Source organism: Nelumbo nucifera, chromosome 1 (genome assembly GCF_055504915.1).
Source record: "Nelumbo nucifera cultivar China Antique chromosome 1, China Antique-T2T, whole genome shotgun sequence".
Taxonomy (NCBI): domain Eukaryota; kingdom Viridiplantae; phylum Streptophyta; class Magnoliopsida; order Proteales; family Nelumbonaceae; genus Nelumbo; species Nelumbo nucifera.
The window spans coordinates 69,027,200-69,097,198 of record NC_142649.1 but is presented as its reverse complement, the minus strand read 5'-3'; the positions used below and the strand labels follow the sequence as shown (position 1 = coordinate 69,097,198).

At 39.8% G+C, this 69,999-nt stretch overlaps 1 protein-coding gene across 1 annotated transcript; it reads right to left on the bottom strand.

Annotated features, from left to right (window-relative positions):
* Window positions 1–11,305: 11,305 nt before the first annotated feature.
* LOC104594074 (malonyl-CoA decarboxylase family protein) lies at window positions 11,306–43,876 on the bottom strand. Its single transcript, XM_010254198.3, has 16 exons — window positions 43,651–43,876; window positions 43,231–43,346; window positions 43,050–43,140; window positions 42,838–42,964; window positions 42,580–42,763; window positions 41,039–41,183; window positions 40,844–40,934; window positions 40,059–40,117; window positions 39,890–39,967; window positions 39,326–39,409; window positions 38,232–38,419; window positions 36,154–36,282; window positions 35,655–35,727; window positions 12,925–13,010; window positions 11,752–11,836; window positions 11,306–11,621 (listed from the first exon to the last, which is right to left on the bottom strand). The coding sequence occupies exons 1-16, from the start codon at window positions 43,726–43,728 to the stop codon at window positions 11,589–11,591; spliced, it is 1,647 nt and encodes a 548-aa protein (XP_010252500.1). The 5' UTR covers window positions 43,729–43,876; the 3' UTR covers window positions 11,306–11,588.
* Window positions 43,877–69,999: the final 26,123 nt, after the last annotated feature.

Here is a 69,999-nt window from a genome sequence, read left to right as displayed (position 1 = left end):
CACCCGGGTCGATAAGAAGTTGGGCGCAGTTCGCTCAAGCCTTCACATCTCACTTCGTCACCAACAAAACGGTGCCCACGAACTGAAGAAAGCCTCCTCAACATAGTGCAAAGAGAGGGAGAGTCCATTTGGGGCTATATCAAGCGGTTCAACGATGCTTGTATGCAGATATCGCGCCTGGACCCTGCTGTATGCCTTGCAGCAGCCAAGAAGAGCGTGACGCACAAAGAGTTCAAATGGCACATGGTCGCCAACCAACCCACGACCATAACCGAGTTTCTGAAACTTGCGGACAAGTTCATAGCCACCGAAGAGGAGATCAACCAAAAGGGCAAGGGCGCACCCGAAAAAAGAAAGAGAGAAGGAGAGCCTTCCAGTCATGGGGACAGCCGAAGGAAAAAGCAAACAATTTAGGGGGAAAAGTTGGGTCAATTGTTCCGAGCTCCTGTAGTGGACCAAACTGATTACACCCCACCGAATGCGAAGCAGACCGAAATTCTGATGGCAAGCAAGGACGCCCCGTACGTGAAGTGGCCACCCCGTCTGAGGGGGAATCCCAATGAAAGAAATAAGAGTCCGTATTGCAGTTTTCACAAAGATCATGGTCACAGTACCGAGAGTTGTAAAAACCTCTGCGACGAGATAGAGGAGTTCATCCATCGCGGATATTTGAGAAACTTTGTACAAAATAATAATAACAATAGTAATAGAGCAGGTCGGCAAGGGGAGCACGGTAAAGATGCTCCCGAGTCCAACAGCAAGCTGACCGAACAACCGCAGATGCAACCTCCAGAGGAGAGGCCAGCTCGGGGGACCATCCACATGATAGTGGGAGGTTCGATCGTTGCGGGTTGCACTACAGCAGCAGCTCGGACGTCAGTTCGTGAGGCCACCCGGGAAGAGCAGAACCCCCCAAAGCGGCCGAAGATGGAGGACCCAATTTTCTCTACAGAAGATGATGTGCGAGGGGGGGTCCACTACCCCCATGATGATGTGCTCATAATAAAGCTAAGAATCAACGACTTCGAGGTCAGGCGCGTACTCGTGGACTCAGGCAGCTCAGCCGACATCCTTTTCAAAGTTGCGTTCGACCAGCTTCAGTTGCAGAGAAGCGACCTGAAGCCTACAGACACCCCTTTAGTGGGTTTCAGCGGAGAAGAAGTTCGTCCCCTTGGGAAAGTAATAGTACCTGTAGAAATTGGCACATGGCCTTGTGTGGTCAGATTCGAACACAACTTCCTGGTGATAGCGAACCCCTCCCCCTACAATGCCATAATAGGTTGACCGACCACCCATGTTCTACGGGCGGTGGTCTCCACTTACCATTTGGCTATGAAGTTCCTGACAGACTTCGGTGTTGGAGTAGTACGGGGCGACCAGCTCGAGTCCCGCAAGTGCTATGTTGCCGCCCTGAAGGGGAAAACCAAGGTGGCCGACGACCTCGAATTGGAGTGACCCACGGAGCAAGGCGAAGAGCGAGCCGCTCCCATAGAAGAAACAGTCGCGGTCCCGACCTCAGCAGTAGACCCAGCTCGAACGCTTTAGATCCGTGCCTCCATCCAAGAGCCCCTACGATCCGAACTGGCAAGCTTCTTACTTCAAAATTTAGATATTTTTGCATGGTCCGCGGCAGAGATGCCCGATATAGACCCCGAACTCATAACTCACAAGCTGAACACTAATCCTGTAGTTAGGTCCGTTAGATAGAAGAAACGCAACCTAGCCCCGGAGCGGTGGAAAGCGGTCGACGAGGAGGTCGAGAAGCTCCTCGCAGCTGACTTCATAAGAGAAGTCCACTACCCGAGTTGGGTAGCCAACCCCGTCCTAGTAAAGAAGCCCAATGGCAAGTGGCGCATGCGCGTCGACTACACCAACCTGAACCGGGCTTGCCCAAAAAACTGCTTCCCGCTCCCCAGAATTGACCAATTGGTGGACACAACCTCAGGGCACGAGTTGCTAAGTTTCTTGAACGCCTATTCGGACTATAACCAAATCAAGATGGACCCAGCGGACGAAGAAAAGACTGCCTTCATCACAGAATTCGGCCTATACTGTTACAAGGTTATGCCCTTCGGGTTGAAAAACGTAGGGGCAACCTTTCAAAGGCTTGTAAATAAGTTGTTTGCACCGTTAATTGGCAGAAAAGTAGAATGCTATGTAGATGACATGGTCGTCAAAACTCAATTCTCACATGAATTAATACAAGATTTGCATTCTGTTTTCGAAATTCTACGTAAGTTTAATATGAGACTGAACCCAAACAAGTGTGTGTTTGGTGTGACCTCGGGCAAGTTCTTAGGATACATCGTTAATCGGCGCGACATAGAGGCCAACCCGGATAAAGTTAAGGCCATTTTAGATATGAGACCACCCCGGAAGCTGAAGGAGGTTCAGAGGATGAATGGCCGCATAGCCGCCCCGAGCCGCTTCGTGTCTAAATCGGTGGACTGTTGTCTGCCGTTCTTTAAGGCAATTAAGAGCAAAGGGTTCAAGTGGACCCAAGACTGCCAGCTCGCATTCGACGAGCTCAAGAAATACCTCACTAGTGTGCCGACCTTAACCCGGCCCGAGGAGGGCGATGTTTTAGAACTATACCTCTCGGCGAGCGACGAAGTGGTCAGTTCGGTACTAATAAAGGAAGTAGATCGGGTCCAACGACCCATCTATTATGTTAGTAAAGTATTGTAGGGAGTAGAAACGAGATACTCGGAGATGGAAAAGCTAGCATACACACTGATAATCGCAGTTCAGAAGCTCTGCCCATACTTCCAAGCTCATACTGTTATCGTCCTCACTGGAAAACCTCTGAGGCAAGTATTGCTTAAGCTCGAGGTCTCTGGTCGGTTGACAAAGTGGGCCATTGAGCTCAGCGAATATGACCTCCAGTACAAGCCACGAACTTCCATTAAGGCCCAAGCCTTAGCAAATTTCATTGTCGAGTGCACGTTCAGCTCCGAAGCTCCTAGGTCGGTCGAGCGCGAGGTCCCCAGTTCGGGTGAGCTCGAAGCTCCCAAGCTGGTTCAGTCTGAGCCCCATGAGGTAGCAGCCAGTGTGGCATCTCTCCTAGCTAGGCCAAGCGCGAGCTGGGATGAGGATCCATGGATCCTTCATGTAGATGGCTCCACGAACCAACAGGGCAGCGGGGCCGAAATAGTCCTGCACGACCCAAGTGGCACAAAACTGGAGTACGCGCTACGCTTCGAGTTCGTGGCATCTAACAATGAAGCGGAGTACGAGGCGTTGATAGCTGGACAAGCCTTAGCCAGAGAAGTAAAAGCCAAGCACATCGTGATCTGCAGCGACTCCCAACTCGTGGTCAACCAGGTCATTGGCGAATATGAAGCTCGCGAGCCGACCATGGTAGCCTACTTAACCAAAGTCAAAGAAGCCCTACTCGACTTCCAGTCACACTTCATCAGACAAATCCCTAGGTCGGAGAACGCTGAGGCCAATGCCCTGTCCAAGTTAGCCAGCACTAACGACATCACCATGAGAACCGTGTACATAGAGGACTTGCCTCGGCCTAGCATTCTCGGGGGGGGGGGGCAGAGGAGGTCGCTCTCATCGTTCAAGCAGAGCCAAGCTGGATTGATCCACTCGCGACCTTCTTGCTACACGGGACCCTCCTTGCAGATCGCAATGTAGCCAGAAGGGTACAGCGCCAGGTAGCCAAATACGTCATGATAGATGAACGGCTATACCGGAGATCTTACACGCTCCCCTACCTGCGTTGCTTGCGACCCACCGAAGCCGAGCTCGTACACCGCGACACTCATTAGGGGTTGTGCGGCGGACACTTGGGGGGCAAAGCCCTCGCCCAGAAGGCACTTCGACAGGGGTATTATTGGCCAACAATGAAAGCAAATGCTATTGAGCTTGATAGAAAATGCGACAAATGCCAGAGGCATGCCAATATTCACCACCAACCTGCTGCCAACCTCAAGTATCTCACCAGCTCGTGGCCCTTTGCACAATGGGGCATCGATCTACTCGGGCCATTCCCGCCAGCAACGGGTGGGAGGAAGTTCTTAGTAGTAGCAGTGGACTACTTCACCAAGTGGGTAGAAGCTAAACCCCTTGTAACGATCACAACCGGAATGTCCAAAACTTCTTTTGGAAGAACATCGTGTGCCGTTTCGGGTTACCTCGGGTATTGATTTCTGACAACGGCAAGCAGTTCGAGGACATTAAATTCCAAGACCGGTGCCAAGACATGGGAATCCAACAGAACTTTACTTCAGTCGCACACCCTCAAGCAAACGGTCAGGCAGAAGTCACGAACAGAGCCATCCTCCACGGATTAAAGGCACGGTTGGACCGAGCTAAATGATTGTGGGCAGACGAACTACCCAGTGTTCTGTGGGCGTACCGGACCACGGAGAAGACTGCCATGGGAGAAACACCCTTCAATCTCACCTACAGCACTGAATCCGTAATCCCTGTAGAGATCGAAGTACCTACGCTACGATTAGAAGCATACAATGATCAGACAAACGAAGACAAGCTACGTACCAACCTCGATCTACTCGACGAAGTAAGGAACCTCGGGTACATCAGGACCGCAACATACCAGCAGAGAGTAGCTCGGTACTATAACGCTTGGGTCAGGAGGCGGAACCTCCGCGTTGGCGACCTGGTCCTTCGTAAAGTTATGGTACCTGAGCCCGGCACTGGTAAGCTCGGGTCCAACTGGGAAGGTCCCTACCGAGTGAAGCGAGTGCTCGGGGAAGGAACTTACGAGCTCGAGACCCTCGAAGGGAAACAAGTACCTCGGGCATGGAATATTGTCAACCTAAGACAATACTATCTGTAAGAATCGAGTAGACCACGAGCCACTCCCAAATCCTAAGGGCCAGAATACCGAGCTAATATGACCTCGGCACAATAGGACCCAGTCGCCTCTATGGCATGGGCAGACTCCGAGAGTGGGCCACGAGCCACTCCTTCAGCCCAAGGGCCAAAACACCGAGCCAACAAAGACCTCGGCATGAAGAAAGACTTAGCCACTTCAATGGCGAAGGCAAGGTATGAAATATCAAAGGCGTAAGCAGCTCGGGTTTAAACCCTACGAAGCATAGCTCATCTCAATACGTTGGTTGAACTGAGGAATAACCAACCAATGCATAGTTCGGGCATACATGGTAATCACTTTGTGGTATACCATAGAGGCCTTAAACGTTAAAGGACAAATCGGGATAACGACTACCGAAGAGTCCTACTTCGGGCATGCAGCTTTAATAGCTCAAATGATGAGATCGCTTTAGCAAAAATAAAGGGAGTTCATCATACTCAGAAGAAGGAAAGAACTTTCATTGTCACTTCAAAAAAACAAAAAAAAAAGAAGAAAAATAACAAGTGCGGTAACCGAGCTAAACTGCTCAGGAAAGGTTTGATTATCACAGGGCACAACCGCTCAACCAAAGACTTGTGAAAGACCGGGTTTACAGCACCCGGAAGCCACCAGAAGCCCAGAGAAACGCCGCCTCAAGGATTCGCCTCCTCATCCTCTAGAGAGCCAGGCTCCTCTTCATCCGCTTGGTCCGCTGTCTCAGGAGACAGACCTTTCGTAGTAATGCCGTTGAGGTTGAGTCCGAAGAACTTCTTCCGAACCAGCCACCGGCAGAGCTTAAACCCCGAGCGATACGAACCCAAACCATACTCTGCCTGGAGGTCCTGAAATTCCTAGGAATCTTTAAAATCCCATACCGCTTTCTCTCGCTCAGCCTCCACCATCTGATCAAAGTTTTGAGTCTGATTTAGAAGGGTGGACTCCAAGTCCCGCACCTGCTGCCTGAGGAGCTCCCTCTCCACCGCCATCCTCGACGATTCCTCCCTGTAACGTGCGCTCTCTTTAGTAAGTCGGGCGATTTGAGCCTCCTGGTCGTGGACGAGCAGCTCCTGAGACTCGCTCCCCTTGCGGGTGTGGTGGAGCTCGCCCCGGATCCGGTCGAGCTCACCCTAGAGCTTCTGGTTGGTAGCCCGCTGGTCGAGGGCGTCGACGTGATGGATGCGCGTCTGGAGAGCCATGGCATGGATGGCGGAATTCACCTGCCGACGGAAAAGAAGATCAGAAGACAGCAGAAAAGGGCAAAACAAGAGAGAAAAAGGGAAAAAGGTCACTTACCACCATGCAATGGGCAGAGGCGAATGCGGAGAGATCCCCAGGCTCCATGTTTCCCCACTGAGCGATCTTGTCATTAGTGATTGCCTTTCGACTCCTCCGGTGAGCCACCAAATAATCATTTACCCCTTCCCAGTTTCCCATTGGGAACCGGGGGTAAGGACGGGGCTGAAGGGGATTATAGGGGGCCTCCCTCGGCTAAGGGAGCTCGTTTACCCCAGGGTTAATCCCACTAGCCCCCTCAGGAGGGGGCATCGGAACCTCGGGCGGAGGAGAGGGTAGGACCGGCTCGGCAGACCCAAACTCAGTACATCCCGAAGGAGGGGTCCGGTCGGGGCGCGTCCTCTTCGCATGGTGCCTCTGGCTGCCCGAGAGAAAGCGGCGTGAATCGGCACTGGACATGGTGGTTGCCAAAAGACCACAAGATCTTAGTCCGACAAGAAACAAAATACACGTGTACACAATAGTCACAAGGCACTACGCGACATAAAAGGCCAACCTTCCCAGGCTCAAGCCTACCTGCACGAGCTTCTCCTCGGTCAAGTAGTCCGAGCAAAGGAAGCCTACCAACGCCCAGGACAGCATCGTTTTCCGAATCTTAGGGTCCAGCTCGGCCCCGGGGTCCTGGATGGCGCCCCTCCAAGCAGTGGGGAAGGGCCACCCCTCGGGGTTACGGACCACAAAGTAATCCCACTTCCAAGCGGGAATCTTATTCGGCAGCTCGTACAAGAGCTTATAGTCGCGGCGGGGAGAGAGGTAATAAAAGCGTCTCTCCGGAGGAACCCCAGGAGCAGCGTTCTTTATAGAAAGGTTAGAGACAAAAATATCAAGGTCCAAAGGAAGGCAGTACTCGTGACATAGGGATATAGTCCCAACCATGTTTCGAATGGCATTGGGATGAAGCTGGTCAATAGTGACGTTGAAGTGATTTAACACCTCCACTATCAAGGGGTGCAGGGGGAGACGCAAGCCAGCCTTGAGTTGTTCCTGAAAGATTACTATGTCATTGGGACCATGCTCCCAATGGAAGTTACCAATAGGGAGGTTGTAAACCAGGTCCCCAGGGAGGCGAAAGTAACGGATCAGAGACCTGAGTCTCTCCGCTGTCATTAAGGAAGGGCCAAAGGTATCAGGCTCCCTCTCCCTAGAAGTAGACGCCATGTCGCCAGAGGCCTCCTGAGCCTCCGGGATCTACTCCCAGACACCCCCCGAGCTCGAGGGAGCATCATCATCCTAGCTATCGCCCCTGTGATAGGTATGATATGGGTACCCAGACATGGCTGACGGCAATTGGGACTCACCAGAGTAGACGAAACGGAGCAAACTGAGGAACTCGGGTAGACTAGGTGAAGTGCGCAACCTCAGAATCCAAAGACACCAAAATGGCATGGGAGAAAGTAGAGCCTAAGGGGGCCCCCTATTTATAGTCTCCACCCTTTCAAATTGACGGCCCGAATCAAAGCAAATTCAACGATCTACGGGCGCCCTGACCGCACGCCTTCTGAAAATCGAAGGCGATTGGCGGCACGTCTTCCATAGTTAAGGTAGTCGCAGCCGCATGACGTTCGGAGTTAAAGGCCACCTCAGCACGCTTTCGGAATTCGAAAAGTCAGAAAATCTCTTGATTCCCGCAAATGCATTTAATGAGGGCAGTCAATCAAGTTTGAATTTCGGTCAAATCAGTCCATCGCACTTCATAAACTCCCCGCGCTAAGGCGGTACTCTTAGCTCGAGGAGTGGGGGACAATTGATGAAGGATGATTTGACCCAACCTATGAAACGGTGACATGCAGAGGTCGACTTAGCATGAGCGACAGCCTAGCGTAGGAGCCCGGAACGACCAAGTGACAAGCCCACGAAGCAGCCCGTTACGTTACAGTACATGAGGGGAGGAGTCCGCCGCAAGGCAAACCCCGGGTTCCCCGTGCTATCTTCGAAGAGATGCTCCGAGGCAAGTGTAGCTCGCGAGCTAAAGTTATTAGCTCGCCCGAGCTCCCTAACAGACAAGTCATTCCGAGGACCAATTTCACTAAGGGTAATCCTGGAGTGTTCCCAATTCGCTACGAGATAGCTCGTGAACGAGCTGCACTAGCGCCCTCCAGGAAGCTTCCGACTGACAGACCGTACCGGTCAAACTGCGCCATATCCTCTACTGACGGCGCAGTCCCAGTCCTTTCGACAGTCTGCGTCCACGTTTCTCGACAGGCAAAGGCGTGCCTGCCACTTTGGAAACATGTCACTCATTTGGGCGAAGCGTACACCACAACGGCCACCTGCACAGCCCTGGCAAGTAACGGCCATGGCAGGAGCCCAGTGGCGGTTATGTCCGACCTAATGTGAATGTTCCTATAAAAGCCCTCAGGATAGAAGGAAAACTGCTTCTTGAATCTTCGATCTCCTGAACATAGTGATAACGCACTATCCTCACTCTTAGCCTTCGTTCTCCTTTCGCTTCTTGCACACAATACTAACTTAAGCATCGGAGCATTCCCGTCGAGAAACCCCTCGGGAGTTCATTTTTCCTCTCGTCTCAGGTACCTCTCAGGAGCCACGCAAGCGCCAGCTAGGAGTGATCGGATTGTGCTACATCAATATCAATGCATTCAATTCTCTCTCATTAAATCCAAAATTAAGTTATTAACTTACATTCATATTCATTGAATCATATATTTAAGTCATTTTTTGTTTGTTCTCATCATTAAGTTCTATTAATTAAATCCATACTTAATAAATCAATAATTCCAATAACATAAAAGCATATACTTTTAAAATCTGCCTAGCAAAAATAGTGTTTTCATCTAGGTGGTGATAAGAAATTAAATCATTTTAGGTTAAATGGGTTAATCCATGTTGTCATGATTAAATAATAAAATTAAAAAAATTGGGAACATTTTTAACGTACATATTAAACAATAATAAGTATGATAAATAAGAAATGTTTTTATTAATGATCGAATGTAAAATTTAAAATCAATTGGAAATAAAAATGTTTTCCTATTCTCTCTAATTAAATCATATATTTAAGATATATCTTTTTCATCATTAAATTCTTGTAATTAAATCTACAATATTAATTTTAATAATATAAAAATAAATATTTTGGAAAGTAATTTGAAAACAAAACCGTTTTCTTCCCACTCGGTGATGGGTAAACAATTCGACCATTTGGGGTCAAATGGATTAATAAATAATGTCATAATTAAATAATAAAAATTAAAATAAATAACTATGAAATGTAAAAAGTATTTTTATTAATGATGAAAATGGAATGCCAAATTCAAAATCTATCTACAAATGAAATGATGTCATAGTCAAATAATAAAATTTTTAATAATAGAAAATACAAAGAATCGCAAAAAATTAGAAAAAAAAAGATAGAGAAAATTTTGAGCACATATCTAATGTTATATATTTATAAAAAAATAAAATATTGGGTACATCTTTAATATTGTGCATTCATTATATTAAACAAAAAAAAAGTTTTATACATAAGAAATAATTTTATCAATGATGGAAATGTAATACAAAATTTAATCTTAACCTAGAAATCAAACAATTTTTTTTAGATGGTGAGTTAATGGTTTGAGTCAAATGATACCATAGACAAACAATTAAGTGTGATAAATAAAAAATATTTTATATAATATAAATGAAAATATATAATTCAAAAGGGAAAACTATAGTCAAAGTCGATTGTATATTTAAAATTGGGTTGCAAGCTGGTCCAGAAACCAACAAAACTCTGGCAATCGACTCTACATTTCAAATTATAAAAACCTCCGCCATGTCATTGGAGGCTTATGTGCTTGTTGCCAACATAGGACTCTTAATCCATATTGGACACATCAAAAAACTTAACCCATTGGAGGCTTATGTGCTTCTCACTCTCACAGTCATCTCTCGATATCCCGCTCCCTCTGTCTCTCCCACTCTCTCAACTTCGATCTATAGCCAAATCAAAACCTCTCTCTCTCTCTCTATTGTTCTCCCTCAATATTTCTCATTATTCTCCCTCACTCTTCCTCTCGATCAATATTTCCTTATTCCTTAATCTCTATTGTTCTCCAATTGGTGTAAATTTTATAGTTAAGAGGTTCTTGTGAATTTTTATTAAATTGGTGTAATAATTTTTTAACCATACCAAGTTAGTCTCATGTTCTTTTATACGATCTGATTAATACCATATAAGTATGTAAGAAAATAAAAAAACTAGAGAAGGAGCGGGAGAGAAACTGAGGGAGAATGATAGAAATTAAGGGAGAATGAAAGATCAATCGAAAAAGAGAACAAGAGATTGAGAGAAAACGGTAGATAAAGAGAATGAGAGAAATTAATTGAGAGAACATAAATACAGAAACCAAAAACCATTTTTATTTATTTTCAAATCACATAATCATTGAGAAGATAAAGATGAATGTGTGTGTGTGTGTGTGTGAGAGAGAGAGAGAGAGAAACTAAAAACTTTTTTTTTCTAATCACTCAACATTAAAGGTCAATTTCAATATAAGTTTTTTGTTGTGTCCAGCATGGATTAAGAGTCACATGTTAGCAATAGCCACAAAAACCTCCAATGACATGGCAAGTGTTTTTATAATTTGAAATGTAGATTGTTAGAGTTTTGTTGGTTTATGGACCAACTTGTAGCCTAATTTTAAATGTACAACCAGCTCCAACTATAATATTCCTTAATTTAAAATTAATCCAAAAACAAAGTTATTTTCTTATCTAGATGTGGGTCAATGATCTAACCTTTCAAAAAAACCCATGATGTCATAATTGAATAATAAATATTTAAGTTTATCTTTAATCGTATTGTTACTTTTGTTAATTTTCAATTTCTATCTATGATATATCTAAAATTCAAATAATTAATATGAAGAAAATTTCCTTGTATGCAACGCATGTGCTTAATTACTAGTAAACATTAAATGAGAAAACAAAATTACATATTTAGCATTGCTCTTATATATATATATATTCAACTCTCATCGTTAATATATACATATACCTTATAGCCCATTCACCAATGTCAAATCTAACTGAAATAATTGCTGAATTCTCTCTACACTCCTACTATGTTGTTTTCTCTTCATGTTCCTTCTCTGGCTGCAAAAGAAAGATACAAACGAAATGGGGGAGGTGGGGATGATTTTGTTAGGATCCATACGCAAGTAGAGAACGGGATTTCTCATTGACCTAGAGGTGCAGGAAAGCTTTTTTTTTGTAATAAGCAATAAATGAGAAAACAAAATTACATATTTACCTTTGCGCCTCTGATTCAAACGTTAGAGATGGAGTATTTTAGTCTATTGAAAATTTCATAAGCCAACCACATATATATATAATATATATATATATATATATATATATTTAATTCTCATCGTTAATATATACATATATAGCTTATAGCCCATTCACCAATGTCAAATCTAACTAAAATAATCGCTGAATTCTCTCTACACTCCTACTATGTTGTTTTCTCTTCATGTTCCTTCTCTGGCTGCAAAAGAAAGATACAACGGAAATGGGGGAGGTGGGGATGATTTTGTTAGGATCCATACGCAAGTAGAGAATGGGATTTCTCATTGACCTAGAGGTGCAGGAAAGCTTTTTTTTCATAAAGAGATTACCTGAAGATAACGGCGAAGATCAGATGAAGCCTGGATACTCCCTGTGGCAAAATATGACTGAGCATTCTCCTCAATTTTGTCTAGCCTGTAAAATTTTCCAATATGTATCATTTGCATGTCATCCATGTCATCTATCTGGAAAACTTTCAGAGAAATTGATATTTAGGATTCCATTGAATATTGGAGGATGAACTATAAGCAGCACTGAAACACATTTGATGCATGAATGTGCTATGATAGGTCTACAAATAAAAGCATTTAACATTGGATAACCTCCACATGACCATCACATGAACATAATCATCTAATTCATCACACCATATGGAAGGTTACCAAGGACCTAACAAACCGTTGTTCAAAGTCAATGCAGCTACCCATTGAGGTTTATCAGATTTGGTGGAGGTATTTCTGGTGGAATGAATTGAATGAGTTGAGAAGACGGGACTCATTGCTGCAGGCCAACCCACAGGTTCCATCCATGTATAGCAGCTCCACTGATAAACACCCGTAGCAGAGATGTAAAGTGTAAATAAGCTGAGACTTCCCCAACTTGGTCTGGTTTCATGAAGGAATAGCTGAGCTCAGGCTTCTTTATTTCAAGTTTGAGCTCCGTTTGTTTACTTAATATTTTGATATTAGGTCCATTGCAACCCCATTATAGAGCCCATAAATATCAATGTCCATTAAAAAAAGAAAATGGTTATTATCTAAAACTCCCCTCCACTTTTCCCTCTCTCTTAAAGCTACACCAACTCTTCAAACCTGTCAGAGATCTATCATCAAGAGATGAATAATTTTTACATGTTTACTATACAGCCCCTCCGTTTGAATTTGTCATGAACAAAAATTGTGTGACAATGAAATTTACTATACTAGCCCTCCATTTAAGATTTGGGTGTTCATCTCTTCAACCAAATGGGCTTGGGGCCTTTGGATTGGAGAGGATAAAAGAATAATTTTTTTACCTGTTTTCTTTTCTAAATGGTTATTTAACAAAGGATCAGGGTTAGTTTGATCATCAAAAATAATTAATGGCCTGGCTCAGGCTCAGGCCAAGCTAGCTTGCTCATTTACACCCTTTCATAATTTAGTACTTCATGATTTCATGTATTAGGTAGAACAGGGATGAAATTATCAAAAACAAAAAAGTTGATATTCATGGATAGAAATTACCTATATATATAATTTACCATAATACCTCCACTTTGAGAAAGGCCTTTCTCTGATCGATCTGCCATCCAATTTATTCTTTCAATCACCTGTTACATGTTCAAGAAACCTGTGTCAGAAACGAAAGAACTAGATCTTCTAGGAATGAATGTATACCAAATAACTTTATCACATAGAAGAAGCCAATGACAGGTTGAAATGTTTTAACAAAGTGGAGATTGAGAAACTGGTGAAAAAAAAGTCTTGTATCTGTGGTGTGCTTTCATTCTTTCCTTCCGACAGACCCGAAAGATCCTAGCTCCCCTCATAATGGATACTGGACAATAGCTAGGTGGGCTCCCCTGGGCTGCAATGCAAGTTCTTTTTACTGGCGTGCATGAGTGCAGGAGCACCCTCTGAACATGGACCAGATCATGATCCAATTCAAATTTGAATTTGATCCTATATTGCCAGATTCGAATATCCCCATCGGATTTTCAAATTGGATTATTTTTTAAAAAGACATGTATATCCCCATTTTTATATTATTTCATTTGATTTTTTGTTTTTCTTTGTATAGATTGTTCTTTTTTTCCTGTTAATAATTTGCTAAATTCTCAGACCTATAAATCGAATCAAACTCAGATATCCAACACCATTAACGAATTCAGGTTCAGATTAATCTTTGTGAGATCCGCCAGATCATCGGATTGGATTGGATATAGGGTTCACATTTGTAATGAGGCCGAATGGGTCTTAGTGTCTTTATCTTTTAAGTTATGTTTTAAGTTTATGCTCTTTTAGTTATGGGCCTCTTTTGTTTTGTTTTATTATTTCTTTAGTGCTGGCTGCCCCATTAAGGGCATTCAGGGAATTGTACTCAATTTAGAATTAAGAGAATAAAAGACATCTTGAGGGCCTAGAGCAAGGTTTAAAATTTCGCAATGCGTTTCGTTGAGGATCCGATACACGGAACATACAGAATTTGTATGTTTCATTTGTTTTCATTAGTATCGGTCCAATACAGGCTTGTATCAGATCGTTTTGGGTTTGTATCGGTTGATACAAGCCCGATACGACTTGATACACTACATGTATCGATCGATACAATTTGAATTTAATATTCTTCTTTCTCTTGTTTAATTTGGCAAATTTGAAGTATCAAATTTAATTTCCCTTTTTCTCCCTCAATTTTAGTAACTTTCCAAATTCAAATTTAATACTCTTAATTAATTATCACATTTAATTAAACGCTATTAAAGGCAAATTAAATAGTGCATTTAAGGTAATGTTCAAATTCGAATTTAAATTTGACATGCCTCTAACTTTCCTATTAAAAATCACAAATAAGGGATAAAGGGATGTGTACCCTAGTCATTAGCTTGTAATGACTACAAGTCCACCACTATGCCATACCAAAAGTGTTTGGCATATAAATATGTATTTTAATTCTAAATTAAACTAGCTTTTTAGTGGATGACTATCAATAAAAACTAAAATTCATTATTAAAATATATATAATAAACATCAATGTTTGGATTATAATGTATTCAAAATATATAATTATATTCTTCTATAACATATATTTTTTATTTTAATTTCAATTTTTTATAAGGCACCTATATCGAAAAGTTACCCAAAATAAAAACAAAGGTCACCCTAATAGGACATCTGAGCGAAAAGTTATGGCCTTTAGAAGTTCGCATTAATGTGCTAAAATAATTAAAAAAAATCAGTTGGTTTTCTAAAATCGAGACTGATTCACTTGTTTTCTAGTTTGACTAGTCAGGTCAGTAGTTTTGGCCAGTTTTTTACCCAATCTAGTCATGGTCCAACCAGTCCAATTTGCTAATCAGCCTTATTTTCTAAAAAATTATATTGATTCTTTAAAAACTATGGTGTGTGTGCATATACAAACATTTTACTTCTTTCATCATTTTTCAGCGGTTTCCAATTATGTCTCGATATTTCACAGTTTGCATAAATCATTGAAATATGCTTTTTATGTTTAAATAGCTTATTTATAGTCGTATAAAACTCATATTTATTGTAATTAATATAGTTTTTTAAGATTTATGTGAATTTCTTAGTGTATCCATGTGTATCTTAATTTTTTGTCCATATCCATGTGTATCCTAAGTGTATCTTGACACACCTCTTAAAATTGTCTCTCCGATACCAATTGCATTTCCCATACTTTGAACCTTGTGCTAGAGAGAAAAAGGATCAAACTCTTCTCTTCTCTATTCCCTTCCCTTCCAAAAACCTCTGCTGAAACGTTTCCTTTTCTTTTCTTTTTCTATATTTGCTGAATTATTGCATGCATGTTTCACAACTTGGTATCAGAGCAGGTTCTCACTTTTAACATCTTTCTCCTTTCTTAGCCCATACACAATGTGTATGGAGAATTGATCGGCTGATCAATCAGCAGCTTATGTAGCCCAATTAGAAGGGTTTTTGGAGAGTTTTTGTGGAGTTTTTCATCCTTAGTTGAAGCCCAAGGCAGGTTCTTGGAGATTTTTCCCGAAAACCCTAGATAACTGGAGAAATCATGTTACAAGTCCTAGAAACACTTTGAAGTTGGTGTTTGGGGATCAAAGGGAATCTCTTTGATTTCTATTGAGTAGCAATTTAAGTTTCTCTCCTCCCATCCTATAGGGTCCTATGAAACCCTAGTTTTAGGTGGTTGAAGAGTTATTCTTTACTTGGAATAGCAAATCTAGCTTAGTAAAACCCTAATTTGATTTTTTTTTGCATTTGTTCATGTAGAGATAGTTGATAGACTATTAGTGTGTGTGGTTCCAGCCCCACACTTTATTTGACTGTTTATTTCCTTTATGTTACAGTTATGGTAGTTGGGCCGGTTGGGCCATATTTATTTTCTTTTGTTTAAAGTAGGGGTATTAGAGTAATTCTTCTTCTTGTAAAGTCATGAATATAAATAAGATTTAGTGGGGTGGCCAGAATTATTCTATCCGCACCCTTTGACCCTTTCTCTTCTTTCTTCTCTTCTCTCTTCTCTCTTCTTCTTCTCTTTGAATCTAGGTTGACTTATCTTCTTCTTCTCTCTAAATTACATCAGAAAACACAGTCTTTTCTGGTTCTTTTATTCAAGTTGGTATCAGACCAAGGCAAAGAAAGATTAGGGTTCTCAAGTGAGCTTGATCTGGTCGGCTGCATGAGAACTCTTTAGAACTGGATTTTCTGTAGTAGTGCCTGGCTCTTGGAGGTTGCTGGAGTATTGGAGACTGCCCAAGGAATTGAAAGATTCTTGGAGATTGCCCGGTGACCAAGAAGAATCAGAGAAAACAGGTGAGACCAAGATTAGGGTTTCAATTGAGGTGGCAACCAGTGTTCTTCTGGGAAAGGTACAATCTTTAGTAAGGTCAATCTTGGTTAAAAGTATTTTAAGCCTCTCTATGAGCAGCGGTTGATAAACCTTTGTCTCCCCTACTGTTTTCTCCCTTTTAAAAAGCCCTACGATCAGTTTTTGGGACTCAAAGACTGATTTTCAGATTGATGATGAACTGGGGAGTTGATTATTGACTGTGGATGCTTTCTCGGAAGGTGACTATCAGCTGAGAACCAGTTCTTGATGACTGTTCCTAGCTGTGAATAAGTTCTGGGTTGTTTTTCTTTCAATTCCTTAGGGTTTCAACATAAAAGAAGTTCTTTTTGGGTTATTTTCTTGAAGTCTTGATCCGTTAGTGCTCTACACAGAATAGAGAAGGCTGGAAGTGAGTTGAAAACTCAAGGGGAAGGACTTTTAGGGACTATTAGCATGACTGAAAATTCCTTTCAAGTTACCACTGTTAGGTTTGATGGAACCAATTACTTGGAATGGGCCCAATCAACAATGATGGCCATTGGAGGTAGAGGTAACTTAGGTTATGTGACTGGGGACACAGAAGCCAGCCAAGGATGATATATCACATCCCAAATGGGTTCAAGAGAACTATTTGGTGATGACTTGTCTATGCAACTCTATGCAGCCTCACATCAGCCGAAACTACTTATGGGCAAAACATACCAAGGACACTTGCTGGAAGTTTCATCCCCACCTGATGCCAGTGGGACTCGGAAACAAGAAGGGAAGTGCTAATGTGGCAGTTATTACAAACAGGGCATCCACTTCCAACACAAGGACCATATCCTTAGATGCCTTGGCTGCTGTCCAGGCTGCCTTGAGCTACTACATCTCAGCCTTAGAGAATGAAGCTGGTATTTCTAGATCATCATCTCAGCCTTCAGCTACTACATCTGCTACTCCCACTTCAGCCTTTTCTCACTCAGGTACAAGCAAGGATTAAAGTATCGGTATCGAGTATCGAATCAGACAACTTGGATTTAGATACGGATATAGATACGCTTTGGAAACACATGGTATGGATGAAAAAATATAGATACGCTAGGGAAACACATAAAATTTTCATAATACATTAATAATATTAAATTGAAGGTCAAATAACCATAAATGATGTGTAAATAAATAGAAAATGTACATTTTAATGGTGTATATGAAAAAAAATATATTACAATTAATATAATATGATGGATAAATATCATAGAATTTTATTGATAATGTATCAATCAAGAGTCCAAAATGCAAAACATATTTTCCTATTATATTTTAATTATTATATCAGTTATTTTTTATTTTACTATTTTTACTTTCTTACATTAACAAAGAGGTCAACTAAATATTAAATTATCTATGTAAATTAAAATATCCATTAATAATTTACAAAATGTATAATCTCAACTTAAAATATATCAAATCTATTAAAATTTCTAAGATACATATCATATGCAAATTCATAATTTTTAACTTTTAAAATGATTATTCCATTATTATATTTTTATTCCTATAATTTTCTAATTAAAAATATTTTTGGTATAAATGTAGATTAGTATATTTGGTAGATTCAATTTAAGATTATATTCTTGAATATTTTGTAAACAATGTTTTTATTTTCTAAATAATAAATATGATTTTATGTAATGTAAATTAATATATATATCATGTGCAAATTTATAAATTTTAAGTACTAAAATAATTACTCTCTTATTAATATTATATTTTTATAATTTTTTTGAGATTCAAATAATATTTTGATATAAATGTGGATTTGATAATTATTTATTTCTATTACTTTATAAAATACTGATTTTTAAGTATTACCTTTTTAATTTTTAGTTGGAGTTAACCATAATATGTATTATTTATTTGAATTGCATTTAAGTAATAAAGAAATAAAGTTTGTAATCATTTATTCATAAACACAAAAGATGGAGTGGTGTTGTGGCTTGCAGGCGCGAACGTTAATCTCTCCTTTATCTTTGGAGCGGGTTCGAATCTTGCAAATTTCTTTTTCAGTAAACGAGTATGTGCATGCACGTTCGTGTTTTGCAGGTAGCGTATTGGTCTGTATCAATACAGTGCGATACGGACCGATACACACCCGTATTGGCCCGATACGCATGACTGGCAGGATACATCTCCAGCTGTAGCGTATCTCGTGTTGGACACTAACAATACCGATACAATACGCCCCGTATCGGACGTATTGTGTCAATATTTCAATCCTTGGGTACAAGAGCTACAGCATATCATACTTTAGCCCCAGAAGTTCCATTACCTATTCCAATCATTGAGGGGGAGTGTCATGAAGAGGGTTATCAAAAGTGTAGGGAGTTGAGGGTGTAACACAGACAATGGTGGAGGCAGGTTGATTCCCATCCTCAGCAATCCAGGCCGATCCCAACACCTTCTACAACTCCAAATGGAAGCACTACTCCCACTGTTGAGCCCACTGTTGCAAATACTTTGCCTAACACTGTTGAGCCTCAGCCTCCTCCTTCAGAGGACCTTGATCTCCCAATTGCAATTCGTAAAGGGAAGCGCCATTGTACTTCATCCATTGCTCATTGTATCTCCCAGTTTCTTTCTTATGATTGTCTCTTAGAATCCTATAGATCTTTCCTGGCATCTATTGTTGCTATTCCTATACCCAGAACATTGCAAGAAGCTCTATTGATACCTGAGTGGAAGGATGCGATGAAAGTAGAGATGGATGCTCTTATTAAGAACAATACTTGGGAACTAGTTGACCAGCCTGAGAGGAAGAAACCTGTTGGGTGCAGATGGGTGTTTACAGAGAAATATAATGCTAACGGTTTTGTAGAGAGATATAAGGCCAGATTGATTGCAAAGGTATTCACACAAACTTATGGCATAGACTATATGGAAACCTTTGCACCAGTTGGTAGTTGCCAAGATGAACACTATCAAAGTCCTACTATCTATTGTTGCAAATTTCTCATGGCCACTGTTTTAGATGGATGTCAAGAATGCATTTCTCAATGGAGATTTGCAAGAGGAGGTGTACATGGAGTTACCCCCTAAGCTTTATATGGCTTAAGACAGACTCCTCCTTGACCTTATTTGTTGTCTATGTGGATGACATTGTAGTAACGGGAAGTGATATTAGTGAGATTGACTCTCTTAAGCAGCATCTTCACAATGAATTTAAAGTGAAGAGACTTGGGGGAATTGCACTATTTCCTAAGGATTGAGGTAGCTCGATCTAAGCATGCCATTTTTATCTCTCAAAGAAAGTATGTTCTTGAGTTATTGGAAGAAATTGGAAAGTTACGAGTAAATCCTGCTGAAACACCCATTGAGTTGAACCATAAAATAAGTGCAAAAGGTGGAGAACTTCTTGAGGACAAGGCTATGTACCAAAGGTTGGTTGGGAAACTTCTTTATCTTTGCTTAACACGACCAGATATTTCATATGCTGTTAGTGTTATTACTCAATACATGCATTCTCCTAGGGCCACTCACCTTCTTGCGGTGGAAAGGATACTTGCTTACTTGAAGAGATGCCCAGGGAGAGGCATACTCTTCAGGAAAAGTGGTCACATGAAGATAGAAGTATATAAAGATGTTGATTGGGCTGGATGTATTGATGACAGAAGATCTACCTATGGGTATTGTGCATTTGTAGGGGGAAACCTTGCTTCTTGGAGAAGCAAGAAACAAAATGTTGTTGCTTGCTCCAGTGCTGAAGCTGAATACAGCTCCATGGCCAATGGTGTTGCAAAAGTGTTATGGCTGAGATCTTTACTTGATGAGCTGGGGGTTGACTATGAAAAACCTCTGATGTTGTATTGTGATAATCAAGCTGCAATTAACATTGCCCACAATCCAATACAACATGACAGGACTAAACATATTGAGGTGGATAGACATTTTATCTGAGAGCGAGTTGCATCTCAAGAAGTGTGTCTTCCCTATATTGCCTCAGACATGCAACTAGCTGATCTCTTTATTAAAAAAATCGCAAAAATCAAGTTGGAGTCAAATTTATGCAAGTTGGGAATGATGAATATACTCTCAACTTGAGGGGAAGTGTAGAGATAGTTGATAGACTATTAGTGTGTGTGGTCCCAACCCTACAATTTATTTTACTGTTTATTTCCTTTATGTTACAATTATGGTAGTTGGGCTGGTTGGGCCATATTTATTTTCTTTTGTTTTAAGTAGGGGTATTAGAGTAGTTCTTCTTCTTGTAAAGTCATGAATATAAATAAGATTTAGTGGGGCATCCAGAATTATTCTATCCGCACCCTTTCTCTTCTTTCTTCTCTTCTTTCTTCTCTTCTCTCTTCTTCTCTTCGAATCTAGGTTGACTTCTCTTCTTCTTCTCTCTAAATTACATCAGAAAACACAGCATTTCTGGTTCTTTTATTCAAGTGTTCACTCAATGGAGCATATTGGAGGAGAAACCAAATATCTCACAAATTTCGGGTTTGGACATGGGGGCCAGTGGAGACTCTATTGGGGGTAGTGACTTGGATGGAACCAATTATTTAGCTTGGTCTCAATCAATTAAAATACATGTGTGTAGTAGAGGGAAATGGGGTTACATTACTGAAAGCAAGAAGAAACTAGAAGAAGATGACCCTACCTATGAAAGGTGGATACAGGAAAACTACACAGTAATGGGTTGGTTACTGAATTCTATGCAGCCACATATTAGTTAACACTACCTATGGATGAAAACTACAAAGGAAGTATGGGATAATGTCATGGAGACCTATGTCAGAATTGTTAGAAGTAGTTAACAAGGGCAGTATTGCCATTTTCATGTTATTCTTTCTCTCTTATATCTGCTGTAATTTTCCTAAGGGTATTGTAGTCATTTCAGCCTTAATATAATGTTAATACAACCTGGGTCGACAGTAAAGAGAATAGAACAGATTTCTCCTTTTTTGTCTTCCCTCTTTTCTTCTCCTATTCTTCTCTTTCCCTTCCCTTTCTCTTCCTATCTTCTTCTCTTTCTTTCTTCTATCCTTTTCTTCACTTTTTCCTCACTTTATTAAAGTTGGAACATGGTATCAGAGCCTTGAGGTCGACTCTACTATTCGTGGCACTGTTCACGTCCCAACTTTTTGTGCCCCAAGAATAGAGAATATTCTCTATTCTTTGTTGGAAAGGAAAAAGACTTAAGAGGACTGATTGCCCACTTGGAAAAGAGGCTTTAATGCCTCAAGTTGCAATGTTGTGAGTTGGTGGTGTTTTTCTAAAAGCCCTCTATTCAGTAGTTCAAAGAGGGCAGCTTTGTGATGTTTCGAGTTGAGGTAGGTGCTCCTCAATGTGTGGTGATTTTGTAGTGGTTTGTGTTGTGGTGACACCTTTTGGTAAATATGCAATCTTTCCCAAGTGTTCCTAAAGTAGAGGGCTGATGATTTTTTGTGTTTTTTCCTAAAGAAAAAGGTGTATTATAGTAGTTGCATACTAGCTGTTTGACAGTTTGCCTAAGTGACAAATCAGTGGTCTCCTCTCACTCATGGCTTCATCAAATGGTAGCACTAAACCTACAATAGTTGAGCAATCAGATTTCATGACTTCTCAATTAACTACGGTTAAACTCAACGGTACTAATTATGTCCCATGGGCCAAGTCGGTTGAGGTATCTCTCATTGCAAGAGGCAAGTTGAAGTACATCAAGGAGGGTCCATTGAAAAGTGAATCAAAAGGGTACAATGAATGGGTACAAGAGAATGCCCAAATGACTGGAGCTTCAGACCACATGACTGCCTCCTCAGATATGTTTGTGTCATTGTCACCACCTTCTACCTCTCAAACTGTTACCTTAGCTGATGGTTCTTCTTCTGCTATTACTGGTACTAGTAATGTGTCTCTTGGTTCTGACCTTAGTTTACGCTCAGTATTTTATGTTCCCAAGTTTTCCTTTCGTCTCTTGTCTGTAAGCTTACTCAAACCTGTCATTGTTTAGTAACATTTTATCCTTCATATTGTGTCTTTCAGGATCTCAAGATGGGGAAGACGATTGGTGGTGGTTGTGAAGTTGGACAACTGTACTACTTAGATGACCATGGTCCTCAGAAGGCTCTTCATTCCTCTCTTACACCACATCAATGGCATTGTCGTTTTGGTCATCCTTCTCTGCATGTTTTGAAAAAGAAAGTCCCAACCTTGGAGTCTGTAAGTCAGCTAGATTGTGAGTCATGTCAACTGAGTAAACATCATAAAGTGTCTTTTGTTCCTAGGGATGATAAGAGAGTCTTGAGTCCTTTTGCTTTAGTCCACTCAGATGTTTGGAGTCCTAATCGTGTGTCATCTTATAATGGATTCAGATATTTCATAACATTTATTGATAACTATTCAAGAATGACATGGATTTACTTAATGAAGGATCGTTAAGAATTGTTCTCTATTTTTCTATCTTTTCATGCTGAGATAAGGAATCAGTTTGGTGTATGCATCAAAGTGTTTCATTCAGATAATGCCAAGGAATACTTTCATAATAATTTTCAATCTTATTTCATGGTATTATACATCAGTCCTCGTGTTCACACACTCCTCAACAAAATGGTGTGGCAGAGAAAAAAATCGCCATGTGATTGAAATTGCTCAGGCCTTGTTAATTCAAATGTCAGTTCCTAAAATCTATTGGAGTGATGCAGTTCTCACCTCTTGTTTTCTCATAAACCGTATGCCTTCTTCAGTCCTAGACGGCGAGTCACCTTTCTCTATCTTGTTTCCTTCCACCTTGCCTTTCTCTCTTCCTCCTCATGTGTGTTTTGTTCACAAATTGGGTCCAAGCCATGATAAACTTGACTCCAGAGCTATTAGATGTGTTTTCCTTGGTTACTTCGTACTCAAAAAGGTTACAAATGCTATGACCCTGTTTTACGAAAAGCTTTTGTTGCTCAGGATGTTACCTTCTTTGAGAGTTTACCCTATTTCTCTGGACGTGAACCTTCTCCTTCTATTCCTCTTCCCTCTGAATCTGGTGATGTCTTTATTCCCTTAACTGGAGGAGCCTATTCGACCATCTATTTATAGAGTGTACTCTAGACGTGATAGACAACCAGAATTGTTGCCAGTAGTTGATCCAGCTCCAGCTTCTGACATGCCACCAGAGTCTTTGCCATTGATAGATCCACCATCCTCAAATCTTGATCTTCCTAATGCCCTTCGTAAAGGTAAGTGTACTTGCACAGATCACCCCCTTTATCAGTATGTCTCCTTTGCTCACTTGTCTCCCTCACATCAATGTTTCATTTCCCTTCCATCCTCTGTTTCTCTACCGTGTTCTCTACAGGAAGCCCTCTCATCTCTTAATTGGAAGAAGGCAATGGATGAAGAATTTCATGCTCTTCAATCCAATAATACTTGGGATCTCACTTCTTTACCACCTAGGAAGCAGGCTGTTGGTTGTCGATGGATATATACAGTTAAACACCGTCAAGATGGTAGTACTGAGCGGTTTAAAGCTCGACTTGTTGCAAAGGGGTATACTCGGACCTATGGTGTGGACTATTCAGAAACCTTCTCTCCTATGGCTAAAATAGGTTATGTACGAGTGCTCATTTCTTTAGCTGCCCACTTTGCTTGGCACCTATTTCAGCTTGATGTCAAAAATGCATTTCTCCATGGTGATTTTCAAGAGGAGGTATATATGGAGAAACCTCCTGAGTATGTTGCTCAGGGGGAGTCAGGAAAGGTGTGTCGATTGAAGAAAGCTATCTATGGGCTAAAGCAATCACCGCGGGCATGGTTCGGTCGTTTCAGTAGTGTGGTGCAAGATTTTGGCTTGAAGCCTACAAAAAGAGGGAGAATTATGTGGAGATGTGCTCGTGTTGCCCTGATTTGGACTCTTTGGGAAGAAAGGAATGCAAGAATCTTTCAAGAAAAGGAAATGAGAAGTCAGGAATTGAAAGACTGTGTGTTGCATAAGGCAATACTTTGGTTGAAGACTTTAGAAATCTTTCATCAATTCTCCTTTAATGACCTTTGGAGAAACTGGTCAGCAGTAGCAAGGTGTTCACCCTTAAAGGATAAGTCAATTACAAGCTGGTCTCCTCCATCTAAAGGCTTACTGAAGCTTAACTTTGATGGAAGTAGCATGGGTAACCCAGGATTATCCGGAATGGGGGGTGTCTTGAGAAATGAGAAGGGAGAGATTCTATTGCTCTACTTGGGTCCTTTAGGAGTTGGGGACTCCATCAGGGCAGAGCTATTAGCTGATGTACAAGGGGTGCAATTTGCAAACCAACTGGGGGTACAGCATCTAGTAATTAAAGGAGATTCCAAAGTGGTGGTGGGCTGGTTGAAAAATCCTGAAGATGCTATATGGCACTACAAGAATGAAACGAAGAAATTCAGTTGGTTGACAAGGAATATGTTGGTCTCTTTACAGTGGGTGGGGAGATAAGCAAATACTTTGTCCAATGTGTTAGCTAAGCAAGGGTAAATCAGGAAGAATTGTCTTGAGAAATGAGAAGGGAGAGATTCTATTGCTCTACTTGGATCCTTTAGGAGTTGGGGACTCCATCAGGGCAGAGCTATTAGCTGATGTACAAGGGGTGCAATTTGCAAACCAACTGGGGGTACAGCATCTAGTAATTAAAGGAGATTCCAAAGTGGTGGTGGGCTGGTTGAAAAATCCTGAAGATGCTATATGGCGCTACAAGAATGAAACGAAGAAATTCAGTTGGTTGACAAGGAATATGTTGGTCTCTTTACAATGGGTGGGGAGATAAGCAAATACTTTGTCCGATGTGTTAGCTAAGCAAGGGTAAATCAGGAAGAATTGTTTTGGGCTCAGCTGTGATTCTTGTATTTCTTTCCTAGTTTACTTGTAAGATTCAAGGAGGAGCTGCAGCTCGCGCCTCTCCCTGGGATGTTGTATGAATTCACAACTCTAAATCAGCTTTTGAACTAATAAAATTTATTATTATTCATCAAAGAAAATAATGCAGTGTTGATCACTCTGTGTTTAGTAAAGATACACATGGAATTGGTGAGTTGATGATATTGTTCTCACTGGCAATGATACACATGAAATTGGTGAGTTGAAACAGTTCCTACAACAACACTTTCAAACTAAAGATCTAGGAACCTTGAAGTACTTTCTTGAAATTGAGGTAGCTCGATCGAAGTGGGGAATCTCTCTATCACAAAGAAAGTATGTTTTAGATATGTTGGATGAAACTGGGTTGTTAGGATCCAAGCCAGTTGAAACTCCCATGGATCCCAATGTGAAGATGACTGGTAGTCAGGGGGAGCCATTAGAAGACCCTACAAAGTATCGGAGACTAGTAGGCAAGTTGATCTATCTTACCATCACTAGGCCTGACATCTCCTTTAATGTTGAAGTCCTCAGTCAATTCATGCAGAATCCAACAATTGCTCATTGGGATGGTGTTATGAGGGTGTTGAAGTATCTAAAAGGTGCTCTTGGTCGAGGGCTTTTGTATAAGAAAGGGGGAGATATGTCTCTGGTAGGGTACTCAGATGCAGATTGGGCAGGGTCTCTGATGGACAGGAAGTCTACTACAGGTTATTGTACTTTCTTGTGCGGAAATCTCATTACTTGGAAGAGCAAGAAGTAGAATGTAGTTGATAGGAGTAGCGTTGAAGCCGAATACAAGGCAATGGCCTATGCTACCTATGAGCTAGTCTGGTTGAAGCATCTTCTTTGGGAGATGAACATCACAATTTGTCAACCCATTAAATTGTTTTGTGACAACCAAGCTGCAACACATATTGCCTCTAATCCAGTGTTTCATGAAAGGACTAAACACATTGAAGTTGATTGCCATTTTGTGAGAGAGAAAGTGACAAATGGAGAGGTTGCTACACCCTATGTTAAATCTGAAGACCAAGTAGCTGATATTTTTACTAAAAGTGTGGGTTGCTCAAGGATGGACTTTATTTGTAATAAGCTGGAACTTTATGATATATATGCTCCGGCTTGAGGAGGAGTGTCAGAATTGTTGGTAGTTAACAAGGGCAGCATTGCCATTTTCATGTTATTCTTTCTCTCTTATATCTGTTGTAATTTTCCTAAGGGTATTGTAGTCATTTCAGCCTTAATAGAATGTTAATACAACATGGGTCGACAGTAAGGAAAATAGAACAAATTTCTCCTTTCTTGTCTTCCCTCTTTTCTTCTCCTATTCTTCTCTTTCCCTTCCCTTTCTCTTCCTATCTTCTTCTCTTTCTTTCTTCTATCCTTTTCTTCACTTTTCCTCACTTTATTAAAGTTGGAACAACCTATTCCCAAAGTTTGAATGTTGCTCGGGCCTACAAATTGAAGAATGATGTGGATAATCTAAGACAGGGGAGAATCCCTTAGCCATTTACTTCTCCATGCTGAAACCTCTATAATAGGAGATTGATTTGATGGAGACTATTGTTTGGGGTTGCACAAAGGATGCAGAAACACATAGGAAGTTGGTGGAGAGAAATCAGGCCTTTGAATTCCTCACCAGGCTCAACCCGGAGTATGATATTGTAAGCATAATGTTTTGGCAAAGGATGAGGTAACTTTGTCTCAAGCTTATGCTTCGGTGAGTAGTGAAGAGAGCAGAAGACAAGTTAAGTCTGTAGAGCTACTGGTTGATCACTATGCTAATGCCGAGATGAAGTCGAAGGTCAACACTAGGAAAAAAGATGTTATCTGTGAATACTACAAGAAACCTAAACATACTAAAGACACCTGTTGGAAGCTACATCCATAACTCATTCTTGCCAAACTCAAGAATGGAAATAGTGTAAAGAGGATTGAGAATGGAAAAGGTGGAAATGCAAATGTAGCCATCTCCTTACAGAATGAACAGGGACAAAGTGGTGAGAAATCAGTGGGAGAGCAACTTGCAGCCGCCAGGGCTGAGTATGAGAAGTATGGCCGAATAAACAATCATTTAGAGTCCACTACTATAACATCTACTTCTTCAGAGATAGTTCCTTCCTCTATATATGCACACTCAGGTATTCGTGCCACTACAAATCATGCTACTATTTCAAGTAATCATAAAATCCCTTAGATAATTGATTTTGGTGCCTCTAACCATATGACTAGTACTTCACATTTATTCACCTCTTATCAACTTCATTCTGGTAGGATCAAAATATCCCTTGCCCCTATCACGGGAAAGGGAGACATTAAGACCTCACATGCCCTAACCTTACCATCTATTCTCCACATACCTAAACTTAATACCAATTTGCTTCCAATTAGTAATTTAACTAAATCCCTGAATTGCAGTGCGACCTTTTTTCCTTCATATTGTGTTTTTCAAGACATGAAACCTCAAGTGATTGGGAGTGACCATGAGGCAAATGAGATCTATCTGTTAGACATGCTTGAGCAGAGCCAAGTAAAACCTCAAAGAAGTACGTTTGTTTCAAAGTCCACTAGTCGTATTATGTTATGTCATAGCCGTTTGGGCCATTTGTCTTTCTCTTCACTGAGTCAATTGTTTCCAAAAATATTTAAAGGAATAAGTCTGCCAAGTCTACGTTGTGAGCCTTGTGAATTCTCAAAGCATTGAAAGAACACTTATCCTTCAAGTAATAAAAGATACTATTCCTTTTAATATTGTTCATTCTGATGTGTGGGAGCCTTACCATTTACCTTGTATGGGTGGCTATAGATATTTCATCATGTTTATTGATGATTTTTTACGATATACCTGGATTTACCTTATGTGCTCTCGTGCTGAAGTACCTAAACTTGTGCAATAGTTCCATAAATATATACTCACTCAATTTGATAACCGCATCAAAATATTCCGATCAAATAATACTAACAAATATTTTGAGGACCTTACCTCCTACCTTGAGAAATTTGGGGTTTTCCATCAGAGTTCTTGTGTCCGTACTCCACAACAAAATGAAATAGCAGAGAGGAAAAATAGACATATTGTGGAAGTTGCAAGGAGTATTAATTTTGCTACCCATGTTCCTATGAAGTTTTGGGGTGATGCAATTTTAACAACCACTTATCTTATTAACCATATGCCTTTTCGAGTCTTGGGGTTAAAGTCTCCTTTTGGAGTCCCCTTTCCTAGTGTTAAGGTTTTCTCCATTCCTTTACGTGTCTTTGGTTGCACTTGCTATGTCCATATTCCCAATTCCAAGAGACATAAGTTTGAACCTGTAGTCGAATAGGACTACAATCAGTCCTAGATTTTAGTGTTCAATTAACAAGAAAGATTGAGAAAGGAGAAGAGGATAAGAGAAGAGAAGAAGAGAAGAAGAATTCAAAGGAGAGATTTAGAAAAGGAGAGGATCAATCAACTGCCACCCCTCTTACCATTTATATTAATTCTCAAATAAAAGTAAAAGGGCTGAATTACCCTTACTGCTTACATGGCAAAAATAAAAGACTAATAACACTAATAATTATAAACTGAAATAACTACCAACTACTGACTACCAACTAACTAGTAATTACAGTCATACAAGTACAGTACAGTGGGAACCACATCAGTGTTCTCTACACTCCCCCTCAAGTTGATAATAGATGTTTGTCATTCCCAACTTGAATAGATCCGCTTCTAACTTCTTCTTTGAAACAACCTTGGTGAGAAGGTTTGCAAACTGCATGTTGGAGGTGATATATGGAAGACATACTTCTTGAGATGCAACCCTTTCTCTAATAAAATGTCGATCCACTTCAATATGATTAGTTATGTCATGTTGTACCGGATTATGGGCTATATTAATAGCAGTCCGATTATCACAATACAGCATTAGGGGTTTCTCATAGGCAATACCCAACTCTTCAAACAGTGATTTCAGTCATAGTATTTCAGCCACACCATTTGCCATGGACCTATATTCAGCTTTAGCACTGGAATGAGAAACAACATTTTGTTTCTTACTCCTCCAGGAGACAAGATTACCTCTTATAAAAGCACAATATCTAGAGATAGACCTTCTATCATCAACACCCCCAGCCCAATCAGCATCTGTGCAAACTTCTGTCTTCATGTGATTATTATCCTTAAATAGTACACCTCTGCCTGGACACCTCTTCAAATATGCCAATATCCCCTCAACAACAAGTAGGTGAGTGGCTCTAGGAAAGTGCATATAGTGACTAACAACACTGACTGCATTGCTAATGTCTGGCCGTGTGAGATAAAGATAGAGAAGTTTTCCAACTAACCACTGGAACATAGCTTTATCTTCAAGAGGCTCTCCACCTTTTGCACTGATTATGTGATTCTGTTCAATAGGTGTGTCAACAGGCTTAACACCCAACTTTTCTGTTTCCTCCAACAAATCAAGAACATACTTCCTTTGAGAAACAAAGATCCCATGCTTGGACCGAGCTACCTCAATACCCAAGAAATATCGTAGCTCTCCCAAGTCTTTTACCTCAAACTCTTGATGAAGAAATTGCTTAAGAGACTCAATCTCACTGTTATCACTCCCTATCACTACAATATCATCCACATATACAGCAAGCAGAGTTAAGGAAGAATCCACTTTCTTAATAAACAAAGTGTGATCTGACTGAGCCTGTACATAACCAAACTTTTCAAGGGCTTGTCTGAATCTATCAAACCAAGCTTTGGGGGACTGTTTTAGTTTGTACAAGGCTTTATTCAGCCGACAAACCTTCTTTCTTGTCTCTGTACTATAAAATCCAAGAATCAACTACATGTACACTTCTTGCAAGTCTTCGTTGAAGAAGGCATTTTTAACATCCATCTGAAACAAGGGCCAGGAGTAACTGGCTGCAAGAGAAAATAAAACTCTGATAGTGATCATCTTTGCTACTGGTGCAAAAGTCTCCAAGTAGTCTATACCATATGTCTGAGTAAATCCCTTTGCAACTAATTGGGCCTTATACCTTTCACTGGAACCATCAGCATTATGCTTCACAGTAAACACCCATCTACATCAAACTAGTTTCTTCCCTTTATGTTGATTAACTAGCTCCCAAGTATTGTTTCTCAGAAGGGCATCCATTTCTACCTTCATTGCATCCTTTCGCTCAGGAGCTGACAAGGCCTCCTGCACTATTCTAGGAATAGGAATATCAGCAATGGATGCAAGAAAGGACTTGCAAGAGGGAGACAAATGATCATAAGACAAGAACTGTGAGATACAGTGGGCTGTGGATGAGGTGCAATAGCGTTTGCCTTTATAAACTGTGTTGAAATAATTGATTTTATTTTGTTAGGGTATGTTTGGATGATTAAAGCTTTTTTATTTTAATCTGTTATTGTAACTTCACTTAGTAGGGGTAGGGGTGGATTCGAGCTGAGCCGAGCCGAATAGTATCAGGCTCGAGCTCGGCTTGAGACTATTCTATAAGGCTCGAGCGTGAGCTCTGTTCGAGCTAGAACCTTGAGCTCGAGCTCGGCTCGAGTTCGGCTCGGCTCAGCTCGTTTTGTATTTTATAAAAATATTTATTATATATTTTATAAATATTTTATTATAAAAATAAAAATTATATATAAAAAATTTATTTTATATTTAAAAATTAAGAATTATAATCATTAATAATTATAATATTTTCATTATTATATATATATATATATTTTCTATAATTTTATTATATATATATATTATATATTCGAGTCGGCTCGCAAGCCTCACGAGTCGAGCTCTAATAGACTCGATCTCGGCTCGTTTATTAATCAAGCCACTGAATTGGGCTCGAGCTCGAGCTCAAGCTTGGCTGAAACCAAGCCGAGCCGAGCTTTTCACGAAACGAGCTCGAGCAGCTCATGAAAAGCTCGGCTCGTTGCCACCCCTAGTAGGGGCACAAGGGTCATTTCCCTTCTTATTTTTTTCGCCCTATATATTATAATGAAGTTGGCGCCGTCAACACTGTTCCATTGCCTCTAATCCTTCTCCTTTCTTCCTTCTTCTCTTCTCTTCTCTTCTCTTCTCCTCTCTCCTCTTTTGTTGTAATCTTCAATCGGATTTACTATCAAGATGGTATCAAAGCGTGGCCATTGACTCTGGGCGATCACGTGTCTTCTCCAAGCTGTTGAATCTAGGCGGAACAGAGGAGTAAATCTGGGCTGATCGAATCAAATCTGCAACTGGTACCGCCCCTTTTTTTTGTTTTTCTTTCTTCCCTTGGTCGTGTACCAAGAGGAAAACGAATGGATCTGAACCACTGAATGTCGGCAGACCCTTGTGAAGTTTTTTACCTCTGTTTGTTTTGGATCGTGTGATCCTATACCTGTGAAAGGTGGTTGTAGGTCATGTATGACCTGTTTTCTCTACTTGTTGGCTTGATGTCTTGTGTGTAAGGATCTCCCCTTGTGATTAATGCTTGTAGACCTCCTGTACAGGTCTGAATCAGATCTGTCATATTATTTTTTTTGGAAATTGGTGTTGGTCTTGTGCACTGATTAAGTCCAAAAAACTGAAGTGTGTGTGGACTGATCACTTGTTGTGTGTGGAGCCTTTTGTTCTGATATAAAAAGGGATCCTAAGTTGAGGTTTTAAATAAAAAAATTCTGTGTTGACCATGTCGTCTGAGAATCCTGCTACTTCAGGGATTTCTGGAAGTCAAAATGGAGTGAGTGGGGGAATGGATATGAGTTTCCCCATGGCTGTTATTCCCTTTGATGGTCTGAATTACCGTGAATGGTCTAGGAGAATAAAACTCTACATCACTGCTAGGGGAAAAATAGGATACATCAATGGGAAAGTGAAGGAACCGAAGAGCGGAAGTGCTGAATATGATAAAGGAACCAAGAAAATAGTATGGTGATGTCATGGCTCTTGGTTTCCATGCTGCCATAGGTGAGAAAAACTTTTATGTGGGCTGAAACTGTTTGTGAAATATGGGAACAAGCAAAGTCCACCTATTCAAAGCAGAGACACTATGCCAAGATATACCAACTGCAAGATGAATCGTCCACTTGCAAGCAGGGGGAAAGGAGTCTCTCGGTGTACTATTCAGATCTGATATCGATATGGAAAGAACTTGATCACTATCAGAATGTTAACTGGAAGTGTGATGAAGATGCAAAGGCATACAAATCACTTGTATCTCAGCAACGGGTATTTGCCTTCTTCTTGGGGCTGAATCCTTCATATGAGTCCATCAGGGTGCAGATCTTGGGAAGTAAAGACTTGCCATCAATTCAAGAGGTTTATGCCTTGGTTCAGTCAGAAGAGAGTAGAAGAAATGTGATGAATTGTACAGATGGGGAGCCAGTTGCCCTAGCAGTCCGGGGAAGTTCAGATACTAATGTTGGAGGTGGTTTTAAGAAGGGTGACTCTCAGAAGAGAACAGATGATAAGAGTAAGCCTTGGTGCACTCACTGCCAGAAGACAAGACACACTAGAGATACATGTAGGGATCTCCATGGAAAACCTAAATAGGCATAGGATTTGGGTAAGAAGTCAACAACTGATCAGGGCAAGAAACCAAGTCAGCAGAATCAGAAAAAAGTATAACTCAGCTAATATGGCATCTCAAGAGATTGGTCCCATGGTAACACAAGAAAAGCATCACAGTTCTGACCCTAAGGAAGAGATCATCAACTCCTTCCGTGACCATTTGGAGTTATATGATAGGACTCTTCGCCAAATGGATTCTGGTCCTACTCCTACCTCTTTTGCGTCTGCATCAGGTAACACTACCACTGCCTTCCATGTGTCATCTCATACCTCTGATTCTCCTTGGGTAATCGACTCTGGAGCCTCAAACCACATGACCGGTAAGTCAAATTTATTTCGGGCATACAATCTTCTCTCTGGAAGAGATAAGGTGAGACTAGCTGATGGTTCTTTCTCCACCATAGCCGGCCAAAAATCAAGATATTTCAAAGAAGCCTACTCAAAAGAAATTTACCTCTGCAAATTTGGCTACTCAAGATTCTTAATCGAATAATTTGGCTATTGGTACTTCCCAAGAGCATTCTGTTGGTTTTTACCCTAAGGAAGAAATCATTAACTCCTTCAAAGATAACATGGAATTGTATGGTAGGATCCTTGGACAGATGGATAGGTCATCTCCTACCCCTTCTACCTCCTTTGCGTCTACATCAGGTAAAAATGCTTCTACATTTCATATGCCTACCTCTGTTCCAGATTCCCCTCAAGGGCATCTAATCATATGACTAGTGAGTCAAATTTATTTCAAACCTACACTCTTCTCTCCAGTAAGGAAAAGTGAGACTAGCTGATGGGTCCTTCTCCACCATTGCTGGTCAAGGATTTGTATCTCTTCCGAATGAACTTCTTTTACCCCATACCCTTCATGTTCCCAAACTTCCTATTAATTTGTTGTTCATTAGTAGTATTACTCAATCCCTAAATTGTTGTGTCTTCTTTTCTCTTTTTTTTTTTGACATTTACATAGAAAATCATGTATAATGAGTATCAAATTTATAAACATTCAGGCCAATACGTTTGACTCGGAACATTGTGAGTTGACTGAGTTCCTCTTAATGAGTATCAAGTTAAATGCACTGAACTGATCGGATGCGTCATTGACCAAGTTAACTATCTTTTATAACATAATAGATTTGAAGAGGAAGCAACCAGTTTAAGAAAGGTACTTACTAGTTTGTTCCCTCCCTATTGTCATGACAATATCAGATTACAATTTAATCCCAGCATTGTTATTCTTTTTGGTATTGTTTGCAATTTTCCGTTGCTCTGAATTCTTGGACAATGTTAGGCTATTAAGCTGGTATGAGGTTTGCATCACCCAAGTAGATTCCTGATCATCCTTCCAAAACATGAGCTTCTTCTTCCATGGAGAGTCAATCAATCCAACTTTAGCTTCAGACATTAAGGAGCTCAAAACCTCCTTAACATCTTATTCAGTAAAAGACAAGGCAATACATCATTCAGTTCAACCATTTCAACTGTTATCAAATAGCCACTTAATTGTTAAGAGCTTTGTGTCACCCTAATAGGTTCCTGACTATTCTTTCAACACCTAAGCTCCTTCCATGGAGCATTCAATCATGCCCTATAATATTTGGTACATCTGAGGTTCCAAACAATTAGATGTCTGAATAAAGTTTGTTCGGATTATGTCATTGTAATAGCGATTTTATGTGTCTAAAATCATACATATTTTGCTCAATGTATTGGCGGGGAGTGGGCACCACCGCAGGATGGGGATAGCCTTGTCCTCGTTGGCGGGGACAAGAACGGGTATAGCCTTGTCCTTGTTGGCTCCCCATCCCTGCCCTACCCCGTTGCCATTCCTAACTGGGACTCTAAGATTCAAAAGGTGAAAGAATCCCAAGTTATGCAATTTGAAGTTAAAAAGATCTAGGACAATTATGTTATTTCCTTGGAATTGAGATTGCACGTTCTCAAAAGGGCATCTTCATTTCTTATACATCCTAGATCTCTTACAAGATAAAGGAAAGTTGGGAGCAAAGCTGGCAGACTCACCTATTGACGAAAATCACAGACTTGGTGATTGTACTAGAGAACCTATGACAGATGTCAAGAAGTTTCAAAGGTTGGTAGGAAGACTTTCTACTTATCAATGACTCAGCCTGATATAGCATATGTTGTTGGTGTCCTCAACCAATTCATGCATGCTCCAAGAACTTCCATTTGGAAGCAACAAGGAGCGTCCTCAGATATCTAAAGAAGTATCCAGGGACTGGTATATTGTTCAAGAAATACGGTCAGATGAAAGTGGAAGTTTACAATGGTGCAGATTGGGTTGGTGAAGTTGATGATAGGAAGTCCACTAGTGAATACTGCACCTTTGTCGATGGAAACTTAGTCACTTGGAGAAGCAAAAAAACCAAGTGCAGTGGACAAATCTAGTGCAAAAGCCAATAAAGGCTATGTCTCATGGAGTTGCTAAAGTACTCTGGGTAAAAATTTTGATTTGTGAATTGGGCTTCTCTATTGATGATCCAATGTCCCTTTATTGTGACAACAAGGCAGCCATTTATATTGTGGCAAACCTAGTTCTTCATGATAGGACCAAGCATATTGAAGTTCACAAATATTTTATAAGAAAAAAACTTGAGAAGGGTGAAGTTTGTACTCCTTGCATCAATTCCAAAGAAAGAACAACTAGCAGGTGTTCTTATAAAAGGCCTACACTATCTATGGCATAATGAGTTGTGTGACAAGTTGACCATGATTGACATATATTCTCCAACTTGAGGAGAGTGTTGTAATATGTTAAGTATATTGTCACAGGGGTATTTTAGTATTTTTCCATTCCTTTTATTGTAAGCTGCTGCCCCATGTATAAATACTTAGGCACTGCCAGCTATAGACATTTTGGAAGGAACTCTTCTCTTCTTCTTGCTTACTTCTCTTTTCGTCTCTTTTCTTCTTTCTTTTCCTACTTTCTTCATTTATTTCTTTGCTGAACTACATGTTGCTGATAACAAAAAGACATTGAAAGAGAAGACTTTGGTGGTAACAGGTTATTCAATCCTTGAGGTGGAAAACATACCGCTCCATTCTGCAAGTGAAAATTTGCAACAGAATCTAGTGCCTTCCCTCTTTTTTTTTCTTGAATAAGGTACCTGAAGATATGAGCCAGCCTCTGTTAATTTAAATTTCACAAAAACCTATTGAGTACAACATTTGCCACTTCATTACAAATCAATCCAGATAATAATATTTTTTCCCATAGCATTCCACCCTAATATTATTTCACCTTATCTATTCTTTGAAGACCAAGTCAGAAAATATAGTTTCCCTTCTGTCCCTTCACATTCTTCCCTTAAAAAGTTAAATCATTCTCTTGCTGCAAATGACTAATATCGTATACCTAAAGAGTAGATGTTTTTCCACCAATTCATTTTTTCCTTATTAAATTTTGATAATCACCGGAATTTCTCATAGATAACTTTTGTGATCAAATCCCAGGAATTCACCTTGTAATCTAGTTGCCCTGGGTTGATGACTTGTGAAGTTCCTTATGGTAGAGACTGTAGAGTATATCATACCTGGCACACAATCTCATTAGAGGGGCTTGTAATACTGATAACAATCTATCAGACTTGGTCCATTCATAGTTTTTTGAAGTTAACAAGTTCAACATCATTTCCATGCCATTTTCCCCAGAAGTAAATTCCCTGCATAAGACAGCAACGTTGCCATGCAACTTAGAAGCATTTCAATGGCATGGATAAAATAAAACCTAAATCCACCAAGCACGATAAGGAAATTCTACTTGTGAACAATTACATGAAACTGATTCAGGTGATAAGATTTTTCTTTTTCTTGTTCTTTTCTTGCTTTAAATTTTTACTTATGTATTCTTTTTTTTTTCGGGGGGGGAGTGGCCTAGGGAAGTTAGCAATGTCGATCCCAGATATCAGAGTCTTGGAAGGGTGAACTGGACATCAGGGTCTTGATAATGTTGGTCCCAGATATCAGGGTCTTGATAATTTTTTGCACAAAGTGGCTGCAATCAGGCTCAAACATGTTTTCTCACGCTTGTCAACCCAGAATTCTTTTTCTTTTATTTTATTTTTTTTTTTTTTGATAAGAAACAAAGGGAGAATATTCCCTTGATATAAACTGGAACTCTAGGCACCATCTCTAACTTCAAGAAGTTCCATGCCATAATCTATCATTTGTTTCTTCAAGCTCCACAAAATCATGCTTCATATTTTCCTGGAATGTAGTCATTGCAATGGTACTCCTTGGATACAATCAACACCAAATGCATAACTTGGAGAAGTTTCAGTGATAAGAAAAAGAAAAAGAAAAACTGGGAGGAATGCATGATACCACCTGGATACAGAACAGCATGTCCATGCAGAAAATAGGCATCTAACTAGCATCCTCAGCAACACAGTCTATAATTCGTCAAAAGTTCCATATCATGTATCATGTGTACTTTTGTACTTTCAAGATCAAGTGTACTCATGCTTCATTTTTCTCTTTTCCCCTTTCCTGGAATCTATTCAAGGAGTAACCATATGCATCATTCTATTTACTTTGGCTTATAAGATAGGAGAGAAGTGGTTACCTTATGGCAAAAGTAAAGTTTTTTTTTTTCATTTAATTAAGTTTCCATATGGCATGATGCTATTACCCTTGCCAAACAATTCAGTGGAGTCAAGGTATTGGTAATTTTATCTAAGAAATGAACATCAAGACTGAAATGTCCTACCAGAATCTTTTAGATGTTAAAATCATAGTTGTCAAGGTAACACCTAGGCGGCAAGGCACCCTTGGAGGCTCGCCTCACCTAATCGCCAAGAAGTTTTGTACATTGTGTTATAAAATACTTTTATATTCTTAATTTTTTGAGATTATAATTATAAAATAGACATTATTAAACTAAAATATTCATTATGTGTGTTTATATACTAATTTCTTTTATTATTTCTTATTTGTTAGGGTTTAATCAACACAAACATTGCTAAATGCTGCATTTTTTTTCTTCTTCTTCTTTTCCTATAACAAAATAGGGTTCAGCCCCCATATCTTTTGAATTTTCTTTTCTTTCTTCTTTTTCTTATGAATATGTTGATTTTCTATACTTCAACATGAAGTTTATACTTTTACTATGAAAATTATGGATATTTTATTAAGGAAATATGGCTATGGAACCTACACAAGTACCCTAGGATATATGTTTTTTACTTTAAAAAATCCATCACCTAGGCAGGTGCCTAGGCAACAAGGCGCTCCCCTATTGCCTAGCCTCGCCTTGGTGCCTTGAAAACTATGGTTAAAAGGTTATTTTCCATGTTATGCTTGATTTTATATATTAATGACTGCTACAAATCAAGGTTTTAAAAAACCAAGGTCTCAGCTATTTTGGTTTATTGGACTGAAACAAAATTAAAAAAAAAGAAATTTCATTACTTAGGGTATCAGAAACACACTAATGATTTTAAACATTTTAAACCCAACTTTTTCATTAATGAAATAAATAGTTAAAAATGTTCAGTTTAACATTTTAGTTTTGATTATTGCAACCGAAATATTTCTAAACTTACCTACAATAAGGTAATAGATCGCTGAATAGTTCTTATTACCTACAATAAGGTCCTTGAAGGTAACTTACACAGATGATTCCAACAATGCTTTTTCTTCTTCTGGTTGAAGTATATTCTCCCGGAATGTAGAACTTGATGACCTCTCCAATGAACATGAGATGCCTTCTTTCTCTGCTTCAGCAAGCTTTGATTGAGATCCCAACTTGAATAGAAGCCATTTCATGTATCCTCGGATTGGGCTAAGTGTTGCAAATGTCTTTATGGAGAAGTTGTAAAATCAGAAACCATCACCAAGTGTAAGCCATGGATTAGATAGCAAATGACTAGGCTCTTCAGAATAATCATGTTATATTGAGTAAAGAAGTGGAATCCATAATAGAGAAATAATCTTTACACATATATACATGCATGTATATATGGATCTGTGGTATTAGATGTAATAGCTCACATGACCACTTTCATGAAGTAGTTCAAGATCTGAATAAGCTGCCAACTTCTAGGATGGCATTATAGGAACTTCGTGTACAGATAAGATTGCATAGGACCTAGATTTGAAAGCTCACAGTCTATCCAGATAAGATTGCATAGTTCAAACTCTTGGTGCAAATGATACTGGATCATATTCTGATAACTTGAAGTCTTTAGAGATTGCTTACAAGAGTAAGAAATGCTATATGAAAGGGCAACATTCAGTACCTAACAGCCTTCAGTGTTGTAATGCATATGGTTAAAATATTAATAGATAAAAAGATCCTAACCAATCCATTAGACCCAGTAAACAGTTCCATCCATTTTTATGCCATTTCTTAGAGAGTAAATTACGTGGATAAATATGGTATGATCTTTTCAATTATGAAATAATAGTACTGAACAACAAAAAAGTCATTAAATAACAGGGGATGAGTTTGCTGTCTCTGACATTGCTAATGATTCAGATTATAATATTGTTCACTATCATTTGTGTGATACTAATCAAGGAATGTTGACAAATTTTATGGGGTATGAAACTAATAGAACAAAAACATTTTAGAGATCAAATATACGTAAGTTGATTTTTGCCATCTCCATTTCTCAAAAGAGTCCATCTAACGGTTAAGGTTCAGTAAACAATAACCCCAGATATCTAATATTATATGGTCTAAAATCAGATAAAGATACTTACAGAAACATGTGGCATGTCTTTTTTCACCAGCTCAATCACACGTTTAATAAGAAACTTCCCAAGGTTGATTCCCACTAGGCCTGACTGTTGGTTTGGAGAAAGCAGAGTTGAAGATTAAATAGAAAGTCTTTAGATTATATTGTTCAATGATATTTCTGAATAAACTGTTAAATAAGTGAATGTGAATAATATAATTAAAAGATTTCCCTTAAATAACATGCATTTGCCATTCCCAATGCCTGCTTTTTGGGATAAATGAGTAAACTGTAGTAAGGCTGGGTTTGTTTCTCCATAAAATGGACAAATTTTTCGGACTGAAATATTTCAGCTACCATTTCCACCCTTTTACAGAAAAAACCTTTATTCCACATTCCTTTAATGGAAAGAAAAGAAAAAAAAAACTTCTTTTTAAAGGGGGAAAATATAACTCAAATATTTCAGCCTGAAAAAAGTTCCAACCATTTTATGTTGAAACAAATACAATCTAAATGTTTTTTTCCAAGATGCTTTATTCCAGTTTAAAAATTAGAGGTTACTTTTGAAATAGTTTCAAATAATGCTTACCTGAGTTGATGATATAGAGTAGAATAATGCACATGTTGCTTCAGATTCTGGTATGGGAGGATGATCCCACAACACTTCCTGAATTAAAATGAAAACAATAAGAATTCCATAAATAACAAAAAACAATAAAATAGATGTCTGTTTTTTTTTTTTGGGAAAAGTTTCTAACCTGTATGTTTTGAGCCACATTCTTCAGAAGTGCAACTTCAATAAAAATAAGGGGTTCACCTGAAGGAAATCATGTAATCAGTTAAACAAATTTTATGACTTGAATATTGGAAATTGGATGTCAATCAATGGTATTAGGATGATATTCCAATTAACCAAAATGCTCATTCATATTTTTCTGCTGCCAAGAAAACTGCATGCTGAATCGCAGTGTAATTAAGTTGCCTTCACATGAAGATGGCCTTGAATCTCACTTGGAAAAAAAAATGTTTTTTATCAATTAAAAAAAAAATTGATTTTCCCACCTGCAGAACACCACCTATCTTCCTCAAATATGATCAAATACTAAAATGCAGCTGGCTTGTGAATCTCAACATAATGGTAAATAGTCATTATCACCAATAAATAAAATTGATAGCCATTATTATTCAAATCTTAGCAAATCCAACAAGTTACATATAACTTGTGTAAATTCAGGTAGCAACAATCAAATGCAATGGTTTGTTCCTTGACAAAAATAACTCCTTATTTTGGATATTTCTATAATGCATTGCAATTAACTAATTGAAGAACCTCAATATTGAGTGGGATTATGATATTTGATAGCCATCATACGATAACTGAAATAAATATCAAGAAGTTATCAAAGTAAAAAATAAAAAATATTCCAAGAATGAGAAACATGTTTCAAAGAGAAAGAAACCACCTGAACTATTGCCACAAATCTCACATCAATAAAAAGTAATGTCATTTTTCTTTCCCAATCAAAGATAAAGAGTAGCCAACCAGGTATAGAGGGATGCAGATACCCAAAACAGCGGCGGCCAATTCCTAATCTTCTCTTGAGATCAATAAGACTGTTGATTGGATGCACAGCCTGAAGTGGATAAAAGATGTATAATGATGATTATATGTTCAGTCATGTATGACCTTAAACAATACAATCAGAAAGAAGCAACAAGATACTGGTGAAAATCTTACTTCATAAGCAACAATCTTCTCTAGCAAGGAAGCTGGATCATCCCATGTAATACGATGAAGCTCTAAAGTAGCAGGGCTAAGCCATGTAACAAGCTTTTCCTTTAAATATGAGTCTAATGCCCTCAAAGATGCAATATTTTCTTCCCTGTATGCTTAAACAGTATCATATCATGAATCATATTTCCTTCATTTTTTTTATCAGTAATCATATTTCAGATTTCCTTCATGTTCTTTGCTTCTGATCTGATGAATGATAATCTTCATTGAAGAAGAATCAAAATCTATTTAACAAGAAGTTTTTCAAGCTTCTTGTTAAAAGGTGGTTATGGGAAATCAGTGCCTATTATGATGATCTTCACTGAATGGCTTTCCAATAAAAGTCTTTCCCATTATATATAGAAAGTAATTAAGAAATTTAAAAAAAAATAATTGAGGATAGTTACAACAATGCCCAGATCTCCACTTGCTTGGAACTCTAAAGAAGACCTATGAGAACTAATAGATACAGCTTTTTAAGACCCATAAGGGCGGAAACAATGTTAATTCCTAAAATTAATGCCAAATGGAATCATAGGTGTCTCACATTTAGTTTTAGGTTTTTTGGTTCCCAGAGTGGCTCATTTCCAAGCAGAAGGTGGAATTAAAGATCAAAAGTCCAAGATAGATGTAACGGGTTTTAAAGTTTAAAGGAATTGGCCTTGTGACCTAGCATTTCAGGTTTAGGGTCAAAACACAAATATAGGACTAAAGAAGGAAAGTTGGAAGGATATGATCTAAAATAACCAAAAATTTGGGGACATCCTAGGGTTGGAATCAACACAAATCCAAGGGATTCAGAAGCATGGACTCAACAACCTAGGCAAGTTGATGTCATAGGTTCAGAATTAGCACAAACTTAAGGGCTTTAATAAAATGGAATCAGCAGCACCTGAACAAGGAATCTCTCTTTACTGCAATGTCTTCAGAAACCAATTAGGAAATCAAATTCTCCATACAAGTATTGAACAATGCCAAACAAGATATATATATATATATGGTACTTGTACAGTTAAAAGCTATATGTATATAGACACACACACTTTCATTTTTATTGGCCAGATAAACCTCAGTGCTAATACTTATTTCCTTGCATAAAATTTTCTACATTCCAATCTACACGAATCAGCATCACCAAAAACAGGTTTTAAGACAAAAGAATCAGCATCACCTAAAAAAGGAAGCTTTTCTACTGCAACCTCTTCAGTAGTGAATAGGAAATTAAATGCTCCATTCAAGTATTCATCTGTGTGGAATTAATAAGGTATGGACCCTTTTCCAATTCTTGTGTGGCACAAACCTAAAACCTACCACTTATTCCTTTTACATAAACAATTTCTATATCCCAATCTACCACAATGCAGCCCCAAAGCGGATTATTTATCTCATAAGACATCATGATACTTTTATGGTTGTAAATGGCTTGAAATTTAAGGTTCAAGTAACTAAAGATAAATAAATAAGATAACTACGGAATATTCATGGGGAATGGATCAAAACCTTACGCAAGCATAGAGAGGATATCAGCACGTAGAATAGACAAGAATTTCAACCCTCCAGGGTGTGTGTTGAGCCGTTCAAACAGAATTTGGTACATTGGCTTGAGAGCATGTCTCAGATTACGCTCAGTCCTATAAAGAGCAGCTAGCAAGCCTCCTTCATCAAAGGTAGTTGGTTGAGACTTGTCGCCTGAAACCATGTAATTCTCATTAAAATAACATTGAGAAAAAATGAGCTAGCTCAAACATCAAAATCAGACTCACCCCCAGGAAATTCGAGACCTAGATATTGCTGAATAAGTTCGCGAACTTGTTTCCTATTAACATCATAGTCTCTAGCGAGTGCAATTAGCAATTTCCGGCGATTATCATGAGAAAGACTATGGTAGCCCTGCATCCTCACTCCATTAATATTTAATAGAACTACCAGGATAAGATATGCTTCCTAACATGATTACTTGTTATAAGTATCATACCTCGGAGAAATTATTAAGAATTGCATCCATGACTTCTGTTTTATTCATAGAAATGGCTGCATGCATCGACTCCCGGACAACATTGAAATCTCTATGGGGCAAAAAACACATTTTTTTCATTGTATGAACAGAAAATCTTGGTGTTTGAAACAGGGAAGAAAAAAGCATTCAATAAATAGACCTCTCTGAATTGCTTGGTGAATTGATCTTCTGAACATATCCCTCCGAAGCAACTCGCACAAAATTTTCATCAGATTCGGAGTGTCCGGTATCAGATTGGACACGACTAGCTTCATTCTTTCGATACATAATTAATTAAATAAAGACACAAATAATTAATAAAATTCGATGAATCAGAACCTTAAATCTTATAATTAAAAAAATTAATATCAAAAGTTTAATTTGATTGACTGACAACAGCGGTTTTCAAGACAAATTGAAGATTCATATGAAACATTTTAAATCTGCCTGTAATGTTACTGAATGCAACAGAAAAATCATAAACAGAAAACAAAACAAACGATTCGACGTGAATTGGATATTGTGGATGTGCAGTGGTGCACAGAGGGACAAGGGAAAAGAAAGGAGTTGGTTTACTTACAGGAGAGACTGAGAGTTTGTTTGGGTCAGTAAGTCTCATTCTGGTTCTCATCAAAATGGCTAAACCTTTTCTGTTCATGATAGGCCCTCCTTCTCTCCCTTCTTCCGTCTAAATGTGAAGAACCAGAACAATCCGTCGCGTGCGCATAAAGTCTAGGCTGCTTACTGCTTAGAATGCGACTTCCAAGCTGACGCTCGCTCTCGCTTAGACGTGTTACCTCTTACAACTGAAATTTACCAAAAATTTCTTCAAATACCTGTTAACAACTGTTGATACTGGGATGTAGGAGGAGATGTCTTTCTTACTCTGGGTCAAGTGTCAATTTGGTCCCAAAGCGACAAGTAAGTGACATTTTAAAAAGACATATCATCTAATTTTCTTTATCAACTATTCAAATATTCATAAAAAAAAATAATTGATAAAGAAATTAAAATTTTAAATTCTTGCCTCTTATATTAAAAAAAGCTAGTTATTAGAATATTCACTTAAATGTAACTTTAACTTTTTATGAATTGAAGAAGCAAGGATTTGGAATTATTAATTTTTTATTAATGTTTAGATAATTGATAAAGAAAATTAAATGACACTTGAACGTTTGTGTTTTTTAAAATGTTACTTAACAGCAGGTTAATTGTTGATTAATGACAAGTACTAAATTGTACATTCTGAAAATTTGGGGTACTGAATTATTACATTTTAAAGTTATTCTCCTTTTAAAATAACTGAATGAGAATCTTTTTTCGAGGTAATTGAGGAATGCTAAGAAGGGAGTCTTTACCGCAAATTAAAATATATGGGGTCATTGTCACTGACCCTATAATATAGGGGGTTTTTATAACTTACCCCATAGTACAAGGGGTTTTTATACCCTGACTCCATTGGCATTAAAGAAGTTGAAATTTTTAAGGCCCTCGGCATCACTCAAAAAAATCACTTACGGATTCTTTGGATAAGAAATGCGTTTGGGCACAATTATGAAGGGGGTATTTGGTATGGCTTCCGTTTATCATAAAAAACGGTGCCACATAGGCGCCATTGAAGTGTTTACATTTAATAAACAGGAGTTATTTGGATGCGTTTATCAAAGAAAATGTTGGCAAATATGAAGGCCTCGATTTCTGGTATACACGTTGCTTGCCACGATATTGTGATGTGGATGGTGGACTCAAGGTGGATTTGATGTGGTGGCCAACATGGCTCGCATAAACAATGATTCTATGGTTCGCATTGTATCAATGGAAAATGCGCTAAAACCCTAACGTTAAGGCTTTCATCCCTATTCCTTGAACCGTTGCTGCTACTCCCACTCTTCCAATCTCTCGTCACCAGTAAGTGTTCTAAGAAATTTTTGTTCTCTTGTTTTTTGTTTTTCCTTTTGTATTTTGTTATCTTCTTCTCCGTTTTGCCTATTTGTATGCCTTTCTTGGTATTCTTTGCTCTGTATTGTAGGTGATATATAGTTGTCTTATCGCCTTCTTCATTATTCTTCTTAGTCTGCGGTACCATCGCCGACAAGTTTGCAAGATCAAGAACTTTTTTAACCATAGCATACGTAGATTACCTGAATATGTATATAGTTAGAATACAAGTTTGTTTTGCAGGTTTTACGCCACAAAAGTTTAGAGGCTAAAAGATTTGAGACTCCATTGCTTGGGTGGTGTTGACAGTTGTTTGTATATTCAGGTTTAGTACCACAAGGGTATAAATAATAATTTCTTTCATTCGCCCCCTAAGCTCTGGACGGCTTTCAGTCTCTCGACTCACCTCTCTTCTCTCTTCTCCTCTCCTCTCTTCTCTTGCTCTTGCTCAACATGGTATCAGAGCAAGTCGTCCAGGACTGAAGGGTGGTGTCAAGCAAACTACTGTTGCATCCAGTGCTGTCTCCAATCGAACTCCTAATCTGGTGAAATCAGTTCGACCCAGAAGTTACAGTCTTTTCATCTTCCAACCCAGAAGTTGCACCTCTTGTCTGCTCGACTGTAGAGAGACTATTGTTTGAGGTTGTAGAGGGTGTTCTATCTTCAGAAAGGCTATCATCTGAAACTAAAAGAAGTACTGGTCATCTTCTATTCGGCTGCCTATTGTTTGAGGTTCGTAGAAGGAGTTCTGAAACTAAAAAGAGGTACTATCATCCTTGTCTGTTCGGATGCCTATTGTTTGATGAACTGTTCGGCTGCCCTACTGTTAAGTGCCTGTATCCATGTTGCATCTACGTTAGGTAACCCTGCCACTGCTTTCCATGTTGCTCCTCACACCCTTGACTCTCCATGGATCATTGATTCTGGAGCATCAAAACATATGACTAGTACGTCCTCTTATTTTCAAACCAATCACCCTCTTTCTGGAAGAAACAAGGTGAGACTAGCCGATGGATCATACTCTTCCATAACTAGTCAAGGAACTCTCTCTCTTCCTCTTGGTCTTACCCTTTTTGATGTCCTTCATGTTCCAAAATTTCCCATTAATTTGTTCTCTATTAGTAGTGTTACTAATTCCTTGAATTGTTTAGTGACTTTTTTCCCTTCCCATTGTGTGATTCAGGATCTGGACTGGGGAATGACGATTGGTAGGGGTCGTATGGCTTATGAACTTTACATGCTGGAGAATAAGGCTGGTTTTCATGTTACAGAGTCTATGAGTCAGTCCTATAAGAAAAATGTCTATTTATGGCATTGTCGTCTTGGTCATTTGTCTTTTGAGTCTTTGAAAGTCGTATTCCCAGAACTGTTTAAGTCAATGTCTGTTTCTAATTTTTCTTGTCAAATGTGTCAATTAACTAAGCATTGTAGAACTCATTTTCTTCAAAGAAATAGTAAATCTGAATCTCCATTTCACATTGTTCATTCTGATGTATGGGGCCCTGTTACTTTACCATCTGAGAGTGGCTACAAGTATTTCATTACCCTAATTGATGATTGTTCTAGATATACTTGGGTATACCCGATGCGAACTAGGGAAGAAGTACCAAAAATCATTCAAGATTTCCAGCGGATGATCTTTACTCAATTTCAAACTGAAATCCAAATTTTTCAATCAGACAATGCAAATGAATTTTTTCATAGTGACCTCATGAAGTTTTTGCTTCGCATGGTTCCCTTCATCGTAGCTCTTGTGCCCGCACACCACAACAAAATGATGTGGCCAAATGGAAGAACCGACATCTCCTTGAAGTGGCTCGGCATTTACTTCTTCATATGAATGTTCCCAAACAATTTTGGCTTGAAGTTGTTCTTTGTTCCACTTACCTTATAAATTGTATGCCCTCTCGTTGGTTAGAGTACAAAGCCTCACACCAACTTCTCTTTCCTAAGGCTCCTCTTCTTTCTATTCCTCCTCGTGTCTTTGGTTGCCAGTGTTTTGTCTAAAATTTGTCTCCCACCCGTAGGAAATTGGATTCTCGTACTATCCCTTGTATATTTCTTAGTTACTCCTTCACTCAAAAGGGATACCATTGTTTTGATCCTGTTTCTCATAAATTCTATGTCTCCATGGATGTTTCTTTCTTTGAATATGAGCCTTTCTATTTTGTTTCTCCTCAAGGGGAGTGTAGGCATGAGGAGAAACTGGTTCAACTTCCCTCTCTCCCTGACCCTCCGCCTCTTCGTGTTTTTTCTCGTTATCACAAAGGCCAACCAAATTCAAGAGCTGTAGAGAATCCGGAAGTTGTTCCTCTAGTGCCACCAGACTCCTCGGGGGAGGATCATACTCACTCAGGTATTTTGGCTCCCAATGATGTCCTTGAATCTATTGAAAATGATTCATCTACTGCTAATGATCTTGAACGCCCTATTGCTCACAGGAAGGGTGTTAGATTGTGCACCACTAAACATTCGATTTCCAACTTTGTCTCCTATGATAACATTTCACCCTCATTACATGCTTTCCTTACCTCTATTGACAGTGTCCCTATCCCTAAGAATGTGGCAGAAGCTCTTTCAGTTCCTGAGTGGACAAATGCCATGAGGAAAGAAATTAATGCCCTTCTCAAAAATGGCACATGGGAACTTGTTAATCTTCCTAAGGGAAAGGTTCTAGTTGGATGTAAATGGGTGTTCACAGTCAAGCATAAGGCTGATGGAACAGTGGAAAGGTATAAAGCTCGCTTAGTGGCAACGGGATTTACTCAAGTGTATGGAGTTGATTATGTAGAAACTTTTGCCCCGTTGCCAAGATGAATTTCATTAGAGTCCTTTTTTCTCTTGCAGTTAATCTGAATTGGGTTTTACACCAGCTTGACATCAAGAATGCATTCTTGAATGGTGACCTTGAAGAGGAAGTGTACATGATTCAACCTCCTGGTTTCTAGCTCAAGGCAATGAACAGAAAGTGTGCAAGTTGAAGAAGTCCTTATACGGGCTAAAAAAATCACCAAGAGCTTGGTTCAGCAGATTCCATGTGGCAGTTCAACAGAAAGGATACATGCAATGTCAATCAGATCACACACTGTTTGAGAAAAGAGGAGAAGGTAAAATTGCTGCTCTAATTGTATATGTGGATGACATAATTGTTATTGGTGATTGGGAGGATGAAATTCAGAGATTGAAACTTTTTCTTGCGACTCAGTTTGAAGTGAAGGATCTAGGACCTGCAAATACTTCCCTGGAATTGAAGTCGCCCGATCAAAGAAGGGCATCTTCATTTCTCAAAGGAAATATGTCCTAGATTTACTTCAGGACACAGGGAAGATGGGGTGAAGCTAGTTGACTCTCCCATTGACCCCAACCATAAATTAGGTGACAGTTGTGGTGAACCTCTCAAGGATGTGAAACAGTTTCAGAGGCTTGTGGGGAGATTGTTATACCTTTCTATGACTCACCCAGACATTGCATATGCTATTGGTGTCCTCAGTCAGTTCATGCATGCTCCTAGGTCTTCCCATCTTGAAGCAGCAGAGAGAATCCTCCGATATCTAAAGAAGTATCCGAGTAGTGGTTTGTTATTTCAAAAGCACGGACATTTGAAAGTTGAAGTTTATACAGATGCAGATTGGGTTGGATCCCAAAGTGACAGAAAGTCTACCAATGGCTACTGCACCTTTATAGGAGGGAACCTTGTTACATGGAGGAGTAAAAAGCAAAATGTGGTGGCTAGATCCAGTGCTGAAGTTGAATATCGTGCTATGGCCCACGGGGTTGCTGAAGGCATATGGATAAAGATTTTGTTGGGGGAGTTGGGTTTCCCAGTGGCCAAACCCATAACTCTATTTTGTGATGACAAAGCAGCTATAAGCATTGCTGCCAATCCGGTGCTACATGATAGAACAAAGCACATCGAAGTTGACAAGCATTTTATCAGAGAACCAGCTTGTAGACATCTTTACAAAGGGTTTAAACCTTTCCAGACATCATGATTTTTGTGACAAGTTGGGCATGATTGATATCTATGCCCAACTTGAGGGGGAGTGTTGACAGTTGTTTGTGTATTCAGGTTTAGTACTACAAGGGTACTATTGTAATTTCACTTCTGTTTATATTGTTCGACTGGACTAGTATAAATAATAATTTCTTTCATTCGCCCCCTAAGTTCTAGAGGGCTTTTAGTCCCTCGACTCACCTCTCTTCTCTCTTCTCCTCTCCTCTCTTCTCTTGCTCTTGCTCTTGCTCAACAGGTGGTTTGTTAGTTTTAGAGGAAGAAGATAATTGTTTCAACTTGTAAGCAAGGATTAAAGTATCGGTATCGGGCATCATATCGGACAACTTGGATACGAATACGGATACGCTTATGAAACGCATGAATACAAATGAAAAAATATGGAAATGCTTGGATACGCTAAGAAAATACACACAAATTCCATAAATATATTAATAGCATTAAGTTTAACGTCAAAACAACAATAAATAACATATAAATACAAAGTATTTGCATATTAAATAATATATGCATATGAATAAATATATTATAATTAATATAGCAGGACACGTAGATATTATACAATTTTATTAAAAATGCATCAATCAAGATTCCAAGGAAAATATTACATAGATCTTTACAAATTAATATATGCAAAAATCTAACATTATTTTATTATCTATTAAAGTGTAAGGCATAAAGCATCTGCAACTATTATATTTGAATTATTATATAAGTTTTCTATTTTTATTTTTTAACATTAACAAAAAAATCAACTAAAAAATTATTTCATAAATGTTTGATAAATAATATTACTATTTTTAAACAACAAATATGTTATTATAAAATGTATATTAAAATATCAATTAATAATTTATAAAAATATATAATCTTAACTTAAAATATATCAAATCTATTAAAATTTTGAAAATGCATTTCATATGAAAGTTCATAAATTTTAATTACTAAAATAATTATGCCAGTATTAATATTTTACTTTTAATTAAAAATTAATTTTTATATAAAATGTAGATTAATGGATATTTTATTCTATTATGAATATTTTATTTGTATAAATTTTTAAAAATAAAATTCATTTTTGGTATATGTGGATTTTATAAATTGTTTTTTTTGTATAAAATGTAGATTAATGGATTTGATAGATTTAATTTATATTATATTTTCAAATACTTTGTAAACAATACTTTTATATTTTTAAATAATAAATACATTGCTATTTAATGCAAATTAAAATATTAATTAATAATTTATAAAAATTTAAGATATATACCATATGCGAATTTATAAAGGTAAGTATAAAAATAATTATTCTATTATGAATATTTTATTTGTATAGATTTTTAAAAATAAAATTCATTTTTGATATATATGTGGATTTTATAAATTATTTATCCCATTTATTTATAAAATACTAATTTTTAATATTGTTCTTTTTAATTTATAGTTGAAGTTTTGAAAATAAATGTATGTTGTTTTTCGCTTGCATGTAAACATTAAGTTTAATAAAAGTTATTTTATTACACTAACTAACACGAAATAACAAATGGCTTTGTGGTTAATATGTGCCTGGGCATTGGGCATGCGTTGAGCAACCAAGGTTTGAGCCATGCTACTTCCGATTTTTTATTGTGAGATGTTGCGTCATTAGTTGAAACCATGGTCGATATGCTTCTATATTGGTTGATACTATGCGATACGCGCCATAGAGTATTGGACCGATATGCACGATACGCCCCGTATCTAGCGTATCATGTTGATATTTTAATCCTTGCCTGTAAGTACATGCAGTTTACTATCACCAGGACTATGGTGGGGATGTTAAAAGAAAAATAGAGGACACTTTTGAAATGGCACAATGACACTTTACCAAAGTAATGTAAGGCCCACGCACTTGTGATGAGCACATAAAGATCCTACACTTGCGATGAGCATGATGTGCCATCTGAGACTTGCGATGAACATAAAACACCTCTCTGGACTTGTAATAAGCAATCAACGTCACATAAGAGATAGACTCTGAGGTCGGCGACACCCGCCTACAAGAGATTGGCATTCCTTCTATTCACAACCAGTTGTGATGAAGTGTCTCAGAGGCAATTGAGTAGAACACCCGAGCACACTAATCAGATCTAGGTCTTGCCCTTGACATGTGTCCACAGGGAAACCTGTAAGGGGACGTAGCCTACATAATCTACGCGAGAATCCTTAGGAAAAGGAAAATTATGTCATTAAAGGGTCTCGTTGGACACATGATGGAATCCTAATGGTGCTCCCTTAATAATCAACATAAAGATAAATATCTCATTTACTAATAGGAAAAGGTCTCCTTTTAGATCATTCTCATTAGGGGTGAGCATTCGGTTTATTTAGTTAAAAACCGAATAAACTGAATTTATAAAAATATAAAACCTAATCAAAACTGAATGTTTTGGTTTGGTTTTCGGTTAAAACTGAATTTTATTAATATTATACTAATACACATTATATTATATATATATTAATATATTTATGTATATCATAACATATATATATATATGTTAATGTATTTTATATAATATTATATACATATTATAATATATTATGTTTTACATATTAATAAAATATTATATTATGTATATAATAAAATTCAGCTAATTTGGTTTTTTCAGTTAACCGAATTTCCAATCCTAAAAACCAAAACTGAAACCGAAACTAAAATTTGTTAAAACCGAATTAACCGAATTGAAAAAACTGAACCAAACAAACTAGAACCGAAAATTTCAGTTCGGTTTTAACCGAACAATGCTCACCCCTACTTCTCCATATAGCCTTGGGGTCCTCTCTATAAAAAGGGGGAATAATTCTCCCCCACGTTAAAGAACCATATAACTCTAACCCTAGAGTTTCTTAGGGGACCTATCTCTCTTATCATTCCTTCTCTGCTCTTTTCCCATCGTCCTCTGCAACCAGTATTCCTCCCTACATTCTCTCTTTCCTGCCATCCTCTCTAGACCTTCGGAGATTTTGACCAACCTCCATTGCCTTACGGCCGCACCAACACAACCCGTAATACACAAATAAGAAAAGAAAATGAAAAGAAATTAGAAAACAAATAATTGATTCACCTGATCGGCGCATCTTCATTTCCTATGGTTATTGTCTATGTGTGCAATCCATAGCTTGATCAAGTCTCAACTCAGAACTAGTGTTATTAGGATCGAATTTCACAAAGATATTCGTTGCCCATTTTAGGGAGGTTTATCTTCTTATATGGGGTGGGTTTTTTGAGTAAGTCAATCCTTTCCTCTATTTTTCAAAATTTGGACAGAGAAAGGGGAGATGCATCAAATTAAAGAAGCCATGCCATACATTTCTTAACTCATATTCAACCTTTATACACAAACAAAAAAAGACTTCAAAACATAATACTAAGGCCCTATTTGGACATCACTTATAGGAATTCTCATTTTTTGAAAGGATTATGAGAATTTTCATCCAAATAATCATCAGGTATATTTGGCACAATCATCTGATTCATGTTTACCGGAAACATAATCACATTTGGCATCATCCTATTTCTTGGAAAATAGTTCTCTAAAATGATTGATAGATAAAATGATGTTGTCAACACCTTATTTTTGCTAGGTCCACCATCTAAACTCTAAATTCTTGATTAGGCCCTTCCAATCTTTCCAAAGCACCCAAAAACCCAATTTTTAGCCCAAAAAGCCCTCTAGTACCAATCCAATGGCCCTGATTAACTCCCATCCATACTTTGAACCTCAGATTAGACACCACCATCACACTAAAGACCTCCCAAAATACCTACCCAACAAATCTCAATTCAAAACTCCTTCATTTACTCTCTCATCAAGCAAAGATTCCATTTTGACTCCTATCATTAGCCTAAAGCACCCACAACCTAGATCCCCTTGATCCAAACACATCTGAGCCAATCAAACCATACGATTGAGTCCTATACCTATCAAAACACCCGCTTATAAAGTTTCAACCCAAGATTCCTTTGTTTACCCTTTCATCGAACTAAGATTTTGTTCCAAACTCTTTTATTGACCCAAATTCCCGCAATCTTGACCCCCTAGAACCAATTAGAGATTACCATCAAATCTCATACATCTCCAAATGCTTACCTACCAAATTTCAACATACCTTTGTCTACCTTCCCATCAATCTTTGAATCCCTTACCCTTGCAGATCTGCCTGATCCAGGCCTAATGAAGCCAATTTGACCTTACCAATCAACTCAAAATGCTAAAAAACCCTTACCATGTGAAATTTCAACCAAAAGTACCCCTATTTGCCCATTCACCCAAAAAGATTTTGTTTCGGCCAATATAACTGGCTCGTACACACAAAATCCCTCCTTGTACCCGAAACCCCTCTCAACCATCTAATCACCAACCCAAACCCCCCATCTTTACCCTAATTGACCCCTTAGCGGGTTTTGACCCGAATTCTTGACATTACAAAAACTACCCTCAAATTTTCTGAAAATTATGAAAATGCCACCACCCCTTAAGCAATCACACTAATTAAGAGTAGGAACTGAATATCACTATTGATAATCATCTTCCAGAGTGGCAGCACCAGAGCCATCTTCTGCCTCAGATTCCACTATGTTCTCTCTTTCCATTTGTTTTTTATTCTTCCCTTACATTATCCTCACAATTCTTTCATCTCCTTTTTCTTTTCCTCCCTTACTCTTCCTCCATTACCCTTCGTTGACATCGTCTACAACTCATTGTCCACCTCCACTATCCAGTCACGAAGGAGATTCCATACCACAAGAAATCGATTGCTTCTTCTTCAATTTTTTGAACCAACTGTAATAGGTCCCATTGGATTCAGACGAAGCTAATACTGAGAAGAGAATAATCTCCTTACTTCAACTTTCAGAACCAAAATCTTAACCAACAGTGGCAAACTTGTGCGTCAATCAACTGGAGCATTATCTCGTGCGGCCGGATCTCGTGTACATCTTGACTATCATCATTGGGAGCTAGTACAAGCCGAAATTTAATCACGTGAGCTCCATAACCATTTTCTTAGCATTTCACATCATTATCATATTTTTGGGTTCTTCCTCTTTACTTCCTTTTGATATTTTTGCTATAAGATAGTTATAATCTGAGGAGGTGGTTGAAGTTGGAGATGAGGTAGCCACCGAACCAACTTCTACAAAAGATCGATACTAACTCATATTTTATTTCTCATACCATGTTAATCCCTGTTTTTCTTTTCTTAGGCGTATGCTATGTCTTTGCTCTTTTTAATGCATCGATCTGATCATCTTGAAAATAGATTAGGCTTGTCTTGGCTTTAACCATGTTGAAGATCCAAATCCTCTTAGTCTCAATGGATGCTCTCATTTGCCTGAATTGATAATCGTTACTAATGATATTAGTAGTGTCTTTTCTTCTCTCTTCTTGTTCTTCGGTATTGATTGAAGCCTAGAAACCCTTTGAGTAGGATGTTTAACCTTGAGCATCCTTGCTTGCCAATCTGTTTATCTTAGTCGTTCTATTAATTAGTTTTTTTTTTCTGTATGCAGTAATCAATTCCTACATTGCTACAATATATGCTTTGTTCTGTGATTTGGACTACATAATCTTAATTCGTGAGACTGTTCTAAGAATCAAATCGCATGATTAGCAAGTTCAATCCCTATGGAGCTGAGTTGAGTAACCAAGATTTGTTTTTGTTTTTGAATCAGTGCCAAGAGGATAATCAAGATGAAACTAGTTATTGAAGCTCGCCCCACAGAGAAGATGAGATAGTCCTAGAATGGAAGATGGGACATATTTGAAAATAAAAAGAAAATATGCAGAATAGCAATAAAATAAAAAACAAAAATTCAAAACAAGGAAAATTGATAAGGAAATGTAGAAACTCTTCTTGGGGATGGATCATGGAATAGGATAAATGAGTAATGAATCCAGTGAATAAACTTATGAATAGGGACCCACAAGGAAATCATAAAAGAGTAATAATTTTGGAAAAGATAAAATATGCGGCAAAAAACAGTTGTTGAGTTTAATAACTTGGTGTCAAATCAAAATGGATGTCATTGAACTACCGGCTCCACCCTTAAAGAATTGTCGTATAAAGTCCTGCAAGTCCATGGTGGCTGATTTGGTGGACCATGTCATGGCAATGGCATTTGGTCAAAGTCGTAACATTAATTACATTCATATACAGGTGTGTGTAATTCTATGATCAAAACGGTCTACATGGGAGTCTAGTGTTTGCCCTTTTGTTGAATGCCTTCTTTGTTTTCTTTTTCAACATTTTGGTTTTGCTTTTTAGTTCCAATTGGATGAAACGGGATTTCTTTTTAGTTCCATATCTCTTTCTCTCTCTCGATGGTTTTTTTTTGGTTTCTAGGTATTTCTAGGTAGAACTCTTCAGCGACCACCTTGGTTCACAACCATCTCTCTCTCCTTCTTATGAGAAGTGAAGAGACTAGGCAGTCTAAGAATGATGCAGCATTGATTTGCGGTTGATTTTTTGGATCCCATTAATAGATGCCCTATGGCGGTCTGAGAGGATAGAGAAGAATGAGAAGGCAAAGGGTAATGTAGGACTTTTAAAAAAATTACCAGTCACGTGATGTCACATGTGAACGGAATATGATGGAAAGTTAACAACATAGGTGGTTTTAGACAATTGTCAGAAATAGTAGGGGTATTTTAAGACAATATATAAACAGTAAGGGTAGAGTTAGTCAATTAGATAAACCATAACGGTAGTTTAAGAAATTTCCCCCTTTTTATTGTTATTATTTTAGTTTCTAGTTGGATCAATTATACCTTTTCAAATAATCATCCATTCTAAGATTTTTTTTCTTGTAGCTAAAAGTAGATGAGATCTTATATATATTTGTGTGTGTGTGTGTATGTATGCATGTATGACAAATGTAATGTAAGTCTTCTAGAAGGAATACTATTTCATGATTTGAACTTGCTAAAAAATTATAGGTATCCTCTAAGTTATTTGTCTAGATTTTAGGCCTAGATGTGGTGATCCATTGTTATAGAATTATTAGAAACTAATTTTGGAGTAAGGTTATTTTGAAAGACATTATAATTTTAAATCAATATCTGAATTCCTCAGTTTTTAGGCTTTAAGATGTTGACTTGTTTGCTAACTAGAAAAAAGTTGTTGTATGGTGATAGTCTATTTGTTACCTACTATATGACAAATGATTGTTTCCAAAGTGTCTTGGGAAAATATGTATGGTGATAGTCTAAATTTTAGTATTGCTAGTGTCGAAGACATCTAATAGGTCCTTATATACAATAGCAAGTCAAAACCAATCATAAACCATGTTTGAGTGGATATGATTGGCAGTCTGATAAGGAAGTATAATGGATTTTCAGGTTCTTGGTTAGAAAAGCTAGAGCTAATTAAGATTGATGACATGAATGCCTTGTTCAAGTTAGTCTAAAAAACATAAAAGAATCTAGCTATCATCTGGCTAGAACATATGTTAACCATGATGGCGAACCCTACAGATTTCTCCTCGTCTCATTATTCATACAACATGCCCCACATTTTTAGTCCCACTCCATCCTCATCTCCGTCTTTGTTTGCATCATTTGCCATCAAGTTCTTGCTTGGAAATGTTTGAACAAGAACTTATACCTACAACTTGCTTAGTCATTATATGCTTGGAAACGCCATCACCATATCTAATCTTTGACTCAACATCAATGAACAATGACACATACCCTTAACCTCATTACAATAGCAATTTAAGTCACCTCACTCACTCTACAAATCGGTAAACTAATCACACCATTCTATAAAACCCGTCTTTGTTTGTCAAACTAAAGGTTGATCACAACCTCAACAAAGAACAATTGTCAATTTCTTCATCTCTCAGATATAGCGTTTGCCGATTGGACATGCCACTATGTAACTTCAATTGCCTCACTAATCCTTAATGCTTCGCCCCCAGTTAACATTTGCCTCTTGCACTCCAATCGAAACTTCCCTTCAATGAAATTTGGGTTTGGGGTTCTTGCTATTTATGAAAAATGACCCGCTATTCTTGCTTCTCTTATTGACCACAATAGATAAAAATGTCTATCTATTGAACACAAGCACATAGGGGATATTCTATACTTTAGATACCAAAAAGCATAAAAAAACCATATCCATTGAACACGATCACAAAGCATTAAAAAGACCAAAAGATATCATTTGAAATTGTGATATGGTTTTTTCAACAGGGGAGAAAATATTGAAACTGTACGGAATAAGAGAGAAAAACATAATTCAAAGAGAAAAAAAAGCAAACCAATATAATAAATATTAAAGAAAAATCAAAGTAGAATATAGTTTACTTAGATATTTTGAGGTAAGTTATTTGACGAACTTGAACAATGAAGCTTGAAGATGCCTGGAAAAAGCTTCAAAACAGTGAAAACGAGGTTGATGTTTGAAATAGAACCAAAATACATTGAGAGTTTTGGATTTGTATTGGTTGAAAGGTAAAAAAAAAGCACGAAGAGAAAGATGGGATTCTTACCTGAGAGCTTATGGCAAAGAGCCATTGGACCTACGGATTGGAGAAGAACATGACCGAGAGGGTTTAGGAGTTTGCTAAGCCTTTCTATTTTATTGCGAAATTACTTTAGTGCCTACGTTCACACGTGGAATCAATGCTCTCTACCCCACTTCTTTTCATATTGAGAGTTTTTGATGTAAATAGTCAAAATACAATTATGTTTTATGTCATTCCATGACATTAGCGGAACAACGTCTGGCCTGATTCCTTTCACAAGGGCACGTAGCGCAGCCCATATCACGGGTCTGGCTCCTATCGTAAGTATTTCTTATTTTCCCTCATTACTCTATTGTTCCAGGAATTCACACTTGAGCTGTACAATTTTGATATTGAGTTAGACTTCACCTTCATGGGCATTGAACAAGATCTTGGTGAGGAAATTCCGAAGGAGCTTCTTGATCAAATAGAGTGATTTGAAGAGAATGATCCGAAAGTCGAATATGAGGCCATAAATTTGGGTGCCGAGGGTGAGCCAAAGGAAATATCGATTGGAGCATACTTGTCCCGTGAGCAAAGAACAGGCTTGGTGGAAATAATGATTTTTTGTATGGGCTTATAGAGATATGCCTAGTTTGGATACAGATCTTGTGATTCCCGGTTATTCTGATGCAAAACCAGTCAATATGAGAGAGAGAGAGAGCGAGAGAGAGTGAGAGAATTCAAAAAGAAAAGAAAAGAATAAAAAAGAGAGAATAAAAAAATAAAATATAAAATTCAAAAGGAAAGGTATAAGAATGCTTTGACCTAGACCTGTAACTTGGCGTATATTGCCAGGTTAGTTATCAAGTCATGGCAAAAAATCCCTTCCATCACTTATCAGCTAGCAAATCTGACTGTTTCCTCCTTAATGAATCCCAATTCCATTTAGAACTACGTCCAACCTAATCCCTTTCAAAGGGGTACGTAAAGCAACCCATCTCATGGGTCCGACCACTTCCATAAATAAAATATCATTTTTCTCTATTTCTCTCTCTTGCGCTTAAGATGCTTACTTATAAGAGAATTATTAGTCCGTTCAGGGCTATTTGCTCGTAGAAGAAGGCAGTGCTATCACCTCTCAAAGTCCAAAAAACATGTGTGAGGAAGGTTGGTTGTTGATCAAGAGCTCTACAGTTGAACTTATTGTTAACCTCCCAACCCGTCATCAAGTCATCCTCTTGTCCAAACTGAGGCAGATTATAGCTACCAAAACATAGTACAATTCCCTTGAATATCGCCTGAGCCGGCACAGAACAAAGGCACCATCCTAACCTAGTGCCCTGTTGATTAATCAAAGAAAGGACTGGAGGCCATCCTCGGCCGTTCCTCTTTCCTCATTGATCCATTGAATTCACGAAAGTCGCTAGTTAACTAGTTGAGTTTATACATTAGACTTTTTTTTTCAGCAAACTAGCTAAACCCACAGAATGCACCTCAAGAATCATCAAAGGGCTAAAAAAAGGAGAAAATAAAAAATAAAAAAAATGAGAGAATGATGGAAAATACCCAAGGGGACTTTGTTGGATATATACTATGCTCAACATATGCTTCTTCAATATGCAACAAGTATCAACAAAATGAAGGGAGGCCATCCTTGGCCACTTGCTTTACCTTGTGCATTCCATCCCGATAATATATATTAAAATCCCCTAGTTATCCCTTTGAGCCTTCCTATCAGCATTTTCTTCGCAATGAACACTTTCCAACAAATGGGTGTCAAAACAAACAGAAAGTGATTAGGGAAATCGAGCAAAAAAAAAGGAAGGGAAGAGAGGAGAAAAAAGGGAATAAACCTTTGGTAACTCCGCTAATAATGAAAATAGGGCAATTATCACGTAAGATCAATGTAAAAGATAATCGGCAAATGGAGAATCAATAAACAATTAGAATAACTGGGGCAGCTATGATGGTTTTATCCCTATGGGATCTTTCATGACGACACCTGATGGGGGGTGATTTGACCTAACCCCTTGAGACAATGACACGTGGACGTGACGAGAAACAGCTCAGCACCACAGCCTGACTGCGACTAAGTAATGAGCCTACAGGATAGCTCACTACACCATAGCTCGCTATAAGGGGAGCTCGCTACTACGCGAGCTCAAGGTCCCCCAAGCTACTAAAAAGGGAATACCCCAACACTATCCCAGCTCGTGAGCTAAAGTAACCAGCTCGCTCCAACACTTAGGCAGAAAAACTGCCCCAAAGACAATCTTGAGAAGGGTCACCTCGAAGTACCCCTAGGAGCTCGCTACAAAGTAGCTCGCGATAGGATAGCTTGCTATGCGGTAGCTCACGACTAAGCAACGCAATGCTCTTAGGAAGCTTCTATCTGACAAGACCATACCCGTCAGACTGCACCACGTCTCATGACCGACGGCGCAGTCCCTGCCAATTCAACAGACTGCACCCACGTCTCTTGACAGATGGTGGCGTGCCTGTCCTCCCGAGACGTGTCACTCACCCGATTGGGTAGTACCTTACAACGGTTACCTACGCAGCCCTGGCAGATAACGGTTGCGACAGAAGCCTAGTGGTGGTTACGCCCGATTTGACAAGAACGCCTATATAAGAGCTCCTTAGTCGAAAGGGAGGGGATCTGATCCGATTTTTGGATCTTGAATCATCTTACTTGCTGTCGAGCTAATCTTGAACACTCAGTGATTTGGCGTGACCTACACTCTTATCCTCTTTACACTCTTTACTATTTTCCCTAGCGTTCTAACTTAAGCATCGGAGTATTCCCACCGGGCAAGTCCCCCGGGAATTCTTCGCCATCTTCTTCTCAGGTGTTGTCCGTTGCCAGATAGGAGCCAGTCAGCAGCCAGCTAGGAGTGCCCGGATTGCGCAGCATCATTTGGCGTCGTCTATGGGAAACGCTTCAAAAAGCCTTCCTCTAAGCTTCTACAATTTCCTTTTGAAAACTCAGCATTCATGGCCTCCTCCAGCAATGCCAAACGTGGTGCCAGCCAGAACGCTTATGGGGAGCAACCCCAACTTCCCATTGTTTGTATCGGACAGTTCACCGTCCCCCTCTCCGTGGACAAAATTACCAGTCTGAACGTGCCTCTCACAGCGGCACCCATGGTTGCTCCACTCCCTTCCACGGTGGGAGCAACCGTTGCTAAACCTTCGGTTGTGCCCCCAGTGGCCAACCCAAACCAGTTTGAAGACTTAATGCAATGCATGCGAGCCATGCAAGCTCAAATGCAATAGTTCCAGTAGTTCCAACTTTACCAACAACAAGTGTTGCACCAGGTTTCCCAGTACCAGTACCAGCAGCAGTTTCCCTCTCTGCCTCAGGCCCAGCCGCCGCTTCCCCCTCGGCACCCGACCACAAAGCAGACCAAGCTCTCCCGCCGGAGCGAGCGACCTCGCCGAGGAGAGGCCTCCCAGGCCCAGGATTTCGCCAAGATCCAAGCCTCTTCCCATGGTAGGAAGGAGAGGCTAGCCACCCCCGTCTCGCAGCCTGTGGGCAGGTCGGGGGCCTCCCATCCAACCAAGTCCGTATCGCCCCAGCATTTGTAGATCGAGCTCCCGCTCGCAGAGAACCCGTACGAGGTCCAGGCCGCAGACTACCGGCAGGGCCCTTCGGTTCAGAGCCACCGCCAGCAGTCCGAGCCTATCGAGCTCGACGACACTGAAGCATCAAGCACCAACGCCGAGCCAGCAAAGCAACAACGAAGATGTTGGCGAGATCACCAAACTACTACCCGAGGTTCTCCCAAGCTCAAAGGAAAAGAGGAGGTATGCTCAGGTGAAGTGAAAGTTGCCCCTTTCCTCTCAATTTCTTCCCCACTATCTCCAGAACTCCTTGTTGTCCCCATGCCAAGGGACTTCAAGCTCCCACCACTGGACAAGCATGATGGATCCTTCGACCCGAATGATCATGTGAACACCTTCCAGTCCCAGATGCACCTGGCAAGAGACAGCGAGTCTTGCATGTGTGTGGCCTTTTCCACCACCTTCAAAGGGGTAGCTCGTACCTAGTACCGAAACCTCATGCCCGGTTCGATAAAAAGCTGGGCGCAGTTCGTGCAAGTTTTCACCTCCCACTTCGTCACCAGCAAGAGGTACCCGAGAACTCAAGAAAGCCTCCTCGACATAGTTCAAAAGGAAGGGGAGTCCATTCAGAGTCACATCAAGCGGTTCAACGACGCTTGTTTGCAGATACCCGACCTGAATCCCGCAATTCACCTCACCGTAGCCAAGCAAGGTATCACTCACAAAGAGTTTAAGTGACATGTAGTTGTCAATCAACCCAAAACCGTGACCGAGTTCCTCAAGCTCGCGGATCCATGTCATAGCCGGAGGTTCGATTGTGGCGGGCTGCACCTCAGCCGCAGCTCGCGAGGCCGCCAGGGAAGAATAGAACCCCCCAAAGCGGCCAAGGATGAAAGACCCCATCTTCTTCATAGAAGACGGCGCGCGCGGGGTCCACTACCCCCATGATGACGAGCTCGTCATAAAGGTGAAGATCAACGACTTCAAAGTCAGGCGCGTCCTCGTCGACTCAGGCAGCTCTGCGGACATCATCTTCAAAGTAGCCTTCGACCAGCTTCAGCTCCAAGAGAGCGACCTGAAGCCCGTGAACACTCCCCTAGTAGGTTTCAGCGGAGAGGAAGTCAGGCCCCTGGGAAGGATTACAGTACCCGTAGAGGTCGGCACTTGGCCTAGCATAATGAGGCTCAACCGCAATTTCTTAGTGGTCGCTACCCCCTCCCCGTATAACGCCATAGTAGGTCGGCCGATTACCCATGCCTTATGGGCTATGGTGTCCACTTACTACTTCGTCGCGGATTACACTTTTAGCTCTGAAGTCCCCAGGCCAGTTGAGCACGACGCCCCTAGTTCGGGCGAGCCCGGAGCTCCCAGGCCAGTTGAGTTCGAGCACCGTGAGGTAGCAGCCAGTGCAGCACCTCTCCTAGTTTGGCCAAATGCGAACTGGGATGAGGAGCCCTAGATCCTTCACGTAGATGGCTCCTCAAACCAACAGGGCAGCGGAGCCGGAATAGTTCTGCACGACCCAAGTGGCACAAAACTGGAATACGCACTATGCTTCGAGTTTGCGACATCCAACAATGAAGCAGAGTACGAAAAGTTGATAGCTGGGCTAGCTCTAGCCAAAGAAGTGAAAGCCAAGCATATCATCATCTGCAATGATTCCCAGATCATGGCCAATCAAATCACAAGCGAATACAAAGTTTGTGAACCGACCATGATAGCCTACTTAGCCAAAGTAAGAGAGACTCTGCTCAACTTCGGGTCACACTTCATCAGACAAGTCCCGAGGTCGAAGAATGCTGAGGCCGATGCCCTGTCTCGGTTAGCCAACACTAGTGATAACACCATGACAACCGTGTACATAGAGAATCTGCCTCGGCCTAGCATTCTCGAGGGGGGGGGGGAGGCAGAGGAGGTCATTCTTGTCACTCAAGCAGAGCCGAGCTGGATTGACCCGCTCACGAGCTTCTTGCTATACGGGACCCTCCCTGCAGATCGCAATGCTGCTAGAAGGGTAGAGCGTCAAGTGGCCAAATACATCATGATAGACGAACGACTATACAAAGATCCTATACGCTCCCCTACCAGCGCTACTTGCGACCTTCCAAAGCCGAGCTCATACTCCGCGACACTCATGAGGGCCTATGCGGTAGACACTTGGGGGGTAGGCCCTCGCCCAAAAAGCACTTCGATAGGGGTACTACTGGCTCGGGGAAGGAACGTACGAGCTCGAAACCCTTGAAGGGAAACAAGTACCTCGGGCATGGAATATTGTCAACTTAAGGCAGTATTACCTGTAACTACTGAGTAGACCATGTGTCACTCTCAGAACCTAAAGGCCAAAATGCCGAGCTAACATGTCCTCGGCGCAATAAGACCCAGTCGCCTCTATGGCATGGGTGAACTACTGAGTAGACCATACGTCACTCTCAGAACCTAAGGGCCAAAATGCCGAGCTAACATGACCGGCGCAATAAGACCAAGTTGCCTCCATGGCATGGGCAAACTCCAAGGGCAGACTATAAGTCACCCCCTCAGACTAAGGGCTAAAACACCGATCTAACTAAGACCTCGGCATTGTGAAAGACTTAGCCGCTTCATTGGTAAAGGCGAAGTATGAAGTACTAGAGACGTAAGTAGCTCGGGTCTGAACCCTACGAAGCATAGCTCGTCTCAGTACATCGGTTGAACCAAATAAGGAACAACCTACAAACATACAGTTCGAGCATACACGGTAACTACTTCGCGGTATACTATAAAAATGCGTCAAAACGCTAAGGGATAGCTCGGGGTAATAATTACCAAAAAATCCTATTTCGGGTATGTAGCTCTAATAGCTCTCGAGTGATGAGATCGCTTTGGCAAAAAAAAAAGCACATCATACTTAGAAGAAAAAGGAAAAAAATCAATATTGTTTCATAAATAAAAAACCTAGCTAAAAGGCTCGAGAAAGTTCAACAAGGAGTAAAAAAGGGCACAACTGCCCAAGAAGACGATTTTCGAAAACCGAGTTCTAGCACCCGGGAACCACCAGAAGTCAATTGGAAGAATAGAAAAACAGAAGAGCCGCCAGCCTCAAGGGTCCACCTCCTCCACCTCATCCTCGTCCTCCGGGGAGTCAGGCTCCTCCTCCTCCGCCTGGTCCGCCGTCTCGGGAGCCAATCCCTTCATTGTGATGCCATCGAGGTTGAGCCCAGAGAACTTCTTTCGGACCAACCAGCGACAGAGCTTGAATCCGAAGCGGTACGAGCTCGAGCCATACTCCACTTGGAGGTCGTGATACTCTTGGGAGTCCTTGAAGTCCCAGACCACCTTAACCTGCTTGGCCTCCACCATGGTGTCGAATTACCGAGTTCAGTCCAAAAGTGTAGACTCCAAGTCTCGAACCTGCTGGCGAAGGATCTCCCTCTATGCTACCACCCTCGATGACTCCTCCCTGTAGCGCGCTCTCCTTAGAAAGCCTGGCGATCTGCGCCTCATGGTCACAGGCAAGCAGCTCCTGGGCCTCGCTCCCCTTGCGAGCCTGAAGGATCTCACCTCGGGCCTGGTCGAGCTCGCCCTAGATCTTCTGGACGTTGGCCCTCTGATTGCGAGCGTCGCCAGAGTGGATGTTGGTCTGGAGGGCCATAGCGTGGATGGCGGAGTTCACCTGCCAACAAGAGACTAAGGTTAGAAAACAGGAAAAGAAAGGAAAGAACGAGAAGAAAGAGAAAAGACCACTTACCACCATACAGTGAGAAGCGGTGAGCATGGCGAGCGCTTTGGGCTCCATCTCCCCCCACCTAGCGATCTCCTCGTGGCAGATCGCCCTTCGGCTCTTTCGCTCAGCCATGATATAATCATTGACACCCTCCCAGTTCCCCATTGGGAACTGTGGATAGGGGAATGTGCGGGAAGGCCTAAGAGGAAACACCCCTTGCCTCGGGAGCTCGCCCTCCTCGGAGCCACCTTCTCCGGCAACTCCTTCAAATGGGACCGGTGGAACCTCAGGCGATGGAGAAACAAAGTATGGCTCAGCAGACTCGAACTCAGTGTCCGCAGAGGTGGAAGCCCGGTCAGGACGTGATCTCTTCACTTTACGCTTCTGGTTGCTGGAAAGAAGGCGGCGTGCGTCAACACCAGACATGATGGCTGCCAAAAAACCACAAGGTAAAATATAATCCTGCTTCCAGGCCGGAACCTTGTTTGGCAGCTCGTGCAAGAGCTTGAAGCCATGGCGGGGAGAGAAGTAGTAGGAACGCCTTTCTGGAGGCACTCTGGGAGAAGCATTCTTGATGCAAAGAATGGTGGAAAAGATATCAAGATCAAGGGAAGACAATACTCGTAGCACAGAGAAATAGTCCCAACTACATTTTGGATGGCATTGGGATGGAACTGGTCAATGGTGATGTTATGATTCAACACCTCCACTATTAGAGGGTGCAGAGGAATACCAGGCTAGCCTCAAGTTGTTCCTGGAAGATCACTATGTCATTGGGACCATGCTCACAAGGAAAGTTACCAGAGGGGAGACTGTAGATGAGGTCCCAAGAAGGTTAAAGTAGTGAACTAGAGATCTAAGTCTCTCCATCATCATAGAGGAGGAACCGAAGGTGTCGAGCTCTCTGCCCCGAGAAGTAGAAGCCACCTCGACGGAGGCCTCCCGAGCCTCCAAAGCCTGCTCCCAAGCTCTCCCTGAGCTCGAGGGGGTGTCATCCTGGTTACCGTCTCGGGGATAAACATGGTACGGATACCCAAACATGATTGACAGAATGATTAGACTCACCAGAAAAGATGAAACGGGGTGAACAGGAGAAGAGCTCGGGTATACTAGATGGATGTGCGACCTCAGAATCCAAAGACAAAGGAAGTTAGCATGAATGAAAATGAGGCCTAGGGGGCCCTCCTATTTATAGCCATTGTGCCCCTAGATCAACGGCCTAGATTGAGACAGATTTGACGGTTCGCAGTCAAGCTGACCACACGTCTTCTGAAACCGAAATGTGATTGGCCGCCCGTCTCCCATGATTGAGGTAATGACGGCTGCACGACATCCAGAGTTAAGAGCCGCTTCGGCGCGTTTCTTGGCATTCGAAAAGTCAAAAATCCATTGGTTCCCGCATACGCATTTAATGCAAGCAATCAATCAAGTTTGAATTTCGGTCAAATGCACCCATCGCATTTCATGAACTCCTCACGCTAAGGTAGCAGTCTTAGCCCAAAGAGTGGGGGGCAATTGATGGAGGGTGATTTGACCCGACCCCTTGAGACGATGACACGTGGACGTGACTCAGCACGAGCAACAGCTCAGCACCACAGCCTGACTGCGACTAAGTAATGAGCCCGTAGGACAGCTCGCTACACCATAGCTCGCTACTACGCGAGCTCAAGGTCCCCCGAGCTACTAAAAAGGGAATACTCCAACACTATCCCAGCTCGCAAGCTAGGGTAACCAACTCGTTCCAACACTTAGGCAGAAAAGCTGCCCCAAAGACAATCTTGAGAAGGGTCACCTCGAAGTAGCTCACGACAGGATAGCTCGCTACGTGGTAGCTCGCGACTAAGCAACGCGACACTCTTAGGAAGCTTCTATTTGACAAGACCGTACCAGTCAGACTGCGCCACGTCTCCTGACCGACGGTGCAGTCCCTGCCAATTCAACAGACTGCACCCACGCCTCTTGACAGATGGTGGCGTGCCTGTCCTCCCGGGACGTGCCACTCACCCGATTGGGTAGTACCCTGCAACGGTTACCTGCGCAGCCTTGGCAGATAACGGCTGCGACAGAAGCCCAGTGGCGGTTACGCCCGATTTGACAAGAATGCCTATATAAGAGCCCCTTAGTCGAAGGGAAGGGGATCTGATCTGATTTTTGGATCTTGAATCATCTTACTTGTTGTCAAGCTAATCTTGAACACTCAGTGATCTAGCGCGACCTACACTCTTAGCCTCTTTACACTCTTCACTATTTTCCCTAGCGTTCTAACTTAAGCATCAGAGTATTCCCACCGGGCAAGTCCCCCGGGAATTCTTCACCGTCTTCTTCTCAAGTGTCGTCCGTTGCCAAATAGGAGCCAGTCAGCAGCCAGGTAGGAGTGCCCGAATTGCGCAACATCAACACCCACATGTTAGTTTTGATTTTCCCTACCCACTTACATTTCGTCACAAAATAAAGTCCTCCCTTATCAATAAGAAGGCACGGCCCATGTTGGTGAAGAATACGAAGAGTAATCTCCATCCATATGCTTAAGAAGAAAAGCCTTGAAAAAAATAATAAAAAAATGATGATGAAAATATAATGATTTTCCAAGAGGTGATCCAGGTATCTAATGCCTCATATCAATTGTTATTTGGGCCTTTTAACCCATCATTTGTGACCTTTCCATACCATGTTTTGTCCTAACGAGCAAGCCCTCCTCGATCTTTGGAAAATTGACAAATCAGCATTGGACATACTGATTTGGCCGGTGATATAGAATCATAGTTGTCACTTGCTCCATTGAAATATCAACTTCATAGCCCACCTTTTTTGTTCGGCAAAAAAAAAAAAAAAAAAAAATGGGGTAGACCCCCTATAATAAGGTTTTTCTTACAACAAATCCCTTGTTCAACAATTTACAATTCCATCATGCATGTTTTTTGAATTCAATGAGTTGAGTAATGAACGGATACACACTCATCTGGTGAAAACTGGATATAGCCCATTTGGACATAATTACTCTCATATGAGTTGGGGTTGGAGGCACTTTTGCCCTTGAGTTTTTGATGCTTTTTCTTCTTACCATTCCCATATTTCATGTTTGTGTGCACTCATCGATAATTAAATACTTATTTATGCCACAATTTGAGATGCTTGACCTTTTGAGTGCATACTCAACTTTTATCTTGGCTTTATCATCACATTGTATACTTTCGCTTATCTAGAAAATCCATCGGTCTTGTCAACCTCTATGCCTTGATCCGCGTTAGAAATCCCGTTTGTAAATCTCCTTCCTTTGACCAGTACTAGTTTTAATTGAGTAAATAGTGATGATACAAATAATGAAAGAAAAACAAAAAAAAAAGAAAAAAGAGAAGAATAATGTCTGAAACTCTTTCAAATCTTCCAAAATGTTCTAAAAAAAAAGAAAAAAAAGCTAAAGAATATTTGTTGGTGTTTTGTGATTGATTTGTTTGTTTCTAACATATTTTTCTTAGTGATAGATTTACTTTCATCCAGTTTTTGCAGATCCAGATGTACTTTTAGCCATATTTTCCCATATCCAGATTTCGCAGATTTACGTTGTCTAGTTTTCATAATTTTATCCCAGGTCTAGATTTCACAGATTTACTTCAATCCAGTTTTTCGCAGACTTATCCCAGATCCAGATTTCATAGATTTACTTTAATCCAGTTTTCACAGATCTAGATGTACTTTAATTTAGATTTTCTGAGATCCAGTTTTCGTAGATTACTTTGATCCAGTTTTTCATAGTTTTCTCAGATTTACTTTAATTCAGTTTTAGTAGTTGTTTTCATAGATTCGGATTTCTTAGATTTACTCTGATCTAGTTTTTCACATATTTCCCAGATTTACTCTAATCCATTTTTTCACACTTTTCCCAAATTTACTTTAATCCAGTTTTCGCAATTGTTTTCCCAATTTTACTATGGTCTAGTTTTTCACAGATTTCCCAAATCTAGATTTCGTAGATTTACTTTAATCCAGTTTTTTCCCAGTTGTTAACCTAGATTTACTTTAATCCACTTTTCACAGATTTCCCAGATCCAGATTTTGTAGATTTACTATAATCCAATTTTTCACAGATTCTTCAAGATGCAGTTTCATAGGTGTATTTTAATCCAATTTTCGTAGATTTACCCCAGATTCATATTTCATATATTTATTTTAAATCCAATTTTCACAGATCTAGATGTACTTTAATCTAGATTTGTCCCAAATCCAAATTTACTTTGTCTAGTTTTATCCCAGATCCAGAGTTCACAGATATACTTTAATCTAGTTTTCGCAGATTTACTTTATCCAATTTTCGCAATTTTTTCCTAGATCCAAATTTTTCAGATTTACTTCAATCCAATTTTCACAGATCCATATGTACTTTAATCTAGATTTACTTCAGTTCATTTCTCATAGTTTCATCCCAGATCCAGATTTCACGGATTTACTTTAATCCAGTTTTCGTAGATTTATCCAAATACGGTTTCTTGTAGGTGTAGTTAAATCTAGTTTTTGCAAATGTATCCCTGATTCCGTAAGGAGGGGTCTTTTCTCCAAATAGTTTTCCTATTATTAATCATTTTTTTTTCAAGGCAAATGTACCCTGATTCCAAAGGTTCTTGATACCTAGGAAAGATCGCTTTGCTAAGAATAAAATGGCTAGAACGTAATGAAAGGATGCTGCGCAGGAATTCCCCTTCTTCTTTACCTTACCTTACCGCAATTCTCCTTCCTCGTCTTGCCCTTTTTCCAAGCTTGTCCTTCACAAAAATCGCTATGTGCTTCTTTTGTCTTTGTTATTTCGTAGTTTCCTACCTTACAACAAAGAGGGGCAACTGTTAGCACCCGATATTTGCTCGGTCCGCCCCTAAGCCTCCAATTTACTCCAAACACTTGATCAAACCCTTCCGACCTCTTCGAAACACCCAAATTTCACCCCGAGAGCCCTCATATCCACCGTTAAACCTGCCCGATACCTATACAATGGCCCCGATCGACCCTCACTTACACCTCAATTATTAGATCATACACAACGATTAGACCCAGAACATTTCGAAACGCCTACCCATGAAATTTGAACTCAAGATTCCTTCATTCACCCGTCCATCAAACAAAGATTCCATTTCGACCGTTCCCACACCCACAACCCATATCCACTTGATCCGAACACATCTAAACCAATAAAGCCTTTCCATTTCGAGGCTCTAGATTGACCAGATTCCAAACC

What these genes read in the sequence shown, in the direction of transcription:
- LOC104594074 (XM_010254198.3), bottom strand. Translation starts at nt 43,728, where the DNA reads ATGAACAGAAAAGGTTTAGCCATTTTGATGAGAACCAGAATGAGACTT. An exon ending in ACAAACTCTCAGTCTCTCCT is followed by an intron (nt 43,347 to 43,650) that starts GTAAGTAAACCA and finishes ATGTATCGAAAG; the next exon opens with AATGAAGCTAGTCGTGTCCA. An exon ending in AGGTCTCGAATTTCCTGGGG is followed by an intron (nt 42,764 to 42,837) that starts GTGAGTCTGATT and finishes ACATGGTTTCAG; the next exon opens with GCGACAAGTCTCAACCAACT.